This window comes from Myxocyprinus asiaticus, chromosome 19 (genome assembly GCF_019703515.2).
Source record: "Myxocyprinus asiaticus isolate MX2 ecotype Aquarium Trade chromosome 19, UBuf_Myxa_2, whole genome shotgun sequence".
NCBI lineage: Eukaryota > Metazoa > Chordata > Actinopteri > Cypriniformes > Catostomidae > Myxocyprinus > Myxocyprinus asiaticus.
Window position 1 is genome coordinate 36,336,335 of NC_059362.1, and position 72,089 is coordinate 36,408,423.

General features: G+C 40.2%; 1 long non-coding RNA gene across 1 annotated transcript; it reads left to right on the forward strand.

The window, feature by feature from the left end:
* The first annotated feature begins 29,802 nt into the window (after positions 1-29,802).
* On the forward strand, positions 29,803-44,400 carry LOC127456695 (uncharacterized). The gene is made up of 4 exons (XR_007899874.1): positions 29,803-29,901; positions 43,518-43,626; positions 43,861-43,896; positions 44,144-44,400. It is a non-coding gene; the product is annotated as an uncharacterized LOC127456695 (long non-coding RNA).
* The last annotated feature ends 27,689 nt before the right edge of the window (positions 44,401-72,089 follow it).

Sequence of the window (72,089 nt, forward strand, 5' to 3'; positions counted from 1 at the left end):
TTTCCCCTTTCCTTGCCTCTCCAGCCTGGAATGCCCTTGTGACAACTGCATGTCAGTATCCAAAGTGCTGCAGCACCGCAGTGTTTTCATAGCCCTGCAAACCCATTCTGATTGTGTTTTGCAAACCCCAGCTCTTGTTATAAAATCCACATTCCAGCAACACTCCCCCGTGCCATTGCTCCCATGTTGCCATGGCTTGGAATTATGGCAAAAAGCATGGTGTAAACAAACACAGGCTGGCAGGCCATGTGATGTTGACAACCTTTGGACCCAGTGGAGACTGGCTGTCTTATGATGAGGGGCCAAAGGTCTCTCCCACGCCACACACATATACACACACTCTGGCTCCAGACTCTCTAGTCATTTTTCTGTGATACAATGCTACTGGCCCCAGTCTACTGTGTATTGATCTGTGTGTCTGCAGACAGTTCTGCACATGTTAATAAATGTGTAGAGCTGGAATCGGTACCCAGTATGAGCGCATAAAATATGTATTTCCAAAGAGAAAAAAAATAAAATAGCTCCTTTCCCTCTGTATGGATGTAAGACCTCCTGACAGTTAATATACAATACATTCCAATGTATTGTACATTGTCGTAATTTTACACATCTTGGAGCCTTGTCATTTTAGTCACTCAACAGATATGAGTGGAATAGCAAGACATATATGCTGACATGTAAAGAGATACAGTTCTACTGTATGTGAAGTATGAGTGACTGAACAGAATGAAGATGTCCCACTTTTAACTGTTTAATAAAACATAGACTGCTGATAGACTGCTGGCACTTTTTAAAAGAATCATTTATGGACTTAAAGTTGCACTCAGTAACTTTTGTTTTTGTGTCATCTTGGACTTACACTGACACCTAGTGGCTTGGATGTAGCATAATTTCAAATCAATAGTTTTCAGTTTCAGATGCTATTGTAGAAATTTAGTATTCACAGAATGAGTGAAAGTGTCAAATAACAGGACGGTTACTGAGATTAAATGAGTACGATTGGACTGGTCATGTGATTCTAACATGGCAGCCCCTACGTGCGGACCCTCGCCATTTACAATAAAGCAGCTTTTATAAGGTTACTGATATGACTGAAGTCTTCATTTTAATGTGAGTGGTCATGATTTCCTACATATACCGCAAAATTAAAATTCGTGTCTTTAGGGGTTAAACTTTTATAATGAGTGCACCTTTAAGATATGCAAAAAATATCCTATTGTTATATATCCTGACTGTTCAGAGTATTAAGGCGATAGGTGTAAACATCTCTATATAGCAATGAGGGGGGTGCAAAAGGCTGCCCCGTTCTCAAATAGGGATGCACCAATACTATTTTTTCTCTTCCGATTCCAATACCTGAACCCTCAGTATCGGCCGACACCGATCCGATACCAATGTTGTTGTTTTTCATAATCATTTTAGAATATCTATACCTTAATGTGTGGAGCTGACTGGGGGTACTCTTTTAGATGTAAAGAAATGAAACATTTAACTAAACATTTCATTATAAGACAGAGAAAACAAAAGACGATTACATAAAAAAATATGTAGCCTATTAAGAAAAACTTTATTTGTAAATAGTCAACTGCAGCAAAAATGCAGCAGCAAAATTAACAGCAATTCCTGTGAAAGTATTCACTAGAAAATAAGCCAGTTCTCATTACTCATTTATTCAGTTTGTACTGGATTCAGACCTCTTTTTTTTTTTTTTCTCTCTTCAGTTTTAATTGGATAACAGTTAACTTTTCAATTATTTTATTTAACACAGTAAAGTTAAATATTATTGTCATTTATTATAAATAATAATAAGTATTATTAATACTAATAATAAATATTAGAATTTTACTATACAATATTTATGTATTTTAGTTGTATTTCAGTCGCTTTTATTTTGACAGAAGACTCCAGCAAGACTGTTACCTCAGAGTGTCTGTGTGTGATTTCATTCACAATCTGGTGAATTGCTCCTCCAGTTCTGATCTCAATGCATGTTATAAGTATGCCGAACTATCAGCATCTGCATCTGAGATGTAGTTCGTGCAGTACGCTTACATATTGCAAGCCGCTATTAGAGCTGAAAACAATGCTTTGTGAGCATGACACAACAGAGCAGCTCTTATTTACTGAAGTGTGCTGTGCATGCGACTATATATTTATTTATTAAACACAGTGTTTTGAGATTCACAAAGCTATCGTATGTCTTCAAGGGACTCTAAATAAAATGTACAAGACATATGGACTACTTTTATGGTGTTTTTATGGTTCTTTTATGCCATTTTTGGAGCTTGACGGTAACGACAATGACTAACAGTATCGTATTTGGATCTTTTGTAGGCTGTAAGGGCACCTATGAACCCCATTTACTGTTTGAAATGTCAACGAATGTGTGACAGCTGTACAGGCTGTAATACAGTGAAGAGGAATGCATATTTTATAAACTGTACACCCCCCCATAACCTTCAAATCGCGCTTACTGATTATGCAAACACGATTGTTTCTTGGTTTCTATGCGGGATTCCAAACCCAGGTCTCCCACGCTGCTGGCGCAACATGCTTCTGGTTACGCTACAAGGAAATGCAAAATTGCTTGAGCCGATGGAAAGATGACTGTAACAATATAAAGGACGGGCAAGGAGGAGGCGGGAACCGACAGAAGAGTCAACGTAAACTTTAATGAGAATCTCAACTTAAAACAAATGTAAACAAACACAGACACATATGCAATGCGGCTGCATGTGTCTCTCTCCCGAACTGGCGTCTCCAGCTGCCCTTTATCTCGCTCTCCTGCTGATCAGCTGATTCAGCGCCGGCCATGCTCCATCACGGTCAGCCATGCCCTCCTCCTCATCACACTCCTCCCCCGCCCGATTTAGGCCAGGGTGCCACCAGTCTGACTAACTCCCCCCATCTCTGGAGGGGAGATGCTGCCCTTCCGGCCGTTCTGTCAGCTGGTGGTCCACCCCGCCTCATGCGAACCTGGGGGAGAGAAGAGGGGAGGCGTGGGGAGAGGGAAAGGGTGAGCGGAGACACAGAGAGAGAGAGAGAGAGAGAGAGAGAGAGAGAGAGAAGAGAGAGAGAAGAACTTGCTCGCTGGCTTCCGAAGGTGCTGTCCCCCGGTCCTCAACCACTCATCCGCCCTCTGATGGATGGCAGTGAGTCCTCCGGCCCCTGGCAGACGGAACCACTCCTCCCCTTCTCGGTAGACGGCCGTGATTCCTCCGGCTCTCGGCAGCCGGCAGCAACCCCTCCGTCCCCAGGCAGACGGCCGCGGCGAGGACTCTGCGACAGCGCATCCCTCCTCTCTCCCGGGTTACGTCACCACTGTAACAGTATAAGGACAGGCAAGGAGGAGACGGGAACCGGCAGAACAGTCAACATAAACTTTAATGAGAAACTCAACTTAAAGCAAACGTAAACAATCACAGACACATATGCAACGCGGCCGCGTGCATCTCTCTCTCTCTCCTGATCCGGCATCTCCGGCTCCCTTTATCTCGCTCTCCCGCTGATCAGCTGATTCAGCGCTGCTGTGCTCCATCACGGCCCAGCCATGCCCTCCTCCTCATCACAATGACTAAAAGGAGATAGTGCTTGTCATTGAGTCAGCATAATATGGCCAATCCTAGGGTACTGGAAGTCTTGGAAACAACATGCCGACTCCTCGTGTGATCATGTTGAAGCAAAACATTTAAAACCAAATATCTTCTGGAGTATTACAGTATTGCTGGCTCTTGCCTTCTATCCCAGTCTTTTTGAGTTGGTCTTATATCAGATTGTTTGGAGAGGGAGGGTGAAATCAACTGGATTACTCAATAGAGAAAACAACGAACCAACCTTTTTATTACTGTAGGTCACTTCAATGAAATGCGATTTTTATGTTTGTTACATTCTGTCTCCACCCTCAATACAAAGGACTCATCCCATATAAAAGGTGCACGTAGTCGAGACAATTACATAATCAATTGGTAATCAAGACCATATACAGACCTTAGCTCTGGTGCATTTAGTTTTTCTGTGTACTTCCGCATTTAGAATTGCACAACATGTAAAAGAACATTTTTTATTTTCCAAACATGTATGCAAACTTTACATGCTGAATTGTTTCTTGCCTAATGATCCACTAGCTGCTTATGTAAAACATGTGCAAATACATGTCTCTCATATTCACTCTCTCCCTCTCTCAGTGGGAAAGTAATATATTCCAAATAATCTAGGCAAAGTAAGAATAAGCTTTATTAGCTTTCATTAAGCCTCTTTGTCCACTGAATAGGCCTATAAATAGTATTTCCTTTTCCTCATAACACTGACTTATTATGATTCAATCTGAAGTAGGGACATACACTGCTGGCTCTCGGTGACTCAAGACTCCTCATAATGGTTCACAAATTTAACAAAAAGGTTTTAAAATGGGCTTAAATATCTAAAGGGCTTGACTGTGGGAAGAACAGTGTCAACAAGTTTTAATATCTGATGGTCAAATAGACTTACAGAGGTTACCTGAAGTAAAATAACCACAAAGGGAAAAACCACAAAAGATGTAATAATTGTTAAAGACTCAGTGAAGTCAAAATTGTAGTCTTTTGCTTTTAGTTAATTTCTGTTTGCACTGAAACCACATGTGCTAGTATAAACCTAAAGGTTAACAAAATATGTTTTCGACTATTGATGATAAAATGTTATATATCATCGCAAAGGGGAATATCTCAGCTTTCTAATGACACCTAGATTGAGCTTCTAGTCCACTCCAAGGCTAAGATATTCAATAAAATATCAAGGGTGGTGATTGAACTGAAAATTAGTCTTTATGTCTATGGACGAGCACATCTGTGAGGGCTAAAATGTGTTAGAGTGCCACCTACTGTACATTTCAGATCTGTATATTATGATGGAATGGGCTAGAGACATTTTTTTTCCTAGTACTTGCTGCCATCTAGTGGAATAAAATGAGACTTTTCTAAGTGCCGCAGCGTGAATAGAACCAAAATGACATGTTTACAAAGTTAGGACATCAAATTTTTATTTTCTTAAAAAAAATTACATTTATCATAAGATGGGCCTGGGTAGCTCAGCATGTAAAGACGATGACTACCACACCTGGAGTCGCAAGTTCGAATCCAGGGCGTGCTGAGTGACTCCAGTCAGGCTTCCTAAGCAACCAATTGACCCGGTTGCTAGGGTGGGTAGAGTCACTTTGGGTTAACCTCCTCGTGGTCACTGTAATGTGGTTCTTGCTCTCAGTGGGGCGTGTGGTGAGTTGTGCATGTAACACACTCAACAAGCCACATGATAAGATGCATGGATTGATGGTCTCAGACATGGAGGCAACTGAGATTCGTCATCCGCCACCCACAAAGAGGATTTAGAGCACACTGGGAACTGGCCATTCCAAATTGGTTATATAAAGAGGCCATATTCACATCCACACTTACAAGACATTGCATAACAAAACCAAAGTATTGCTTTTCGTATAGATGATAGTATATTAGGTATTGTTTTTTTGAGGTTAAAATACTTTCTCTTATCCCAACTTAATATGCATAGACAATTATAACTTAGCCATTCATAGGTTAATTCCCCTGAAGAGAGTAAACACTGTGGCACTATTAAAACATTGCTCTGTTCATTTGAGCATCTCAACCAGCCCACCATAACAACATCAGCATAACCAGTGGTATGAGTTTGGGGGTGGGACAATCTATTTGGCCGACCAATTGTAGACAGGGGAGTGTTTGTGAACTTTTTGAAAAACATGAAAAAAAAAAAAAAATCCTTTTGGTGATGCTAGTGGCACAGACATTCATTTTAAAATGAACAAGGTAGGTAATTATAATAAATACATTATAACTTTACATTCATTAAAAGTACTGTTAATTGTTTATAAAGACTTGTATATAAAGTCATTGACCTCAAAAGCTACTAATTAATTGTAATACAATTTACTGTATCTAAAGTTATTGAGAAACTCTTTTGGTTTCATGATCTCTCTCTTTCTTATCACACCTGTTGTGCAAGGCATTTAACTCTGTAGATTTGATTGCATAAGCCTGAACATTTTAAATAATTATGTTTGCAGAAAGCAGCAAAGCATTTCATGACTCAATGAATCTTTACCCCATAAACCAATTAACTAAAAGCTCAACTAATTAAGTTTGACGATATTGAAATGAGAGATGAATACATGACGCACAGTAAGTGGCTTTGTTAATTGGACATTGTTCTAATAATCTTTGTTGGGCTAATGTGCCTATTTGCCTCTCAGGACTGCATGTTGATTTGATTATACGATTATAAACTTGCTTCATTTTTAACTTTGGAGTTTCAGATCCAAATAATGAATAAAAAGGCATCTATTCTTTTTTTCCCCAAATAATGTACAGTAATGTGCAAAAGTTTTATTCACTTGTGAAAAATGTTGCATAGTGAGGATTTCTTCAAAACTAATGCCATAAATAGTTTTCATTTATCAATTAACATCATAAAAAGTCCAGTAAACATCAAAAAAGCTAGATCAATATTTGGTGTGGTCGCCGTTGCCTTCAAACAGCCCCAATTGTCCTAGTTACACCTGGACACAGTTTTTCTTGATTGTTCCAAGCTTCTTAGAGAATTTGCCACAGTTCTGCTATCATTTAGGCTGTCTCAATTGCTTCTGTTTCTTCATGTACTCCCAGACTGACTCGAAGTTCAGTGGGGGGCTCTGTTTGGGCCATGCCATCTGTTGCAGGGCTCCCTGTTCTTCTATTCAATTCTATTTGCAAAAGTAATGTTTGGGAGTCTAAAAATTATATTTCCCATTGACACACTAAAGCTGAATATATAAATAACCATCTAAAAACAAATATTTTTGTAAAAAAGACTTTTGCACAATACTGTATGTGTCTGTTTTTGCCTTAATTATACAGAACTATGACTTTGGAAGATGACTATCCCACTTGTGGGAAGAACAGGCTGAAAAATATGAATAAATAGGACAAGATAACAGATTAAACATCACAAGACTGAACAAGCGAAGTGTGACCCGCAGATTTAGTTGAGCAGTCAATGCAGATTGTGTACTTTCATGAATGGCAATGATTCAGTAATAATGTGCAAGGCAAAAAAATCAACTGGTGAATATCCTTATAAAAATGTATTGCTCAGAGGTTGCTCTTTCATAACTTAACGGAGTTCTCAATTTTGTTTCACTTACAGTAATTCCTTTTGGAGACATAAAAGACAAAAATGAGACAATTGTTGACATATAGTTAGAGAATAGAGCTAAAAACATTATGTGGATAGGATAGCTCAGTTAAAGCAATGTTTCACAACCACTGTGTCACGGCACACTAGTGTGCCTTGAAAGGTTGTCAGGTGTGCAGTGGAAAATTATCAAATTCCACAAAATAAATAAATGCATAAAAAAAAAAAAGATAATAATAATTGGGGGTCGGACTCCCGCTTGATTGATTACAGCAGCAGTCAATTGCGTGCTTGGCAACCGCAGTCCTGCCGAGGCAGATCGCTTGAATGGTTACAGCTACGGCCAATCACGCGCTTGGCCACAGCAGTGCATGCACAATGAATCTGTGTCTGACAGGAATGGAGCTCTAACTCTGAAGAGGAGGCACTCATGGAACTTCTCATTTGTAAACAAGCTGAATGACCTGGTACATGTACCGACCGTCTGAATGAGAGGGGCATCTCTCTTCTTCCTTGTTCATCAAGGAGAGAAAAGGGCAGAAGAGCTATGATTAATGTGTAAAAGTGAGTGATGTTCATACAAGTTAAGGGGCTTTCACATGACTCACATCAGTGCTGCCTAATACATTGTTAGTTTATAAAGTGACACTACTTTACATGGTTTTGGTTCACAAATAATGTCTTTGAGAGTGCAAAGCAACAAAAAATATGTAAAAACTGTCCAAATTTGTGAAGAGATATTGAATGTCTCATAATTTATTTTAACTAAATAATACCTAATCGTTTCTGAGTATCAGAGACCCCAGTTATTAAACTAATTTAAATTCACCAAGGAAATGCTAAGAACTAAACATGAGTCCTTTTTATTACTTTCTGCTATCAAAGCAACTGCCAGTTTTTTTTCTCTCTCTTCCAAATACATGTTTTCAATGTTTATTGTGCACATCTCCCGCTTTCTTGCATGGCAAACTCATAAAATCGCACCTCCATTACGCTTTCTGCAATGCTTGTCATGTTGAGGACAATGCTGGCGCTGAACAAAGCGTTGATGCCTCCACTCATCTCATGTAAAATACAGTGATGAAAGAACATTATTGAAACTCAAAATTATTATTATTTGGCTGTTATTGTCCTCTTTTCTGATAAAAGTCATGCTCAGCAGTTTAAATATGTAGGAAAATGATACCGTAGATCTACTTTGTGTTTATAATTCTTAAACATTCTACTGAAGTCAGTTGATTTGTAGTCATGCAAGTTTTAATGAAAGAGAAGGACGTTATCGAAACTCACTATTATTAGACTATTATTGTTGTCTTTTTGGATGAAAAATAATGCTCAAACTGAAGGAAAACAATAGATCTACTTTGCTGTTTAATTGCTTATCACTAAAGTCTCTTGGTAGATTTCGGTCATGAATGACTCAAAATGATTCAATGACTCGCTTATACCACGATGCTCATTTGTTGCCACTTAGTGACATCTCCAGAAGTGGTTGCTGAACTACTCAGTTAATAAAATTGAACAAATTTGTGATGCAGAAGAAAGCCACACCAAAGTGCCCTATAGTTTTGCAGCTAATTTTGCACTATTGAGCAGTAAATTTGCTTTACTTGAATCATTAAAATAGCTGGAAACGCTGCTTTAACTAATTCTTTCAAATAATATATTCCTGGAAAAAATGTTTGTTGACCAGTGATTCTGTGACTTTTTTTTTGCCCTTCATGAGTTTGCATTCCTTAATTTGCTGTGGCATTGCAAGAATTAATTTTCAAGAACAAATCTGCAAATAAGAAAATAAGCAAATTTGTTGTTTTTTCATTACCTAATTAGCGCTCTTGCCACATGTGACCTCATTACACAGCATACCTACATGACTTGACAGTGGTGTGCCGCAGTTTTTTTATTCGTAAAAAGTGTGCCATTACAGAAAAAAGGTTGGGAAACACTGAGTTAAAGGAATGTTTTAGGTTAAGTACAAGTAAAGCTCAATCAACAGCATTTGTGGCATAATATGGCAATAATTGTGTGCATTTGTGGCAAAACAATGATTTTGTGGTAATCAACATTATGCAACAAATGCTGTCGATTGAGCTCAACTTGAATTGAACCCTGAATATTCCTTTAATATGGTAGAAACTTGGAAGAATTAAATGGAAGTATTTTCATATTTTCATGAGTTCAAACTGAAATCTCTGACTTTTGATCGCAAGATACTTTGGTATTTTGGCAAACCTGAACACAGTTTGAGACATTATTGAGACCTCTTCTGAAACGTTAGAAGAGACATGTGAGATTGCAGGGTTCATTTCCTCACGAGACACATCTGAGAAGCAAGACACAAGACACCGAGAAGTCTTAATTTGCTCTCCATTTATTCTCATTGCTGTCTAGGAGAAAAAAAAATGTTAAAAATATCTTGGTAACTTTACATTTACAATAAGGTTGTATTTGCTAACATAAGTTAACTACTTTAGTTAACAGGAACTAATAATAAACAATGCTTTTACAGCATTTATTAATCTTGGTCAATGTTACTTTCAACACATACTAATAATTTTTTTTTGATAAGTTAACATTAGTTAATGCATTATGAACAAACAAACTAACAATGAACAACTGTTCATTGGACTAGGAGATGTTCCGGTCCGCCTCTGATGACGACATCGAACTTTACGCTGATAGCGTAATGTGTTTCATCAAAAAGTGCGTGGAGGACGTGGTTCCGACCAGAACAATAAGGATCTATCCGAATCAGAAACCATGGATAAATAACAATGTTGGCGCGGCACTTAATGTGCGGACCTCCGCTTTTAATTCCGGGAACGCGGAGCAGCATAAACAAGCCAGTTATGCCCTCCGAAAAACAGAACCGCAAAACGCCAGTACAGGAACAAGATTGAAGGACAGTTTAACACCACCAACTCTAGAAGCATGTGGCAGGGAATTAACATCATCACGGACTTTAAAGGGAATAAAAACTCTGCCATGAACACAGCTGCCTCTCTCCCAGATGAGCTAAATACTTTTTATGCTTGTTTTGAGGGAAATAACACCGCCCTCGCAGAGAGAGCTCTCGCGGCTGAAGCTACAGAGGTTAGTTCACTCTCCGTCTCTGTAGTGGATGTAACCCGATCCTTCCGATGGGTGAATATCCGCAAAGCCGCGGGCCCAGACGGCATTCCGGGCCACGTCATCAGAGTGTGCACGAACCAGCTGGCTGGTGTTTTTACGGACATTTTCAGCCTTTCCCTCTCTTTGTCTGTAGTCTCCATATGCTTTAAAACATCCACCATTGTGCCTGTTCCAAAACAATCAAAAATAACTTGCTTAAATGACTGGCGTCCTGTTGCTCTGACCCCCATCATCAGCAAATGCTTTGAGAGACTAATCAGAGATTACATCTGCTCTGTGCTGCCTCTCTCTCTTGACCCATTGCAGTTTGCTTACCGCAACAACCGCTCCACTGATGATGCCATTGCATCTACAATACACACTGCTCTCTCCCACCTGGAAAAAAAGAACACTTATGTGAGAATGCTGTTTGTAGACTACAGCTCAGCATTTAACACCATAGTGCCCTCCAAGCTTGATGAGAAACTCCGGGCTCTGGGCTTAAACAGATCGCTGTGCAGCTGGATACTGGACTTTCTGTCAAGCAGACACCAGGTGGTTAGAATGGGCAGCAACATCTCCTCATCATTGACCCTCAACACTGGAGCCCCGCAGGGCTGTGTTCTCAGCCCACTACTGTATTCCTTGTACACACATGACTGTGTGGCAACACACAGCTCCAATGCCATCATTAAGTTTGCTGATGACACGGCGGTGGTAGGTCTGATCACTGACAATGATGAAACAGTCTACAGAGAGGAGGTGCACACTCTGACACACTGGTGTCAGGAGCACAACCTCTCCCTCAACGTCAATAAGACAAAGGAGCTTGTGGTTGACTTCAGAAGAAAAGACAGAGAACACAGTCCCATCACCATCAATGGAGCACCGGTGGAGAGAGTCAGCAGCTTCAAGTTCCTGGGTGTCCACATCACTGAGGAACTCACATGGTCCATCCACACTGAAGTCATTGTGAAGAAGGCTCATCAGCGCCTCTTCTTCCTGAGACGGCTGAGGAAGTTTGGAATGAACCGCCACATCCTCACATGGTTCTACACCTGCACTGTAGAAAGCATCCTGACTGGCTGCATCTCCGCCTGGTATGGTAATAGCACCGCCCACAACTGCAAAGCACTGCAAAGGGTGGTGCGAACTGCCAGACACATCATCGGAGGTGAGCTTCCCTCCCTCCAGGAAATATATACAAGGTGGTGTGTGAAAAAAGCTCGGAGGATCATCAGAGACTCCAGCCACCCAAGGCATGAGCTGTTCTCACTGCTACCATCAGGCAGGCGGTATCGCAGCATCAGGACCCGCACCAGCCGACACCATGATAGCTTCTTCCCCCGAGCAATCAGACTTCTGAACTCTTGATCTCCCACGATCAAAATACATCAGCACTGCACTTTATTACTCTTATATCTCACACCGGACTGTCATAAATTATATTATTATTATATTATATTCTCTCTTAACAACTGACTATCAACCGACAGCCTGAATGTCAATACAGTACAATACTGTACATTCTATATAAACTATATATACTTTTTTATATATTTTTATTTTTTATTTTTATTGAATAATGTGTGTCTATATAGTGCGTATTGTATACTGTACAGTGTATGTTATTATTTGTATATTGTTGAGTGTAATTATGTGTATATCAGATGTTTAAATTGTGCTGTGTTAATTTGATGTTATTGTAAATTTGTACATGTCTCATCACTGTCACGACTGCTATGTTGATCGGAACTGCACCCAAGAATTTCACACACCATTGCACTTGTGTATATGGCTGTGTGACAATAAAGTGATTTGATTTGATTTGATTGATTTTGATTGTATTTCTTATAAAATAATATTATCCATGATTACTAAATGCTGTTGAAAATATTGTTTATTGTTAGTTCATGACATCTACCTCATTTACAAATGTTTATATAATAGAACCTTATTGGAAAGAATATCTAATTTGTGATTTCTTACACTTATTATTACTATACTATAATTGAACACCAAGGCAGCAAATAAAAACTACCATCACTTGCCTAGTAAAAAACCTAAAAATGCTCACATTTTGGGCTTTGTACTTTTAGTTATTGCCTACAGCGAGAACATGTAAAAGGTGCTCTTTTGAAAGATATTTGAAAAAAAAAAAAAAAAAGCTCTACATAAACATCTTGTAAGCGGCTAAAGGCATATTCAGATCTCAGGGATTATGTATTTATCCTTGGGAGAATCATGTTTTTCCAGGAAGATACCACCTGTCTTATCTACTGCACCTTATAACCTCTTCTCTATCTGCCATATTCATCAGCTACTGCTATGTTTCCATAGTCACACATCTACATCTCATTGTTTATGGGCTTATTTTTGTTGTCTGTTTGCCTTTGTCTGACTCTATTGTGTTTGGATCCCTCCCATAAAAAGAATGCTGTTGAAAATAGCCCTCTGACTTTTTCTTTTTCGAGGCAAAGATAAAGAGGGCGAGAAAAAAACACAAGTGCCTGGAGCATCTTAATGCTTTTGAAATGGGGGACACAGAGGAATGGGGGTGGGGCAGGGAAGAAAATAGCACATTTGCTACTTTCACCTACCTGGAAGCAAAAGGAACAGTCTTTTGAAATAAGCTTTGAGGAGCTGTGCTACAGTGCCATAACATGGCTGTAAAAAAAGTGCTAACTCATAAAAGGTAAACCACATGGTTAGAGTAAAGCTTGTAAATAATGGCGAGTGGAAATCCACCGTGAACCATTTTCTATTCCCATACATGCAAAAGTGCAACTCTTCTTAAAGGTCTGTATGATCAGCTTCAGAGGGATTCATTCTAAATATACTCACAGCATACTTAAAAACAATGCAAAGCATGTTGGTGCAGCACTTTACATGTATTGCAGCAGTTCCAAGGTGAAATATCCACTGTTTGGCCCAAAAAGCAAGTTAAATATTCTCCCAAAAAGATTAGGTTTTCAAGGTAAATGAGTTTTATATCAACAAAACCTACCTTTCTACCCTAAACCTTAAACCTAACCGATAGTATCAGGAAAAGCAAATGTGAAATGAAAAACGCAATTGCAGAAGAAACCGCGCCATTTTGTGGTGCTGCTATGACACTTTCGATTCATGTGTCATCTCGCGTGCTCTTCAGGACTCACACCCCGACCCTTTGGACTGCAAGGGCAGTCACTCTATCTGTTGAGTCATTACACAATTTAATCTCTCTCTAACAAGCTTATAAATATATCTGGTTATGTAATGCAAATGTTAAAATGCATTGCCAAAAAACTCATGCATTACAGTAAAAGTGTTTTTATGTCATAAGATAGTATCGTGTGAGGAACGGTGTTTACAAACTGATATTCTGCTCTTTTACTTGTGATATGTGCGAAAGGAAATAAAAGTCGTAGTTTTAGCGCCTCTAGTGTTTATTTCACCAGGAAATTGCCACAATATGTACGTCAAGCAACGTAAAAATCATTTAGCAAAAACATACATAGTAACATGTTTCTAAGAGACCAGGTAGGGTACTACATTAAACCCTGTTAAAAAGACCAGCATTTCTGGTCACCAGCATATGTTGTTTTATGGATTGCTGGTGTCCCCACCAAGCTTTTTAACTACCTTAACCAACAAGATTTTCATTGTCAACCATCTTTACCATTGTCATTGTAATTTTTTGGTAGAGATCAGGGTGGCTATGCTGGTCCACTAGTTAAGCCCAAAGTATACTTCGGTTAAACCGAAGTATACTTTGGTAGGTGTCTGGTACAGGACCATGATGCAAATAATAACAGGAGATGCTAAACAACAGGACACGAAGGTGAAAACAGTGGATGTGCTCGTCAAGAATGTGTGGGTTAGAAGTTCAGGAGATATCTGCATTTGCTTTTTGGGTCTAAACTCCTGAAGAGAAATAGTCCAGAATCTTATAGCTGTCGTAGCGTGCATGCGCCAACCGCTGTGTATGCATGCACAGTCAAATGAAGTATACTTTAAAAGGCTAGTGTTCGACTTTATGCAGACATACTCTACACAAATACGTGAATGCATGTGCAAAGGCTTGACCACTGCATAGCCAACGTGCGCTCTGGTTGAACATGCTTAACGTGCGTTCTAGCATTACCGTGCAATTGTAGGTTTGTAATATCACATAATGCTAAATTTATTGGAAAGGTAAAAACATTGGAAATACTTGTATTAATTTTTAAACCAAAATCCATGTATTATTTAGAGATGGTGCTGCGCAGAGCTTTGGAAAGACTGAACAAGTCGGATTAGTCATTCATAAACACAACGGATCCCATAACGTGACTAAGTAAGCCTACTCCCACTCTTGTGCAGGCCGCCACTTCAAAACTTCTGTTAAATGTATGTAGTTGAATTAGCATATTTAGTGCTCACTTGTTCTCTAATTCAATTGTGAATTTTTGTGACTTAGCAGGAAGGCTAGACTGTGGCTCATCACAATATGTGTTGCAATTTTAAAGCCTGGCATTTAGCTCTGTCAGCAGGAAGACACTGTATCAGGTTACAACCTTTGAAATGCAGGGGGGGGGCGGGGGGGTCGGGAAACACTTCCCTTCCCCCACTCTGCAGACAGGGCTATTTGTAGCAGTTGCTTCCAAACAATGTCAGCACAATCACACCATGCAGCAAAAGACACTGACAAATTTCATGCATGGTTAGGCTCCACTTCTTTATGTTTTGTTTCAGTTGCAGATGACATACCCTTTATAAGATGTTAATGCTTGGTGCTACAGAATGTCAAGCATCTTAGAGGTGCTAGTTTTCAACATTATTGATATCTTGATAAAAACCAGAAACAGCACTCTTGGGCGAATTCACTAAACAGTTGTGGCACTTTAATGCATGGTATTTCAGAACAAACTAGGGCTGTCCACAGGGCTGAGAAACTAAATTCAAAATTTTTACTGAAATATTATAAAAATTCAAATTATATAATCAAATTTTAATGATATTATATCAGGTAGGGGAAAAATGCTACAAGACGTCTGACTTTTAAATCGACGTTGTCTCCTGCATCCAAAAGAAGGTGCAATAAATCAATATGAACCAAGCAGCACTGTTAACAAAAGTGCATAAAATGATAAGGACAAAAGATTTAATCAGTTCATATTCTCAAATCTTACTTTAAAACTAAAACGAGAAAAGAAACAATTCAATAGATGGTCCTATGTTAACTTAGTGTTGCACATCAGCCTATACCGGTGCCATGGTATTACCATGGATACATGGGGTTTTCATGAAATACAGTTGTATGAACGTAACTTATGCTTGTGCAGAGAGATGGTTAAATAGAGCAAGGCATAATCAAGACACAACCACAAAAGACCTCCACCTAATGGGCTGTTCACTCCGAATGCGTCTGTCATTTTATATGTAAGTATGCGCCAGACAGACGTCTTTGACAGTTGCATCTTGTGTCGCTGTTTTTTTTTTTTGGCATCTCATGCAGCATTTTTTAGATGCTGCTTCAATTTAAAAATAAATTCAACCTTTACAACGCATCTCAAGACACACGCGTTCTCTGTTGCACTGCGTCTGTTATAGTCCAAGAATGTGATTGTTCTGGCCGTCAGTCATCATCAGTGCTTGGCACACATCCAAAATTTGAATACTCATTCACTTCTATTTGCATTTTTATCTTAAATGTGACGAATATTCGAAATTGTCAAAATCGAATTTGACAGCCTTAGTGCAAACCATGTGTCTTATTCATAAACCACCTGCAACCCTATTTAAGTGCAAAATGTGCGTTGTGAGCATTTAAATTAAGTAATTGTGATTTTTCTTTCTGCACAAACAAAAAATTTTCAGCACTTTTCTTTAAATTAAGCTTATTATAAATTTTAGGGCTGCCCCCGACCTAAGATTTTCCTTGTAGACTAGTAGTCGTTAGTTCAAGCCATTAGTCGACTAGTTGTTGCACGTTTATGATATTAATTTAATTACTTAAATATATATTTTTGGGGGAGCATCAGAAAATGGTTTGAGTTCCAGGGCTGAGAAAGAATGTTATAAGTAACATTGCTAACAATGTTCTACATTACAGAGAAATACTGAACCGTAATAATGAGCCTTTAAAATATAAACTTTACAAGCGCACACACGAAACTAGCTGCAGTGACACCGGCAAAATCGGTAATGATTCTGAATATGTTGGAAAAATCACACGCACTGTCTGAACATTTTGTTAATTTATAGAAAGAAATGCACATTAGGGTTGTGCTGACAGACGATGATCTTGGGGATCGACGATGGTCAGAGTGATCACCAATAGCTGATGCTTTTGATGATGTCAAGACGATGCTTGGCTCATTTTCCCATTAATGTATTTTTTTTTTTTGTGTGGATTTTTTCCCCTTTTTCTCCCAATTTGGAATGCCCAATTCCCAATGTGCTTTTAAGTCCTTGTGGTCATGTAGTGATTCGCCTCAGTCCAGGTGGCAGAGGACGAATCCCAGTTGCCTCCGCGTCTGAGACCGTCAACCCGTGCATCTTATCACATGGCTTGTTGAGCACGTTGCCACGGAGACATAGTGCGTGTGGAGGCTTCATGCCATCCACCGCGGCAACCACGCTCAACTCACCACGCGCCCCACCGAGAGTGAACCATATTATAGCGACCACGAGGAGGTTACCCCATGTGACTCTACCCTCCCTAGCAACCAGGCCAATTTGGTTGCTTAGGAGACCTGGCTGGAGTCACTCAGTACACCCTGGGATTTGAACTAGCGAACTCCAGGGGTGATAGCCAGCATCTTTACCACTGAGCTACCCAGGCCCCCATTTTCCCATTAATGTATTAAATTATTATTAATATTATTATTAGGCTATTATTATTATTATCAAATTAATATTACAAATAATTTGCCCATAGACACACAGACACGCGCTTGAACTAACACACTTTATTATATTATCAAGAACAGATGACAGAAAAGCCATCTATGCGCATGTATGACACGCTGTTTGTACAGAGTCGTGCAGTCTCGTGGAACACGCGGAACACGTGTAACACTTTGTTTCTGAATTTTTTTTTTTGCAAAAACAGTATCGTCTATGAGTGCTGCAAATGACCTCAGACATCTCAGCTCAGGAGCTGATTTGAGTTCAGTTCGCTTTATTTCCACAGAGCAGTTCATTGTGACCATGACTCTGCAGCCTATATATCTGTGATTAAAACATAAAATACAAAAACACGTTCACCTCGAACCATGATTTATATTTCAGTGATTATTATCATCATTATAATTATTATTTTTACATTTTTTATTGTTTTTATGTCTTCATTTGTGTAAGTAATTTTCCGACTGCATGTTTAGATGGATACTTGTCTGACTCAGCTCAGCTGCATCCTGTTTCCACTGATCATCCTTGAGATGTTTCTACAACTTGACTGGAGTCCACCTGTGGTAAATTCAGTTGATTGGACATGATTTGGAAAGGCACACACCTGTCTATATAAGGTTCCACAGTTAACAGTGCATGTCAGAGCACAAACCAAGCCATGAAGTCCAAGGAATTGTCTGTAGACAGGATTGTATCGAGGCACAGATCTGGGGAAGGGTACAGAAAAATTTCTGCAGCATTGAAGGTCCCAATGAGTACAGTGGCCTTCATCATCCGTAAATGGAAGTAGTTTGGAACCACCAGGACTCTTCCTAGAGCTGGCCGCCCGGCCAAGCTGAGCGATCGGGGGAGAAGGGCCTTAGTCAGGGAGGTGACCAAGAACCCAATGGTCACTCTGACAGAGCTCCAGCGTTTCTCTGTGGAGAGAGGAGAACCTTCCAGAAGAACAACCATCTCTGCAGCACATCACCAATCAGGCCTGTATGGTAGAGTGGCAAGACAGAAGCCACTCCTCAATAAAAGGCACATGACAGCCCACCTGGAGTTTGCCAAAAGGCACCTGAAGGACTCTCAGACCATGAGAAACAAAATTCTCTGGTCTGATGAAACAAAGATTGAACTCTTTGGCCTGAATGGCAAGCGTCATGTCTGGAGGAAACCAGGCACCCCTCATCACCTGGCCAATACCATCCCTACAGTGAAGCATGGTGGTGGCAGCATCATGCTGTGGGGATGTTTTTCAGCGGCAGGAATTGGGAGACTAGTCAGGATCGAGGGAAAGATGAATGCAGCAATGTACAGAGACATCCTTGATGAAAACCTGCTCCAGAGTGCTCTGGACCTCAGACTGGGGCGAAGGTTCATCTTCCAACAGGACAACGACCCTAAGCACACAGCCAAGTAACAAAGGAGTGGCTACGGGACATCTCTGTGAATGTCCTTGAGTGGCCCAGCCAGAGCCCAGACTTGAACCCGATTGAACATCTCTGGAGAGATCTGAAAATGGCTGGGCACCAACGCTCCCCATCTAACCTGATGGATCTTGAGAGGTCCTGCAAAGAAGAATGGGAGAAACTGCCCAAAAATAGGTGTGCCAAGCTTGTAGCATCATACTCAAAAAGACTTGAGGCTGTAATTGGTGCCAAAGGTGCTTCAACAAAGTACTGAGCAAAGGCTGTGAATACTTATGTACATGTGATTTTTTTTTCCGTTTTTTATTTTTAATAAATTTGCAAAGATTTCAAACAAACTTCTTTCATGTTGTCATTATGGGGTATTGTTTGTAGAATTTTGAGGAAAATAATGAATTTAATCCATTTTGGAATAAGGCTGTAACATAACAAAATGTGGAAAAAGTGAAGCGCTGTGAATACTTTCCGGATGCACTGTATATATATATACACACACACATTATATATATCTTGAAGGAGGGAACAAAACAAATGTATTCACACACATGATGTATTTTCCTGGACAACGAAATACCCAACAGGTAGAGAATGCACAGATGAAGTAAGTTCTTTGCCAGAGAGATGTTGCCCTTCACAACTGTTGTAAAGCCATCTTTCAAAATGTTGAACAACACACATTTTAACTGCACTTAATTTTTTCCAGTCTCATTTGAATTTTTAGTTAAAATAAATAAAAAATAAAGTTCAAAGTTCAAAATCAAGGTTTCTTGCTTTATTGTGTAGGCTTAACCCTAACCCTGCTTAACGTAAATTACCCCATAGTACCACCTAGCGTCAAACCGGCGGTAATACCGTTGTTCGTCAGTTCCCTGTAGAGTTTTTTTTTTTCTGCGACCAACCGACCAATCAAAACTTGGCCGACCAAGACTCTTCTCATTGACTAATGTTTGGTCGACTATTAGGGGGCAGCCCTAATAAATGTAGCTAATTATTTTCAAAACTCTATTCAAAACGATATTTGCCTACTGCAGTTAACATTGTGCAATTACCAGATATGAGCAGAAAGCAGGTGGCAATCTGAATTGTATTTAAAAGAGACATTTTTACACATTTCCTGTTGATCATAGCAGCAGTAATTTTTCAAATGATGATCAAATGATGATCAATTATTAAAGAAGACTGTTAACCAGATGCATTGTGTCGTCAAGCACACTTTTGGCTAGGGCTGGGTATCAATAAAAATTTACCAAATCGATTAGATTCTGATTCACAAGCTCTTGATTCGATTCTAATAGATTTGATTCCAATTAATTTAGGTATATTTAAATTATAATGTCAGTTTTGCTTACATATGAAAGCAATCTAATGATTCTCAATACAAATTTCGATACAAAAAAATAAAAAAAAAAAAAAATACTAACTAATTTAAGTAAACATTGTTTCTCAAGTAATTAAAGATAAGTAAACAGTAATTAATAGGTATCAAAGAAAAGAACAAGCAATAGAACAAATACAAACAATAAAACAAAGATACAAATTAAGAGAACAGCGCTTTAAGTTTTTAACAACAATATTAAGTATTCAGATAAACTTTCAGATATTGAAAAAAGTAATGAAAAGTACTGGTCTTCACTGAATGATTATAATGCATTAATACTTTTTAAAGCTACTAAATTTATCCAGCAATGAGAAGTGAGTGGTTTTCTTGTTATTAATGTTTGATTAATATTAGCGACGTACAGCAGCAGGTCTTTTAGGCTGCATTTGCACTTTCTGTCTGAAATTTTTTACAAATGCGCTTTTTTGTCCCTCTGTTTACATTTATAAGACATAACTAGCTTGTGTTTACATTAATACCTCACCAAGACAAGAATTTTCAAGGAAAAGGCATGTTCCTGGTGGGTTGCTTGGTAATTTGGGCCGGCCCGCTGCTGCACAAGTACCGGTGTCATAATCAAATGAGTCTGCCCGTGAAATCGAGTCCCCAGGGGGTGACTGTTTGTTATCGCGACGGCTTTGAAACAGTGAAAAGCAATGTAAGTGCAGCGTAGTTCTAGCGGGAAGACTCACAGCTGTACATCATCGCACCATTAGCTAGGTTACTCCTAACCAATCATGCTCAGCCATCGCTTTATAAGCCTACTCACATTATATCATACTGCTGTTTCAGTGTGCCAACACGGCAACCTCCACCACCCCACTGCCACCAGTTGAGTCCCGTCCTGCACGGGGGTAGGCTCTTCGCCCACTGCCTCTTATCTCCGGCAGGATATGCTGGTTCCGATTACAAATTATTCAGACTGCCAGACGGGGCTTACGCCAAAGAGTGACATTACATTCCTGTTTTTTATATTCATCAAATAAATGTCATCTTAAATTTTACTCAAGTCTGCGAGTCTTCCTGATAGAACTATAGATATGACAATAACTTGACTGGCTTCACATAATTAATGAACATGTTTATAAAAAAATTAAAAAAATCAATCATGCGTTAAAGACATATTTTAGGAAAGTTATTTTTAGCTAAATGTTCTCAAATACACAATTGCTGGTGTGCATATACGATTGTAAGGTGTGTAAGTATGTAAAATATTTTGTAATATTTTGGTTCAGTAATTCTGTGGCACATAGCTTGCCAAATGTAAGCTAACCGAAAAACAAGAAATGCTTAATTTCACAATCTAGATCTGTGGTAACTGGTAATATACTATTATGTGTAACATATGATTTAAAAGTAATTAAATGTTGTATTTACAAAAATTATTTTGTAGGATTTCTACTCAGGCAGTGAATATTAGAGCTCGACCGATATGGGATTTTTGAGACCGATACCGATTTTAGAGAGGGAACATTCATTGATTACTGATATATTTAATTTTTGAGCTGGAATGAAAACAGACCTTTTCTATGTGGATTTTTGACTGATTTTGCACCGATATGACTATGCAAAGGTACTCAGAAGGCTGCTTTCTTAAACAAATATTTTTATCAAATAATATTTGACATTATTATTATACATGGTCAACAAATTCTAGAAATTAACACTGAGAAAATAAAGAATAAATATAAATACAATAAATAGCTAAATAAACATCAGTACTGTTTAGTATCAGTCAAACACTGACCATTAAAATAAAGAATAAATAAAAATAAAATAAATAGCTAAATATACATCAGTACTGTTTAGTATCAGTCAAATGCTGACCATTAAAATAAAGAATAAATAAAAATAAAATAAATAGCTAAATAAACATCAGTATTACTGTTTAGTATCAGTCAAATGCTGACTATATATAATATCGGCCGGCCAATATATCGGTCAGGCACTAGTGAATGCAGTACTCATTCAAAGTTCTATGAGCCAATGGAATGGCTAGGAATCGCTATGACGTCAGATGCAGACTCATTTCACGGGCGGACTCATTTGATTACGACACCGACCCCGCCTACGGGTGAAAAAGGCAGCTGCCCTGGGCTCCAACATGGCCGCGTGGAACCATAACAGAGTGAGAATTCAATAAACTTAGTTAGGTCAAAACAACACAATGGATTTTATTTTGAAATCACTTACACACTGGTGCGGTTTCCGTAAGTATGTGTTTACGGTCCTGTCTAGAAGGGATCCCTTGCTCGACAACTTGTTGCGCATGCGCATTCTATTAAGATGCATTTGCTTGTGCTTTTTTGCTGGCACCTCAGTGTATTAAAGATGAAAAGCATTAGAAACTTCAATAATATCAATAATATAACATTAATATTATTATTATCATTATCATAGAGTGACTACTTGCACTAGGTATAAATACCTGCCACATAGTGCAGCTAGTTGCACTGCAATAGTCTGGTGGAAACAAGGAAATTAAAGACAAATTGCTCATTGAATGTCTCTACAATGGCTTAGTGTGATAAGATGTGTGAATGTGCTTTTTCTGTGCAGATGACCTGGGTTCTAATCCTCCATTTAGCCCAATTTTCCCTATCCTGTTTCCTGTCTCCACTCTTAATATTTTTCTTTAATACTACTTATAATAAATAAAATGAATATAAAGTTGATTTCCTCACAGTGATAAATTGGTGTAGGGTGTCTGTGGGACTCTAAATAAACACACTTTTACAATTTAATTAGGGGTGCAAATTTTATCTGTCTAACACTATTTGCACTTAGTGCAAAAATGTTGCTATTTACACTTAGTGCAAATAGCCTCTGCCTTATTATTAAGAATTCTTCAAATCTCATATAGCATCCCATGTTTCCAAGTCAGTAAAATGACCCGATCTTCCCATCACTAGCACATATTACTTTAAATCTTAGATTCTGTTATCGTGACTTAACTGACATTCAACATGTGTTGAAAAAAACTAGCTGCTGTTTAAAAAAGTTTATCTTTTTTAGAACTGGAAAATGTTAAACAAATCTTGTGGAGATTTTGTTTGCGTTCCGCAGCCTGTGCTCCTTTCCAGTCGAATCGCAAAGAAAATGCAAACAATTGTATACCCACTCAAGATATATGTCCACTGAAGTGCAGATGCAATCTCTGTTTCTTATAATATAAAATTGCATCTGTGCAACCCATGTTTACTCCCTAACTCGTATGGACTTCATTATTTGACATACAAATCACAATAATGTTGACAACCAAAACCAACATATTAAGTATAAGCTGAGCTCTGAATAATCACAAAATGACAAATAACTGCAAGTTACAACAAATACAATAACAGCAGCATAAATAAAGACGGCAAACCGTAAAGCTATAAGCAGTACATAGTCATTTGCATAATTTATTCATACCACAAATAATTACTAAGAGCTGAAGTGCGGCTTGCTGAATAATGCTCTCACTTGATACAAATACAGAAAATAACTCATGAAAAATATTACTTTGTGGCTATTTGAGTCTTTGAGGCTTACTTTGTTTAAACGACAGCAGAAACAGCGCTTGTCAAAGCAAAGGGCTTTTCACATTTTCTCAAGAACTATCTGGGGAAGGAATTAATACACTGCAGATATAAAGATGCAACAAACTCACATAGTGAAAATATGAGCAATTAATCTGCAAAATATCTGCAAAGATCTACATTTTAAGAGGTATGTTTATTATTATGTTTTACACACACGTTTTATTTTATATCATCGTGGGGACTTTCCATAGACTTCTGGTCCCTACAATGTAGGTGATCTCAGGTTTTACTATCCTTGTGGAGACATTTGGTACCCAATGGAGGTTCGACCTGCACGAGCGCACGCACACACAACTCTGGAAAAAAATTGAGACCACTGCAAAATTATCAGTTTCTCTAGATTTACTATTTATAGGTATGTTTGAGTAAAATTAACATTTTTGTTTTATTCTATAAAGTACTGACAACATTTCTACCAAATTAAAAAAAACAACAAAAAAAAAAAAATTATATATATATATATATATATATATATATATATATATATATATATATATATATATATATATTAGTCATTTAGAGCATCTATTTGCAGAAAATGACAACTGGTCAAAATAATATGAGGTCTGTGTTTTTAATCACGCTTTCATGTGTCTTAGCATACTCTCCACCAGTCTTTCTCATTGCGGTTGGGTGAGTTTATGCCACTCCTGGCGCAGATTGGGCTGGCCATATTCCAGGAAGCACTCCCGGATCATCACCAAACCTCCGCCAAATTTCACAGTGGATGCGAGACACTGTGGCTTGTAAGCCTCTCCAGGTCTCGGTCTAAACATTAGGCGACCAGGTGGAGGACCAGTAATGATCTGGTGGTGCTTCAGCAAGGTTGAAATCAGGCAGATTATGCGAAGACACATGTAAGCTGTGATTAAAAAAAATCCGGGTTATTCCACCAAATATTGATTTCTGAAAACATTAGTATTGTTGTGATAAATGAATATGAACTGTTTTCTATGCATTATTCGAGGTCTGAAAACACTGCATCTTTTTTGTTATTCTGACCAGTTGTAATTTTCTGCAAATAAATGCTCTAAATGACAATATTTTTATTTGGGAGAAATGTTGTCAGTACTTCATAGCATAAAACAAAAATGTTCATTTTACTCAAACACATAGCTATAAATAGTAAATCCTGTCACAAATTGCATCAAGAATGAGGCAAAAAATAAAAAAATAAAAAAAATAAAAAAATTTTCATAATACAAAAAGGGAAAACAAAACACTCAAGGGAGAAAATGAATAAAGAGGTAAAAAAAAAAAAAAATACTTAAAACTGGAAAAACAAAATTACAAACCAGACAGGAGACAGCACAACAAACCACCAACTGAACATGAAAACAAAATGCAGGAAAAGGAGCACAATAAATACAGGTAGGGCACATGAGGAATAGGTGAAGACAATTAACATAAGGTCTAAACGAGGGAGAGTGATGAGGGTAACGAGGAGGCGGAGTCAGGGAAGCACATGGCAGACAAACACAAAGCCATGTGCTAACACACAAGACTAAAAACAGACACGAGTGCACATGGTGATGAAGGACCAAGCACAGCCATGTGCACTCACACAACACACAATACTGACAGAAGAGCGCATGGCAAGAGGACCGAACCCATGCGCTCACAAAAGACAAGACATGGAGCATGAGTGTCCGGATCCTGAACTAGAACAGAAACCGAACTTCAGGACCAAGACACCCTGCTCCGAACATGAAAACACAAACACAGAACATGAGTGTCAGGATCATGTCACCAATAAAAACATAACTGACAGGATCCTGACAAATCCAGAAAAACTGATCATTTTGCAGTGGTCTCTTAATTTTTTCCAGAGCTGTATATATTTGTTTATATATACAGTTGTGCTCAAAAGTTTGCATACCCTTGGAGAACTGGTAATATACGTACCATTTTTAAAGAAAATATGAGTGAGCAGGCAAAACACATTTCTTTTATTTCTTATGGGATTCATATTCAACTGTAGGTTATAACAGAATGGCACAATCATAAAACAAAACATGGCAACAAAGATAAAAATAAAATGACCCTTGTTCAAATGTCTTCATACCCTTAATTCTTAATACTGTGTATTGCCCCCTTTAGCATCAATGACAGCATGCAGTCTTTTGTAATAGTTGTCTATGAGGCCCGAAATTCTTGCAGGTGGTATAGCTGCCCATTTGTCTTGGCAAAATGCCTCCAGGTCATGCATAGTCTTTGTTCGTCTTGCATGAACCGCACGTTTGAGATCTCCCCAGAGTGGTTCGATGATATTAAGGTCAGGAGACTGTGATGGCCACTCCAGAACCTTCACCTTTTTCTGCTGTAACCACTGGAGGGTCAACTTGGCCTTGTGCTTAGGGTCATTGTTGTGCTGGAAAGTCCAAGAGCATCCCATGCGCAGCTTTTATGCAGAAGAATGCAAATTGTCTTCCAGTATTTTCTGATAACATGCTGCATTCATCTTGCCATCAATTTTCACAAGATTCCCTGTGCCTTTAGAGCTCACACACCCCCAAATCATCAGTGAGCCACCAACATGCTTCACAGCAGGGATAGTATTCTTTTCACTATAGGCCTTGTTGACCCCTTTCCAAACATAGCGCTTATGGTTGTGACCATAAAGCTCTATTTTGGTCTCGTCACTCCATATTACAGTGTGCCAGAAGCTGTGAGGCGTGTCAAGGTGTTGTCATTTGTGGCATTGGCACAGTAAAGGCTTCTTTCTGGCAACTCGACCATGTAGCTCATTTTTGTTCAAGTATCATCGTATTGTGCTCCTTGAAACAACCACACCGTCTTTTTCCAGAGCAGCCTGTATTTCTCCTGAGGTTACCTGTGGGTTTTTCTTTGTATCCAGAACAATTCTTCTGGCAGTTGTGGCTGAAATCTTTCTTGGTCTACCTGACCTTGGCTTGGTATCAAGAGATCCCCGAATTTTTCACTTCTTAATTAGTGACTGAACAGTACTGACTGGCATTTTCAAGGCTTTGGATAACTTTTTATACCCTTTTCCATTTTTATAAAGTTCTATTACCTTGTTATGCAGGTCTTTTGACAGTTCTTTTCTGCTCCCCATGGCTCAGTATCTAGCCTGCTCAGTGCATCCACGTGAGAGCTAACAAACTCATTGACTATTTATACACAGACACTAATTGCAATTTAAAAAGCCACAGGTGTGGGAAATTAACCTTTAATTGCCATTTAAACCTGTGTGTGTCACCTTGTGTGTCTGTAACAAGGCCAAACATTCAAGGGTATGTAAACTTTTGATCAGGGCCATTTGGGTGATTTCTGTTATCATTATGATTTAAAAAGGAGCCAAACAACTATGTGAAGATAAATGGCTTCAAATGATCACTATCCTTATATAAAACACAGTTTTTTTCATGATCAGTCATATTTTCAAAATCAATGCCAAAATTTCACAATTTCTGACAGGATAAGCAAACCTTTGAGCACAACTGTATTATATATATATATATATATATATATATATATATATATATATATATATATATATATATATATATATATATATATATATATATATAAACACACACACACACACACACACACACACACACACACACATACACACACACCGATCAGCCACAACATTAAACCCACCTGCCTAATATTGTGTCATGCTGGAGGGTCATGTCAGGATGAGCCTGCAAGAAGGGTACCACATGAGGGAGGAGAATGTCTTCCCTGTAACGCACAGTGTTGAGATTGCTTGCAATGACAACAAGCTCAGTCCGATGATGCTGTGACACACTGCCCCAGACCATGATGGACACTCCACCTCCAAATCGATCCTGCTCCAGAGTACAGGCCTCGATATAACGCTCATTCCTTTGACTATAAACGCGAGTCCGAACATCACCCCTGGTGGGACAAAACCGTGACTCATCAGTGAAGAGCACTTTTTGCCAGTCCTGTCTGGTCCAGTGAAGGTGGGTTTGTGCCCATAGGTGACGTTGTTGCCAGTGATGTCTGGTAAGGACCTGCCTTACAACAGGCCTACAAGCCCTCAGTCCAGCCTCTCTCAGCCTATTGCAGACAGTCTGAACACTGATGGAGGGATTGTGCGTTCCTGGTGTAACTCAGGCAGTTATTGTTGCCATCCTGAACTTGTCCCGCAGGTGTGATATTCGGATGTACAAATCCTGTACAAGTGTTTTTACACGTGGTCTGCCACTGCGAGGACGATCAGCTGTCCTTCCTGTCTCCCTATAGCACTATCTTAGGCGTCTCACAGTACGGACATTGCAATTTATTGCCCTGGCCACATCTGCAGTCCTCATGCCTCCATGCAGCATGCATAAGGCATGTTCACAAATCAAATCAGAAATCCAAATCACATCACTTTTATTGTCACACAGCCATATACACAAGTGCAATGGTGTGTGAAATTCTTGGGTGCAGTTCTGATCAACATAGCAGTCATGACAGTGATGAGACATATACCAATTTACAATAACATCAAATTAACACAACACAATTTAAAGTCTAATATACACATAATTACACACAACACAATATACAAATAATAACATACACTGTACAGTATATAATACACACAATATAGATACACATTATTCAATAAAAAAAAGTATATATAGTATATATAGAATGTACAGTAGGTTGTATTGTACTGTATTGACACGCAGATGAGCAGGGACCCTGGGCATCTTTCTTTTGGTGTATTTCAGAGTGAGTAGAAAAGTCTCTTTAGTGCCTTAAGTTTTTATAACTGTGATCTTAATTGCCTTCCATTTTTAAGCTGTTAGTGTCTTAATGACTGTTCCACAGGTGCATGTTCATTAATTGTTTATGGTTCATTGAACAAGCATGGAAAACATTGTTTAACCCTTTACAATAAAGATCTGTAAAGTTATTTGGATTTTTGCAACATATCTTTAAAATATAGTGTCCTGAAAAAGGGACGTTTCTTATATGTACATATTCTGGTCAACTTTGTTTTCATTGATTTAAAAATAAAATAAAAAATTAAACATAGTTATGTGAGTAATTCACATGAAATTTTAAGCATTGTCATCAGTGTCCTGCTGTGTGACACTTTCTTCATCTAACTATTTTAAACAACATTTTATGATCTTGTATAGCTATGTATACATATTTAATTTATTAGTATTATACTTGTTGTTTCCACAACCTCACTGTGGCAGTGGGGGCGTGGTCGAGCGTCTGTCTGGAGAGAGAAAAGCGGTAAGGGTGCTGACACCTGAGCTAAATTATGTCTAACACCTGTCTCTAATTCCAGTGAGCATGGGGAGAGCGGCAAATATGCGGCCACGCTACCAGCAGACAGGGAGTGAGAGTCTGGCACAAGAAAGCCCACGGTGCTCGAGAAGCTGTTGTGTTTACCCTATTGTGTTTGTGAAGCTAATGTGTTTAAGTGACTACGTGCCTGTGAAGCTGATGAGTTTGTGAAGTTGTAAAGTATTGAAGTGGCCAATTAAAAATGCCTTACCTGAGCCTGGAACCCGCTTCCCTGTGTCCTCCTTCCCTTCTGCTGTGAGGTCGTGTTACACTCATATTAACTAAGACAAAAGTTTATTTGCACTTCTGGGAAAAAGTTGAAAGGCGCTTTCTCTAAAAAAAATAAAAAAAATCCACTAATCACATTTACAGTAGTTTTGTATGTTTTAAAGTTATTACAGTTTTTGCACTGGTGGGCTTGCTGTCACTAGCAGTCAATAGAACTGTCTTTTTTTTTTTTTAACACAAAAATCTGAAATTGAGCAGGAAAATGAAATCAATGAGCCGGTGTGTTATGGTGTGGTGTGTTGCGGGCCGGGTTTGGTGGGCTGCAGTCCAGGGCCACTTTATAGTCCCAGTCCGCCCCTGCAAGTAGTAATTCTTAGTAAATTCACCCCTTCTAACTCCAACTGAAATTGTTTTCCTTGGTATTCCATGATCTGAATGGGATAATGGAATGATCCTTCACCGGCATGAAATGATCAAACATAGTGAATGAAACTTGGGTGCAATGTGACGGTCAGCCATCTGTCTTTGACATTTCAGAGGCAGCCATCACCTCAGTCCAGAGCAGATCAAGAAGCTGCATTCTGCAGACTGGGCAATAGATATGGCAGCAGAGACAGCAGCCCTTGGCAATTAGAGGCTGGGTGAAATATTTGCTCACTGTGTGAAAGAGAGAGACTCCTTAGGAGGGGAGGGGGTTAGAAGAGGTGGTGCACCCAGGGGATTCACACTCGTGAGGTTCATACGATATGGAAGGTTGTGCAAGGCTCTTCATCTCAGCTTTTTTTCTGTAAGCACAGAGGATGGCAGGGGGCACTGCTTTAGAGAGTCTGCTCTTCACACTGCTGAGGTATTAACCTTCAAAACACCACTGCTATATCCTGGAGAGATTAGCGTTCTGCCTTTAAAGCTGCACTATGAAGTAGACAAAAATATTTGCACCACAGAGATGTGTTTTTGAAAGAAACTTTAAAAAGTGGCTGCCTAATTTCTGAAGTCTTTAATCTTTCAGATCGGTTCAATCAAAGCTGTTACATCTCTACATGAAATGTATACACTTTGTGCTGTTTTTCTTGTTGTTGTTATTGGTGTATCCACCTATAATCCTCTCTGTATGTTCCTCTGGCCTCTTTCCAGGTTGGGTTATGACCATAAAGAATATTTCACCCCGAAAATGACAATTCATCATTTACTCACCATTGCGTTGTTCCAAACCCAAATGTTCAGTCTGTCACCATTCACTTTTATTGTATGGAAAAAGATAAATAATAAATGAAAGTGAATGGTGACTCAGGCTAACATTCTGCCTACCATCTCTTTTTGTGTTACACGGAAAAAAGAAAGTCAATCAGATTTGGAAGGACAAGAGTAAATTACAAAATTTTCATTTTTGGGTGAATTATTCCTTTAAATTGTTCATCTCTGAGATTGTTTGCATATAAATATTTTGAACAGCAATAGAGTCTGAAGTTGTTGTTGTGATAAAAGCCAAATTGACAGCATCATTGCACTGGCTTTGCTGATATATGACAAACGCAGCAAGTGCACTTTTAATGATTTTTCGAATTTTATTGCCTGTGCAGGTAAAGTGTAGTTTTACATAGTTTGTGTACACTAGACTAGATACTTGGATTCTTAAAACTCTGATTCAAAGATGGCGTGTACATGTGCTAAAAAAGTTTTGTTGAAATTAAAACATTACAGTTTATAATAATAATTTATTTTGTGCAGACTCATTGCATATGCCCATTCTTTTATAAACTTTTACAGGGTAAATAAACCTTTTCTTTTAGATTTTTTTCATATTCTGGTTATTAGGAAGATAATTCTTTGTTTATTCATTGCGGTTCTTTCATTTTGCTTCAATTTTGTAAAAAAGTTGTTAACTTAAAAGTATCATATCATAACAAATAAACTGTTACTTGATCTTTTGAGATAAAAGAGGTTCCTGTTAAAATTTTCAGCCAAGATTTTCGGCCTTTTTTCTGTTTCGGCCGTAAACCAAAAACAGCATTTTATGCAATTTTCGGACGAAAATTTTTCCGTTAGAAATTTTGGTGCATCCCTAATCATGACAATGGAAATGAAGTAAACAGTCTTGTTTCCCTGATTTCTAACCCATGGTGCAGCAAAATGGCAAACACCTTGATTAGCGGAGGGTATGGAGCCTCTTAAGGCCCAGATTTACAGTACTACATACATAATCGAAGAACGAATGGGTATGATGTCATTTAGAACAAAATCTGGTGTTTTTGCGTTTATTTTGGTGGTTCGGAACAGCTTGCCTGGGCGAACTTTTAGGAAAACTTCTAACCGGCTGCTAAACACCTTCTTGCTGCCGTTGGTCCAAGTTATCAGTAGGTGTGACCTGAAGCTCCACCTACTACTTTGTTTACGTTATTCAGTAAGTATTCAACGTGAACACACCGGCATGGAAGACCATGTCATGTCATTTTGTTTTGTTTAATTAGTCTACAAAAGGAATCAAATCTACTCAAATACTCTCAAGTACCCATTCACTTATCTGCAGCGAAAGCCATTCACACATCTGCCCAAAGTAAGATATGCCTCTCTTATCATTATTCTTTTGTCTTTATTCTGCCCATTCTTCTTTTTTTATAAACCCATCTTTGCAGTTGTATCAGTGTCATCAGCGTAAGGAATTCAGAATTTAAACAAGACAAATTAAACATTTTTTTTCTGCATATATTACTTTAAATCGTCATTGAGTGGTTAAAAAACAAATTATTTTACTGACCTCATGTAAATTATACTCATAGAATTAGTTAAACCATGGTATATGGATACAGTATACTGTATTAAAACCATGGTTCCCACCAAAAAACATGGTTACTTAACTTACTTTTCAAATTACTATATCAAAACCATGGTTTCTGCCAAAAAACAAAAACAAAATATCGTTAGCCTAGCCTGATTTCCGCCAAAAACTACGGTCTACAATATTACTATAGTAAAACTATTCCGAGGGCACGCAAAACTTATTGTGAGGAACACAAAATTATTGCGAGGGCATGCAAATCTATTTCAGACGAAAAAATGTAACTCTATCCTCTAAGGGGCTCCGAAGGAGGGAGTATTTTAAGTGCATGTGAATAATTATTAATTAATTAATCATCTGACTGCAAAGGCAAAACCTAAGGAACAAACCTGATTGTTTCAGTACAGAATTAGCAGATGCACCACAGTAGCAAAAACAGCATTTCAGTTGTCCACTGTAAGCATAATGATGGGACTAATGAATTATATATCACCTTCAAATGTAATAGTCTCTAATGACACAAAATCTTATGTTGTTAAGATGACTTTCTAATAGGTCCTTTTTTATGATTCACTGTGTAATGGACCAAAGCTTAATCCATGCAGTCAAAAGGCAACATGCAAAGTATAAAGAAACATGGAAGGGTACAAATAATGATTATGCTCATACTGATATGTATGACATCTTCAGTTGAAACCCTGATTCTTCTTGACAAACACAACTGGCCAAATTTAGGTCAGCCCACATCATCATCACTGTAGCTCAACTCAGCATATTAGGTAGCTCTTGTTTTAATACCGCTGGGAAAAGCAAACAGTTAAAGGGAACACACTAAATGGGGTCCAACAAGTAAAATGCTTCTGTTTTGCATTTTAACAATTTATTTTAACATTTTCACTATAAAATATATTATCTGCACGAGATTTTGAGTGAAAAGTTGAATTGAAAAATGTATATAAATTTCAGAATTATCTTCTGACTTCCGTCCATGTTATCTATGCAGGATTTGTGAATTTTCCGAGAGCATCATGTATGCTGGAGGCAAGAAAATCCGACTTCTTGTACAAAGGAGTCACAATATCACGATCAACGTCAAAAATATGCTTATATTGTATCTAATTAGCATCCTAGAAACTGTGCAGAATCTTACATATTTAAAAGCCTGTTGGTTATCCTCTTTGAACGATGATAGAATGGCCATAAAATTCTTTGTAATAACCACCAAGTAAGTTGCAGTAAAATGTTGTTATCAATATAATAGAATGATCACTCTATTATTATATAATCCCTTTACGGTTGGTGAGATTTATTAGCAATTCCTGGCACTGAATACACATGTTTTCTTGCTGCTATTCAGGTCAGTAGCAGGCACAGGGAGGCAGGGAGAAGACTTTAACACCACGCTTCACTGGGCTCTACCAAAATAGTCCAGACTAAAGTTAGCTCAGCATAGCACACGGCACAGTGTTAGATGGCCCTCCACTTTGGAATTCATTAACACTTGAATCTCTAAATGAGGGCAGTTTTTCTCTCACTCTCGCTCTCTGCAGATGAATTATTCATGAAGCATATTTCCATTTAGAACATTATCACCCTGGAATAGTTTACAAAAACAGTTAGGCATTAATACCTCTGTAACCAGCTACACTACCTTTCTGGATTCAATTGCTAATTCCATTTCAATTTGCAGTGTAATATGGTATCTGGTTATTCAGGCCTATTTAGTAGACATGGTGAAAGAACTCCAGGAAAATTTTTCCCCTGAAAAGTCGTAAAACCTCGAATCAAGCTCTGTTTAAGCTTGTTTACATGTTTCTCATTCTGCTGTCCTAATTCCAGCTCATTTATAACCTAAAATATCCTCTAAAACTAGGACTAAAGTGAGTGCAGTTGATCAGCTGTGGTCATTCCCAAGCTATCTGCCTCAGCCCTCATGATATTGTTTCTTGACCCACCAAAAGAAATATTGGCACCATTTTTGCTGCTATTTAAACACAAGAAAAGGGGTGATTCTTGGATTTCACCCTAAAGAGGGGCTCAGCTCAAGTTTAAACAAACTGGCTAATCCTAGCTCACTCTCTGGATTTGTTGTGTGAGCACAGGGACCTGGTGCTCAGGCACCTCAGCCAACTGGGGCTTTGGGTCAACTGGGAAAAGAGCAAGCTCTCCCCGGTTCAGAGCATCTCTTTTCTTGGGTTGGAGTTAGACTCAGTCTCGATGATGGCGCGCCTCACGAGCTAGCGCACGCAGTCGGTGCTGAGCTGCCTGATATCGTTCAGGCGGAGAACGGTGGTCCCACTGAAGCAATTTCAGAGGCTCCTGGGGCATATGGCATCCTCGGCAGCGGTCACGCTGCTCGGGCTGATGCATATGAGACTGCTTCAGCACTGGCTTCAGACTCGAGTCCCGAGATGGGCATAGTGCCACAGGGCACATCACGTGGTCATCATGCCGATCTGTCACCGCTTGTTCAGCCCTTGGATGGACCTGGCATTTCTACAGGCAGCGGTTCCCCTAGAGCAGGTCTCCAAGTGAGTCGACATCACGACAGACGCCTCCAAGTCAGGCTGGGGCGCTGTGTGCAACGGGCATGCAGCTGCTGGCTCCTGGATGGGGCCGCGACTGCTTTGGCAAATCAACTGCTTCCAGTTGCTGGCAGTGTTGCTCGCCCTGCGGAGGATTTGGCCGTTGATCCAGGGCAAGCACATGTTGGTCCAGACGGACAGCACAGCGACGGTAGCATACATCAACCACCAAGGCAGCTTGCGCTCCCGTGGCATGTCGCAACTCACCCGCCGTCTCCTCCTCTGGAATCAGCAGCGACTCAAGTCGTTGCGAGCCACTCACATCCTGGGTGACCTCAACAGCGCTGCGGATGCACTGTCACAGCAGGTCATGCTCAGGGGAGTGTGGAGACTCCACCCCCAGGTGGTCCAGCTGATTTGGAGTCGATTCAGTCAAGTGCAGGTAGACTGTTTTCTTCCCAGGAATCCTCCCACTGCCCACTCTGGTATGCCCTGACCGAGGCTCCCCTTGGCACAGACACGCTGGCACACTGCTGGCCCCAGGGGCTATGCAAGTATGCATTCCCACAGTGAGCAAGGTCAGGGAGGACGAGGAGCAGGTCATCTTGTAGCACCCTACTGGCCCACCCAGACTTGGTTCTCGGACCTCACACTCCTCGCGACAACCCCCCCCCCCCCGGCGAATTCCCCTGAAGAAGGACCTTCTTTCTCAGGGACAGGTCACCATCTGGCATCTGCGACCAGACCTCTGGAATCTCCACATCTGGCCCTTGGACGGGACGTTGAAGACCTAAGTGGCAGACACAATCACTCAGGCTAGGGCTCCCTCTACGAGGTGCCTGTATTCCTTCAAATGGCATCTGTTCGCTAAGTGGTGTTCTTCCCGATGCGAAGACCCCCAGAGATGCACAGTCGGGTCAGTGCTTTCCTTCCTGCAGGAGAGTCTGGAGGGGCGGCTGTCCCACTCCACCTTGAAGGTGTACGTGGCTGCTATAGTGTCGCACCATGACGCAGTTGATGGTAAGTCTCTCGGGAAGCACAACCTGATCATCGGGTTCCTTAGAGGCGCGAGAAGGCTGAATCCTCCCAGACCGCACCTCATTCCCTCATGGGATCTCTCTGTGGTCCTACAGGGCCTGCGGAGAGCCCCGTTTGAGCCCCTGGAGTCAGTTGAGCTAAAGGCACTCTCTTTGAAGACTGCACTCCTGACTGCGCTCACATCCATCAAGAGGGTAGGGGACCTGCAGGCGTTCTCTGTCAGCAACACGTGCCTGGAGTTCAGTCCGGAATACTCTCATGTGGTACTGAGACCCTGACCAGGCTATGTGCCCAAGGTTCCCACGACCCCGTTTCGGGATCAGGTGGTGAACCTGCAAGCGCTGCCCCTGGAGGAGGCAGACCCAGCCTTGTCGTTGCTGTGTCCAGTGTGCACTTTGCGCATCTAATTGGATCGCACACAGAGCTTTAGAAGCTCTGAGCAGCTCTTTGTTGCCTTGGCATATCATGCCCAGGACGTGCCGCCCTCCTTGGGGCTATGAGCACACTCTACCAGGAGTGTGGCGGCCTCCTGGGCCCTGACCAGTGGTGCCTCTTTAGCAGACATCTGTAGAGCAGCGGGCAACACCCAATACCTTCGTGAGGTTCTACAATCTCCGGGATGAGCCAGTTTCATCCTGTGTATTGTCAGGTACGAACAGGTAAGTGTATGGGACAACTGGCCGGGTGTACCACTTGCGCATAGCGCCTTTCCCCTCCTGGAGGGGGACATGTATGCTTTTACCCCCCAGCCGTGTTCACGAGACCATGGACCCTAGATGTCCTTCCTCCTTAGCCCTGTGGCAGGCGAGTTCGTGGCGAAACTTGATGCTGGCCCAGTATGTGTGCTAATAGGCCCTGTACTGGGGTAGGTGCTCCACATGTGTTGGTTACCTGTTTGTAACCCCGTGTGATGTATCTTCCACGAGATGGTTTCCCCATTGGTAAACCCGTGTCTTCCTCGGGCAGAGTCCCCTCTGCCACTGGTCGCCGTGTTTGTAGAGCTCCGTCCCCTCTAGGTAGGACCTACCACGGGGACTTCTCCACATGTGACACTGCCGACAAAACTCAGTAAGACCATGTGACGTATTTCCACACATTACCTCCCCTTTGGGCAGGGTGTGCTCTCCGCGGTGTCTTCCCCTTGGGAGTGACACCTCCCCGACGTGGACACTTATGGCCCCCAGTCGATCGATTTCCACTCTTTTTTGGGGAGAAAAAATAAGAGAAGAGGCCACGGCTGGGGTAGCCTGCCTTTTTTGGGCAGTCGACTTGTCCCCGTGGTGTAGGGGACCGTACAATGCTCGTAGGAGCGTTGAGGGAGGTTACGTGACGGCCGGGTGTGCTGGCTACGAGGCACACAATGGTCTACCCGTCTCGCACTGCCAGTCCACGTAGCACAGTTCAGCTAGTTGTGGCGTTTCATATAGGGACCCCTAGTGTCACTACATCAACACAACGTTGAGTGAGTGACAGATAGGGAATGTCCTGGTTACTTTCGTAACCTCCGTTCCCTGATGGAGGGAACGAGACGTTGTGTCCCTCCTGCAACAACACTGAACTACCCGCTGGACCTTGTCTCGGCTTTTATACCCGTATGTACGGGGGAGTGGCATGCAAATTCCACTCGCCAATTCCCATTGGCCTTTTCTCAAAGATCAGAGGTATTTGGGGCTCTCAAGGGTGACCCCTAGTGTCACTACATCAACACAACATCTCGTTCCCTCCATCAGGGAATGGAGGTTATGAAAATAACCAGGACGTTTTGATTAACACTACCAACAATTGCTGTTAGTATTAATCGCAACTTGCTTGATTTCGTTTTTCTCTTTCTTATTAAACCAATCAAAATGCAGCTGTTTGACATGGATTTATATCAGTAATGGAGGCACTTTTGGTTGCATTTTATTTTGTGATTTCACTGGAACAGAGAAAAGGCTGCGAATAAGTGATAGAGAAGTGTAGTGTGCATTGAATAAGGACAGTGTCGCTAGGAAAATAAGTATGTCACCTATACAAGGGTACGTCACTGACTAGTGGGATGGATAATACTTATCTTTAAAGGTGAAGTGTGCAGTTTCTATGCCACAAGCGTCACCAAATGAAATTGAATAATTACAACTGTTTTCAAGCAGTTTGCTCTCATCTGCCACAGCACATTTCAGTGTTTTTAGCATTATTTTTTAACATTAACATTAACAATTAAATAATCCTAATAAGCAATATACTGTTATACTACAATGTACTATTTTACAATATACTAATATGCTACAAAATGTAATACTGTATACGGGCCATTGACAAATATGTTTGTTGATAAAAAGGATAAATCTTTTAAAATTCTAGTTTAAAACATGTCTTCATAGAAATGTAGTATCTGAGTCTATGTTGGTTTCAAAAAATTGTAAAAATATTTTTAGCATTTTTTTACAACAATAAATTATTTAATGACTTTAAAAATGTCATGTGTTGCAACCATCAAGTAAAAGATATTAAAATACTTTCCTTGCACCTTGAATACATGAGTGTACTCAACTTTTTTAATTATGTCAAATTATTTTTGTTATGAAACCTCACACTCTGAGGGTCTTCTTGAGGGTCTAAAGGGGTCCTCTCTGTTTTTTTTGTTTTGTTTTTTGTTTTTTTCAAAATGGCTACCTACATGTTGGTTACATCAAATGACTTTGATTTGGTGGACAAAGGTTTTTAAAAATTAACCATATTTTAAAACAAAATTGTTTCACTGCTTATTATAATTTTTCTAATAATAATAATAATAAAAGATTAATCTGCACTACTCATGCCAAAATTTCTTTTTTCAAGAATTACAACTTTTAATATGCCTTTGATTTTGGACAGTTACACCACATGACATTTTTACTTTAAGCCCCAGAAAAAATATCAAAATAACTTTAAAATCAGTAACTGAAAACATGTTCATAATAGAAGAGGTGTATTTAAGTAATCTGGCAAAAAATTGAAATTAAAAATTTAGCATGTTACTCATATAATTCATATTTAGTATATTTAATCATATTAATAAAAACATTATTGATATTAAAAATGGTTTGCTTGCAAATTGTTATTGCAATACTATACTGTTATTCAAAATCAAATGTAATTTTTGAAACGAAAAGGAAATCACATGTTAAGGGTCATGTGGCGCAAAAAACCAACAATTGTGAAACCATGAATTGCGCAGTAAAATCATAAGTGAAATTTCACAATGAAAGTGTGTGTGTGTGTGTGTGTATATATATATATATATATATATATATATATATATATATATATATATATATATATATATATATATATACACATTGTGACTGCTTAAAATGAAAAATGCCTGCTGTTCTCAAGATCATAGCTTGTGACAGCTCCATGAGTAACAATAAAAGCATCAAGGGAGGGGAGACGTTGTGAAAAAAAAAAAAGGTGTTCAATACAACATAACGAAAATTGTCAAGTTCCCCAAATCTGCGGAGGGAATTAAGATTTTTAAATGCAAAATATTTGCCTAAGCACTGTGTGAACTTGCATTGAAATATAAATGAAAAAGAACACTCAAATATCTCCTGGAATGGTGGGAAACCACTGTGTGTATTGACATCAAATAAAAATTACTTCTTTTTTTTTTTCTGTAGAATACAAAATGAGACATTTTAAAGGATGTTCACATCTTTTTTTGAATGGTGACAAAGGCATTCAGTCCCTAACATTCTGCCTAACATTTCCTTTTGAGAACATTCCACTGAAGAGAGAATGTTCAATGGGTTTGCAACAACATGAGGGTGAGTAAATAATGACAGAATTTTCATTTTCCTGAACTATCCCTTTAAGCAAACATTCCATTTGCTGTGCTGTGATCTTTAGGTCTAGCACTGTCACAGCTGAAGTATAAACAGGAGGCAAAGGAACGTGCTTCGCCAAATCATCTCTGTAATCAGTGAAATAACACTGTAGAATAAGGTCAACATCAGGGAAGGGAACTTGACAGGGAGGCAACACCCGACAGCAGACCTCAGCAATATCCTGTCAGTCACTGTGCACTGTTAACCATAATGATCATTTTACAAAGCCATCTTCATCAATCTGGGCCAATCATCTCACTGAGAGAGAGAGAATGCTGAGAAATCAGGAAGAGAGAGTGACATCTCAGCGTGGAAAAATATGAGCCGATTGCTTTCTTTCCTCCGCTGGCAACAGCATGGCAATTAACAAGGACAGAAATGAGATCAGCTGATGACTAATGGCTAATTATCACTTATGCCTGTTACTGCAGATGGCTGCACAAATATGAAATAACGGCAGTAATGAAGGATCCTCCTGATTCCTTCACCACTGGCAGGTATGTCGTCTTTCCGAGCCTCCCGTTAATGTATCTGACAGTAGGAGGAGGACTGGAAAACTGGAGAAGCCCCAGATGAGGTTCCTTAGGAGCTCAAAAGCTGCCAACATCAGCCAGACTTCAAATTGTAATTGAATTGCAATGAAGAAACATGCTTCATGCTATTCTTAGTTTTATTTAACTTATTTCAGCCCCAGCATCAACTTAATAAAATGCCACTTTCATATTGAAATCGAGATTGCATTATGAGGAGCCAGTAGGATATTTTTGTTGATTTTTGTGGCAGTGTATAATTTTGTGCCACGTTCAAATTGTCAGCGGTCTGGACAGAATGGCTGGATGAGGCAAAAGCAGTGTTTGTAAATATGGAACCAGCTGTAAGTCAGCATTTGCTGTAATGGCAAGTACATAAGTATAGGGAAGCAAATCTACTTTACTGTGCTACAGCAGTCTCTCTGTGTTCAAGAAACAGAATGCCAACTTATAATGCCGGTAGAACTTAAGTGTACCCTTTAGCCAGCAAAACTGTAAAAATCTTTAGACTTATTATGCTATTGGAGATAACTGGACTTCGAGAATATGGATTCCATGTTTTTAAAAACTACATTGACTTTTAAGTATATTTTGCTTTCAATTAAAGGGATTGTATAATGTATAACCTTTTCATGCCTGGTCATCAAGAATACAACCTTACTGAAAATAAATACCTAGCCTATTATACAACAAACAGTTGGATCAGGTCTTATAATTTCAATGGTCAGTGGACCCTTTTCACAGCCTGTGATGACTCGTTTTTGCCTCATTTAGCAGTGTAAATTTGGCAATCTTTACATATTAATTTTTTTAAATATGTAGTGTAAATCTATAATATAATTCTTTGTTATAAATAAAACACTGCTGGATGGAGTTTAAAAAAAAGCTGCTGTGGGAGTGGCAGAAATTCTGCATCTTTCTCTCTTTTTCTGACTGCGGTAATCTGTTTTTTAATGTGAAAAATCAAGCTGGTTTTAAAACTAATATCTAAATAAACATTAGATAAAAACATCTGAAATATCGTTTCCTCAGACCTTCCTCAGAGATCATATTTGTTTTAATGTATTTTAGTTATCTGATGACTAATTGCAAAATTATTGTATTGCAGTTTGTATAATCAGTAAGCAAAGTGCCAAGTCATAAATTCATAATATAGTTAACCATGGTTTTACTACAGTAATATTGTAGTAATAACCATGGTTAATTGTGTGGTAACTATGGTTTAACTGAATAACATGATTAAACTATAGTTACTGTAGTGAAACCATGGTTAATTTTTGTAAGGTTAAACAAAACTGAATTCTTATAATTTTCTGTTTAGGCTCACAAATGTAAAAAATAAATAAATAATAATAAAAAATAAATAGCAATTTAATAGAAGTATCGTATTGGTATCAACTTGAAATTATTGGATTAAAAAAATAAATTACAAAAAATGGTATCGCCCATCCCTAACTTCCAGATTGGTACGTTGGATGTCCTCTTCATGATTCCTGCATCCCTCTTACTTGAATTAGTAGCTAACAGGATGGGGGCCCCTCTAGGGGGGGTGTCACAAAATAATGAACATTCAAAACATGCAGCCTGATCTTATGAAAATGTTGTGACTGTCACAACATTTTGAATTCTGCTCTTACTTGAATTTGTAGCTAAATGGATGGGGGCCCTTCTAGGTAATTTTTTTTCTTTTCTTTTTTTTTTCCCCGAAAACGTCATTCTAGTCTGCTAAGCATTGCCAATCATTGGTTTCAAGTGTCGTTGCAGTGAACTACTGTTAGTGCCGCCCGCAGGGGGCCCCCAGCTTGGGGCCCCAGGCAATTGCCTGGCTTGCCTGTCCCGTAGGTCCGCCTCTGGGAGTTTTATTAATTGAAAGAACTAGTCCCCACATATGTTGCATATTTATTGCAACTGGCATTAAATCTCTTAAACTCTCATCCTCCACAATATTAATCAGCTGGCAGACTGTGATTATCCACTTTGCTACAGCAATCGTGAAACCGCTTTCACAATTCTGTCAGGATGTCAGCGCCAGTTTCAAGCTCCGCTTTAAACTCCATATGAAAAGCGCTTTCAAACAAAAATGTCTCATTCTGCGTTTTGTTGATAGTTAAGACTTGACATGCTTCTGTGGTAATTAAATTGCGCTTTACACAGGCTGAATAAGTACTTGATTTCTGTCACAAATCCAATCTGGGCTTGTTTTGTACATCAAATAGCATTAAGAGGTCTTTTCTCCATCATTTGATCATGATCACTGACAAAGAAGCGCTGTTGTTGTGAAGTGTGCCTCAGTGTAATGACTACAGGTAGACACATTACAAAGGTTCTGCCCTTCAAACCAGTGTTTATGCTGGTTTATGCTGTATTAAATGTTAATTTACATGTTAAACGTTTTAAATTAATCATCTGTGCTAATGCGTTAATTCTGACAGCTCTCATATCTATCTATTTATCCATCCATCCATCCATCCATCCAAAATTTTAAATAGCCAATAGACTTCAGTTTGTCACAACTGGGAAACATGATTTGCTATACTGCTATTGCTAGTCGGAAGTAGGGACGTTCTCATTTATGAAAGGATTTTACTGGACCAAAATTTGTGTAGTGAAGGATGTGTCATAATTTTTTGTGAAAGATGTGAAAGACTAAGTTTTGAATGCATATTTCTGCTAAAATATGAATTTGTATTTTAGGGAGTGGACTAGCATATAGATGACCTCAAAGCTAACAGAGATAAACTAAAAGCCACAAAACTTCAATTTGTTGTGCTGTAGCAACTCTTAAAATTACATGACATCAATTCAAGCAATAAATTGGCTTTCTGAGTGCACATGGGTTTTAAGTGTTTCTTTCTGCAATCTTGATGTCAAACATATTTGTTGGCTGATTCATGAATTGAGATTGAGAATAGAATTTTGCCCTGATACACTGTCTCACAGACACACCTACACACAAATACAAGTACACAAACACACACACTCACACAAGCTGTGAGGAGGTTTTATCTGAGCTCTGTAACTGGGTCATTTTATAGCTGCTTAGCTAGCTTATGCTTGATTACCCAAGAGTCTTTGTATGCCATTCAATTATGCAGATTAATTCATACACCCTGTTGCTATACAAATAGTTTGTACTGTATGTCGAAGATTCTCTTCTAAAGTCATATTCATATTATGTGTTTAACATTTTTCTTTTTGAGTATATTGTGGAGAGAAAAGGGACTAGAGCTGAGCAAAGGAGAGCTAGGCAATGAGAAGGCTTTTTTTGCTTCTCAACAGCAATGTGTTTCATCTCATCAGAACCACTCCTTCCAACTTAGGGAGCATTTTATGCATGCTTTTGGGGGTTGTCAAGAATAGCAGAAGAGCACAAAGGAAATCAGTTTAAACACTTCAGTTCTGCCAAAAAGTTTTATCCTCAGTTGTATCAGTATTGTATTTGGCCTTGTCATAATTTCTTTTGTAGATTCATGGACAATCACTCAAGGTGCTGGGTTGGTAGATTTACTTTTCAAATAAATTCCACTACAGATTACAGAATACATGCTGTAAAATGTATTTTGTATTATTAGATAGATGCACCAATGATATTTAAGTGAATAATGCCTTAAATTTTGGTCTGTTCTTTACACAAAGCAATTGTATGGCTTTAGAATACTTATATTCATATAAAACATGTCATATGGACTACTTTTATGATACTGTTATGACACTTTTATGGTGCTTTTGCTTCCTTTTCAAAGCTTGACAGCTCAAGACCCCATTTTCTCTTTTGGAAGAAAGTCATATGGGTTTGGAATACCATGAGGAAAAGAAAATTGTGACAGAATTTCCATCAAGATGCTTCTTCAGGTTAGAAGTTGAATCTTTTAAAGCAGATAGAAGTTTGGTAGCCGGCAAACAAGGCTCACATTGCAGTTATTTTGCGACCTTCACCAAATTTAAAAGTAAAATGCTCTGTATTTCCAAGACATAAATGCATTTCTTGCAGCTGTATAGACTGAATATTAAAGTAAACAAATGACATAAAATTAAAAGTAATCCTTTGAGTAACCTAATTTGTTTTTACTTTCCCACATTTGGCAGACAATTTCATCCAAAGTGACTTACAGTGCATTCAAGGTACATATTTTATCAATTTGTGTTCCCTGGGAATCAAACCCATGATCTTGCAAGTGCCATGCTCTACCAGTTGAGCTACAGGAACTACAATGTAAATTTATGATTTATGATTATCAGCTATTTAAATTGTAACTTTAACGGAATACAGTTGCTCGTATTTTATATTTTAAATATGTAACTTTGTAGCCTATTCCATTACTCCCCAAACCTGGATACAGGGGTGTCATACACCTATTTTTTTTTTAAGGGGCACCAGGGTCAGCCACCACAACATGATGAAGAGAGTGTAAAGATGCAGCAAGACCTGTCAAACGCAGGAAACCTGTCAAATGCATTTCAGCACTGTTCAAAGAAATACACAGACAATCTGTATTAGACTACATGAAAAAAAATGAAAAAAAGATTGACTGCACCACAAAGATCAGACATAGTTAGCAAACGTTAAGTGCACAAGTTGATTCAACAAATTAGCTTAACATCGCGCTTTCCCTTGCATGCCCGACCTTCCCTGTGAGCGGGATCCAAAGCTGCCACAGAACGCCACCAAAAGCGCAACATGTGACTAAATTGAACTTTCAAAATGTAAACATGTGAATAAAGATTTCTGCCACAGACATTTTTATTTTATTTTTTTACATGCAATAATCATTCAATTTAATTATAAGAGGTACTAATATTTTTTTGGAAGTTCAAATAATCCATTAAAAATCCCTTTTAAATAAAAAATCTAAGCAAGATCGTGCCCCCTCAGTCTGAATGGGCATGATGCCTCTGCCTGGATACCTAGTAGATTAAATTGCTATGGATTTCAGTTACTTGATAACATAGTAGTTGCAGTTAAAATCCAAATAAATTGATTGACTTTGCTCTACATTTATTAGCATTAAAATCCTGTCCTATCACTATTGTGCCCCTGAGCTAAGTGCTCTACTATTGTGCAATAAATTTCTGATTGCTCCATGGTGACTGTAATTGATATACCTTAAGTTACTCTGGATGAAAGGGGTTATCTAAATGTCAAGTAGTAAAAGTGTGTGCCTTTTAACTGCACGACATTGACTCTGGCAGCCCTAAGTAGTAGGTTGATGTGAGTGTAATGCTGCTTAACAGCTGAGTGATCCATGCTATTGGGAGAAAACACTACCCCTCTTGTATAAGTGGAAATTTAGGGATCTGTCCTGTCTCTGTGGCACGTTAGAACCATAACACAATCAGAAATCATTGTGTCTTGGGCCCGGTATCAAATCTCTTGTAATCAAACACACTACAAATTTAATGCGGTAGTGAATACCCTAAGGGCTGCTTAAACAATAGTAGCACAATGAATAGAACTGAATGCAGGTGTCACAAGATGCGTTTTAACAGTTCACGATCATTTTAACTTGACACGGTGTCTAAAATATGTGGTGCTCCTGCGCAAGATGCTTAAAAAACAGCGGGATGCAGCAAGCACAATGGTCAAATAAAAGAGTTTAAACTAAGTGTGTGCCTTTATCAATGTCATGACTTTTTCCTAATAATCATTTGTAAAATTGTATGTATAAGAAAAACATAATGTATAAAAATGTGTCATCTGACTGAAGTCTTGAAGTCTGCCCCAAATGCTTTTATAATGTCTGCACTCGCTTACACCTCCTAAATCTGGACTTGGAGGAGGACCGCAAGGGCCTATGGTGCCATTTGGGACAAGGCCCAAGAAACATGCTAGCAGTGTAACCTGTTCAGTGTTAGATATTTGTAACCAAACAAACATGAGTGACTGGAGATTTACTGTTTTATTATCAGACAATTTTTGTTCAACATCTTCAACAGAAGTGCCACGTTTTGTGCCATGCTTTAAATCTGCAGATCTCACATTCAAATTATTTGTTTAACCACCTATTCAATATATACAGTACATCATAAATGTGATTCTTGTTCATTGTAAACAATGAACTGTTTCCCTGGATACATTTATTTTCTGGTTCAATTTTCTTTGTTAAACAGCACTGTTGCTTATGTATAGCTCTTTACATATTTTACAGTGAAACATGTAAAACAGTGTCATGGCATGAGCATGTCATTATACAATAGTTTTGAGGTGCATATCCAAGTAACACACCACATATACTTCTGAGACAGCGCTACACACTGACAGTCATATGTAATGCATAGGATGTTTCATGTTTTATTTATTCTCGGATGAGCACACATGTGGTCCCTGTATGTGAAACAACTGCAAATGGGGTTCATTTCACAAGGCTCAAGGTGTAAAACTCAGGCAATTAAATTTATAGCCTTCTACATCGACAGTATTCATCTACTCTCCCTTTTTCTTCAGAATCAGAAATCAGAATCAGAATCAGAATGAGCTTTATTGCCAAGTATGCTTACACATACAAGGAATTTGTCTTGGTGACAGAAGCTTCTAGTGCACAAACAATACAACAACAAGACAGAGATAATAATAAAAAAAAAAATTAATAAAAATAAAAATAAAAAGCGAATAGAAAATATAAGTATATATAGAAATACACAATAATAATAATAATTATATATATATATATATATATATATATATATATATATATATATATATATATATATATATATATATATATATACTGTACGCTCATATGTACAAATACAGATAGTGCAAGGGAATGTTATGGCAGAAGAGGTCAGATGTGTTGGATAAATATAAATAGACTAAGCTGTGTATTGCACATAATTATGGCTCAATGGGGCAGTTTTAACTGTTCAGGAGATGGATAGCCTGAGGGAAAAAACTGTTCCTGTGCTCAGTGCTCTGTAGCGCCAGCCAAAAGGCAACAGTTTAAAGAGGTAGTGGGCTGGGTGAGTGGGGCCCAGAGTGATTTTTCCAGCCCTTTTCGTCACTCTGGAAGTGTACAGTTCTTGAAGGGAGGGCAGGGACAACAAATAATCCGCTCAGCAGTCCGAACTGTCTTTTATAGTCTTCTGATGTCCAATTTCATAGCTGAACCAAACCAGACAGTTATTGAAGTGCAGAGGACATGGCTGCTGAGTAGAACTGTATCAGCAGCGCCTGTGGCAGGTTGAACTTCCTCAACTGGCGAAGGAAGTACATCCTCTGCTGGGCCTTTTTCAGTCAATGTGGCTCTCCCACTTCAGGTCCTGTGACATGGTAGAGCCCAGGAACCTGAATGACTCCACTGCTGCCACAGTGCTGTTCAGAATGGTGAGGGGGGTCAATGTTGGGATGTTCCTCCTAAAGTCCACTATCATCTCCACTGTTTTGAGCATGTTCAGCTCCAGGTTGTTTTGACTGCACCAGACAGCCAGCTGTTCTACCTCCCTTCTGTATGCAGACTCATCATCATCCTGGATGAGGCCGATGACAGTAGTGTCATCTGCAAACTTCAGAGCTTGACAGAGCGGTCCTTGGTGGTGCAGTCATTTGTGTACAGGGAGAAGAGTAGCGGGGAGAACACACATCCCTGGGGGGCACCAGTGCTGATTGTACAGGTGCTGGAAGTGTATTTCCCCAGTCTCACTAGCTGTTGCTAGTCCGTCAGAAAGCTGGTGATCCACTGACAGATAGAGGTGGGAATAGAGAGTTGGTTTAATTTAATCTGGAGAATAGCTGGGATGATTGTGTTGAAAGCTGAACTGAAGTCCACAAAAAGGATCCTTGCATATGCAGGATATCCCATGTTCCATCATCCACAGACCTGTTTGCTCGATAAGCAAATTGAAGGGGATCCAGAAAGGGCCCAGTGATGTCCTTCAGGTGGGCCAACACCAGTCTCTCAAATGACTTCATGACCACAGACGTCAGAGCGACAGGTCTGTAGTCATAAGGTCCTGTGATTTTGGGTTTCTTTGGGATAGGTATAATGGTGGAGCATTTGAAGCAGCAGGGAACTTCACACTGCTCCAGTGATCTCTTTGAGATCTGTGTGAAGATGGGGCCCAGCTGGTCAGCACAGGATTTTAGACAATTGGGTGAAACACAGTCTGGGCCCTGTGCTTTCCATGTCTTTTGTTTCCGGAAGACCCAGCACACATGCTCTTCACAGATTTTAAGAGCAGGTTGAGTAGCAGGAGGGGGGAGGAGGGGGGTTGCAGGAGGTGTTTATGTTTGTGTGAAGTGAAGGTCAGAGCGGGTGTGGGGTGTGAGAATGGGCTTTTCAAATCTACAGTAAAACACATTCAGGTCATCAGCCAGTTGTTGATTCCCTACAGAGTTGGGGAGTGGTGTCTTGTAGTTGATAATGTCTTTCAGGCCTCTCCACACTGATGCAGGGTTGTTAGCTGAAAACTTGTTTTTCAGCTTCTCAGCGTAGCTTCTCTTTGCCACTCTGATCTCTTTTGTCAGTGTGTTTCTGGCCTGATTGTACAAGATTGTATCCCCACTTCTGTACGCATCCTCTTTGGCCTGACGAAGCTGCCCGAGTTTTGCTCTAAACCATGGTTTGTCATTGTTGAACATTAAATAAGTCCTAGTAGGAATGCACATATCCTCACAGAAACTGAAATATGATGTTACAGTATCTGTGAGCTCGTCCAGATTGGTGTCTGCAGCTTCAAAAACAGTCCAATCTGTACAGTCAAAGCAGGCTTGTAGTTCCAGCTCTGCTTCATTGGTCCAACTCTTTACAGTCCTTAATGACAAATTAAGTTCAGTTAGGAAACTCTGTGGCACAGGCTGATAGGTCACCCCGGCACACCTTGCTACATTAACCAATCAGAACCCCTTTTTTCCTCATCAAATTATATATAACCCACCTATGCATCGTAGCAGAACAGCTGCAGCAGCATAGTAACACGCAGCATTTCTTAAGCCTCCTGCAGTCATCATTTTCACTATTTTCTCCTTGTTTTCCCACCTCCATGCCTCATCGCGAGCTTTAGACCCAAAAAGTACGTTTTTCCTAGAAGATCGGGGAGCTGATCGAGTATCGTATGAGATCCTGGAATCCCTATCCGCAAACACACCAAAGGAATCTTCCGGGCATGCCCGAGCCTACTAGACAGAGTGTTAACATCTCAACAATAATGCCGATCAACCCACGCTGCCGCTAAACGCAACATATAAACTGCAGCTGAAGAAGCGATTATGTTATCGAAAGACCTCGTAGTCGAGCAAGACAGCATTATTTTAGAGCATTATTTTAGAATGTTATTACAGGCAGCTATCACCAGAGCCCTCTCAAAGGGAGCCTGCTGTTTCAGCTAACGTAGCAGTCTACCGTCAACTATGGGCACTAGGCTGGAGAGGAGATAAAGATCTTTCTGCGGATATGTAGTCGAAGAGTATTTAAAAGATCTCCGGCATCACCTGCAGGGACCATGGGGGTCCATCGGCTGATCGTGACATCACACCATTCTTTTGATTCTTTCTGCAGCAGCATACCACCATCCTTGTAGTAGATTTTAGCAGGTAACAAAATATGTGTTATATTAGTTTTTCTAGAAGAGAATTCAAGCTTTTAAAGGTATCTTTACATAGCTGTGTTAAGCCTGCACAAATCAGTTTTAAGCAAACAGAATTGCTTTTAATCATTTGTTTTAAATGCTTTGGAATAGTATTTCAGCAGAAAGTTATCTGTCTAGATTGAATGCAGTGCCGCACTGAAACCAGACTAGGGCTGGATTCGGAATTGCATACTACCATACTTCAATGCTATTTCTGACATTGACACACACAGCGGAGGTAGTGGGGGTGGTGTGCCATCTCCCTACTCTACAAACTCAACCTCGGTGTAAGTTTTGTATGCTGGATTTTGTATGGCAGCTTCAGAGCAGCTTTAAACTTGTCAAATAAGCATATTTGATTTTGTATTTAAAAGCATAATGGCCATCATCAGTTCTTGCAATGTAACTGATGTATAAATGCATGCATGCCCACTGAATACCATTAATCTGTTTGAAAATTTACCTGAATGTATTTTGATCAGTGGTTCTCCACCCTTTGACTTCAAGGCCCCCCACTGTCAAAGAAAATATTCAAAGGCCTTCCATGTAGGGTACTTTATTATTATAACATATTTCCTTTATGTCTACTGTAATAATGACAAAGCCTGTTTTCAAATTTTATTTAAAGAAACTACTATCGACAATAGATTAAAACTATTAATCATTATAATTTGTACTCCAGAACATCTAGAACTGTATTTTGTTTATTAAAGCAAGATGTTAAAGGGAGTATTAATTTTAGCATTTTCATTATGTTTTATAATGTAATAAATATTTAAATCATAATAATATTTCTATCTAAATAATTTTAAAGATCTTGAGGCCCCTGGAAGTGTACCGAGGCCCCTTAGTGGGTCCCCACCCCCGGTTGAGAATCACTGTTTTAGATGCAGCTTCAATTCCACATTTTCAGTGTCAGTCTAGAGTCTTTCCTTGCAGAAAACCTTGCTGCTAGGCATCTTCCAGAGACATACTGTTCGATAATATCAGACCAACTATTATGGAAGCTTCCTTCCACAAATTGTTTCAGTCATCATTAAATTGAAATCAGCCGGCATGCAGTAATTGGACGTAAGGATGTGTTTTGCATGCTTTAGCATTTTAAACAACCAGTTATGTCATAAGATCCTGTTGATATGATAACTTTATTTGCACTGTCAGCATTCTCCTGTCCGTCATTTTTATTTCGATTTGCATAAATCAGTATGTATCATCTAGGGTCACTCACGCACGACAGGCATTATATGCTTTGAAAGACATACCACTTGTGTAATGCAGCAATAAATTCATACCAACATCCAACTGGGTCTAAGGCTGTATCGCATGATCACACCTATTGTTCAGTATAAGATATTAAATAGAAGAATATTCCCTCTGTGGCCTACACTTCTTAACTCATAATAAGTGGTGTCCAATCATAATTCATAATGCTTGTTATCTACTCGACCTGCTGAGCACAATGTGCTGTTCAGGTGCCACAACTGCAGTATCTTTAGGCCGAGCAACTAAACCTCTCACGACACTGCAAGCAGCACAAATGTGCAGTCTAGGTGCCGCAACTGTGGCATCTTAGGGCCGAGCAACTACACCTAATGACTCTACAAGCAGTGCAAATGTGCTGTCCATGTGAGGGACTCGACATAAAGTAGTTGTGTAAGGTAATCACTCCAACCAGGCAAACAGAGCAAAGCAGTAATCCAAAAATTGATAATCCAATAAGGCAGGCACAATGGTCATAACATGAAGACAATGAAAAACAGGCAATGGGAAAACGCTTGGTAAGGCAGTGAAACTGGCAATACTTTGCAAAGTAACAATGGAAGGCATGGCTATTTATATATTGCAAACAGGAAGTCACCATAGAAGAAACGGTTCAAAGTTAGTATTCAGGAGAGGGCTCCCTCTGGCGGTCGGCTGAATGAATACCAGCCTCATTTGTTACAGAACCCCCCCCCCACCCCATGAACAATTCTTGGTGTTCTCCTTCGGGGTCGTCCCCTTGGTCGTGGTGCTGGACGATTCGGGTGCCCTTGGTTAAAGTCATGAATCAAGGATGGATCCAGTATGTCGTTGGCAGCTATCCACAATCTCTCCTCTGGTCCACAACCTTCCCAGTCCACCAGATCTGGCCCCCTCTACGACGAGAGTCCATGATCTCTCTGACCATGTAAGCAGGTGATCCATCGATCTCCAATGGAGGAGGAGGCTCAGGATCTGTGGTTCCGGGGTCAGACGTCAGGTGGACTGGTTTCAACAATGACACATGAAAGGAAGGAGAGATGTGGTAGTTAGCAGGAAGCTCCAGTCGGTATGTTACTTGATTGATCTGTTTGAGAATTCTGAATGGACCAATATACCTGGGGCTGAGCTTCCTGCAGGGTAGCCGCAACTTGAGATCATGTGTGGATAACCAGACCCTCTGACCAGGCTGGTAGTCGGGGTGGGGACGCCTCCATCAATCAGCTTGGATTCGTTGGGCCCGGATGGCCCACTGCAGTCTGATGTGTGCACTGTCCCACACCTGCTCGCTCCGCCTGATCCAGTCATCCACCACTGGCACTGTAGAGGGTTCACCTGGCCAAGGGAACATAAGAGGTTGTTAGCCCAGCACACAATGGAAGGGAGTGAGTCCAGTAGAGGAGTGAGTGAGGGAGTTCTGAGCATATTCTGCCCACAGGAGGAAGTCGCTCCACTTCTGTTGTTCACGACTGCAGTACGACCTGAGATATCTGCCTATCTCCTGGTTCAGCCTCTCCACCTGTCTGTTTGCTTGAGGATGATAACCAGACGTGAGGCTGATGTTGATGTCTAGCTGCTTGCAGAAGGCCTACCAGACTCTGGAGGTAAACTGCGGTCTCCGATCAGACACTGTCTTCTGGCAAACCATAGATCCTGAAAACTTGGTGGAAAAGAGCATTAACGGTCTTGTAGACCTTTCAAGGGGATTAGTATGCATGACTTAGAGAAACAATCAGTGATGACAAAGATGGTTGTATACCCATTGGAGTTTGGCAGATATGTGATGAAGTCGATGGACAGGTGGGACCAGGGTCTCTGAGGGATAGGCAGTTGCTGTAGAAGGCCTGCTGGCAGTTCTCTGGGGGTTTTTGACTGTGCACAAACTTGACATGCCTTAACATATGCAGTGCCATCATTTATGAGTGAAGACCACCAGAATGAGTTACATACCAGGCTTATCGTCCTCTGGATGCCAGGGTGTCCAGTGCTGAGGGAGGTATGGATCCATTGGATTGTTCTCTGGCATAGAGTGCGTGGTACATACTGTTGGGGGGCATTCTGGTGGTGCAGGGTCAGTCTGTTGGGCTCTTTGGATTTCTTCCATGATGTCCCAGCTTCTGGGTGCGATGATGACTGAAGGTGGTAATATGGATACATTTTGAGGTATGTTGTGAGGAGGATCATGACGACGGGAAAGAGCCTCAGCCTTGCAGTTCTTACTGTCATTTTGCTCCCATGTATTTGAGGTTTTTATGGTCGGTGATTATTTGAAATGAATGGACAGATCCTTCAAGCCAGTGGCGCCACTCTTCTAACGCAGCCTTCATAGAGAGTAGCTCTTTTATTCCAATATCATAATTCCTTTCAGCTGAGTTCAGTTTACATGAAAAGAAAGCACATGGATAATGTTTTCCAGGGTTACCGTGGCGTTGAGAGAGAACCGCCCCGATGCCACAGTCTGATGCATCCACTTCCACAATGAACGGCTGGTTAGGATCGGGGTGCTTAAGAATGGGAGTGGTCATGAAACTTGTCTTGAGGGTTTCAAAGGCTTTTTGAGCAGAGTCACTCCATGGTAGTTTGGATGGTTTTCCTTTGAGCAATGACATTAAAGGGGCAGAGATGAGACTGTAGCTCCGGATAAACCTCCTGTAGAAGTTTGCGAAGCCCAGAAAACATTGTAGGTCCATAACGGTATTGGGCCTTGGTCATTCCGTGACTGCCTGGATCTTGGAGTTATCCATCTCGACACCCCTATGACTGATTATATACCCCAAGAATGTTGTATGGGTAGTGTGGAACTCACATTTTTCTGTTTTCACGTAAAGTTGGTGTTTCTGTAGGCGTGAGAGGACCATCTTGACATCTTTGATGTGTTGTGCTTTATCTTGGGAGTAGATAAGTATGTCGTCGATGTAGGCGATGACACACTTGTTGAGGAGGTCTCTGAAAATCTCATTGATGAACGATTGGAACACAGCTGGTGCATTGGCCAGGCCATAAGGCATCACCTGGTACTCATAGTGCCCCCTAGTGGTAATGAATGCGGTTTTCCACTTGTCTCCTCTAATATGAATGAGATTGTAAGCACTTCTCAAATCAAGCTTAGTGTAGATGCGTGCTTCATGTAGTTGTTTTAGAGCAGATGGAACAAGAGGGAGTGGATACCTGTATTTGATTGTTACTGTGTTCAGTCCTCGGTAATCAATACATGGACGGAACCCTCCATCTTTTTTCTCAACAAAGAAAAAACCTGCTGCATCTGGTGCGGTGGAAGGAGGAATAAAACCTGAAGCTAGAGCCTCCTCGACGTAGGTTTCCATGGCCATGGTTTCAGGTCTTGATAACAGATAGGCCTTGCTTCTAGGAGGTGCCATGTTGGACAGTAACTCAATAGCGCAGTCCCATGGATGATGAGGGGTTAGTTGTTTTACCTTGATCTTACTGAAAACCTCAGAAAACTCAGAATATTCTATGGGGATTTTGATTTGAGCTTGAATCTCAGGACTTTTGATGCTAGTGGTTAAACATGGCATGGTGACTGTGACATGAAGACAATTTGAATGGCAATAGTCTGACCGTTGTTTTAACTCACCCTGTTTCCAGGAGATGATGGGATTATGGACAGCCAGCCATGGATGACCCAGGATGAGAATATGCTCTGTTTGCCTGGTTGGACTGATTGCCTTACATGACTACCTTGCCTGCTTTAACGACTACGTCTCTGCCTTGCGTTTTGGATTTGTTTGCTGTGTTGATCTTGGAATTTCTATAACTAAAATCCATTTTAAAAGGGTGAAACTCTGGATGCACTTCAATTTACCCAGAGGTGTTAAAGCGTGCAAGGTAGAGGGATATTCCTGTGTCTTTTATCTGCTGGTGGCAGGGATTGACATATTGATTAGATAGTAGTGGGAACATTATTCTTGTGCCTGGGACTTGCTTTATTTTTCTCCCTGTGCGTGCATGATATCCTTTTCTCTGTGTTCTGAGGGCTACAGATAATGTAACAGCATATAAGCCACTTTTACACCATCAGGCAGAACGGTTCTGAGCAAGGTGAGAAATGGTTCCAGTAGCATTTCCACTTGAGCACGGTTTAGCATGGCACAATTACAAATCGTTCTCACCACAGATTTCTCTGACTGGTTAGCTAGCAATGCTTAACCATGCTTGAATCTGTTCAACTGTGCTCAGCCGTGCTGGTGGAATGACTTTAGTACTTGGTGACTTACAATTGTCAATTTGCCAATACTAAGGATACTCATTTGTTACTAGGTAGCTGACAAAGTTCGCTATGGTGAGGTTGATAAAATTTTATAAAAAATTGTTTGTATATTTGGTGTACCTTCATGATTTTATGATGATGGTTTAACTAGTAGTTGGAGTGGTGGTGGTGTAGTGGGCTAAAATACAGAACTGGTAAAAAGAAGGTTGCTGGTTCAATACCCACAGCCTCCACCATTGTGTCCTTGAGCAAGGCACTTAATTCCAGGTTGCTCCTGTGGGGATTGTCCCTGTAATAATTGCACTGTAAATTGCTTTGGATAAAAGCGTCTGCCAAATGCATAAATGTAAACTAGTAGGCTTTAGTACATAATTTTTCTGCAAGCCTTTACCATTAGGGAGGTAGATTACGCTAGCTAGCTCATTAAAACTCATATAATATAGCATTATATTACTCTTACAATATTTTGACAATATATGTCCTTTTTAGCTAGTCTGGGAACTTTTACCTTTCTGTGTGTTCGTGTTTGATGGCAAACAACCCCTCAGCATATGATGGTAAACCTCTCGCCTTTTTCTCTTTGCTTTCCTTTTTGCATCATAGGACTTTCAGAGTGTCTTTATTATGCTTTAGCAGAGTAAAAACCAGGGAAAAATGCAGTCCTAAAAACTGGAATATACGATCATCCTCCATAGCGCACTCGCTTTAATGTTTACCTATCACGTCTTTGCCAACTGACGTATTTGTTTCGTACATTCAAGCACCGCAATGGAAAAAGAAACCATAACCATGCCAACTGGCCCAGATCAGCATGGAACAGTACGGTTTTGCAACAAGAACTGCTTGGCCCGATGGTGGAAAAGCAGCTATATTCACTTGAGCTGAGTGGTTGTTAATTTCTACTGCAAAAGTCATTGCCTGACTTGTACTCTTTAGGATGAAGGTAGCCTAATGGTTTTAGGCTGCTAATACAAAGATTCTAGGAAGGGTGATCCAGGAATCACAGAGAATTGTAGCGATACAGAGACTGCATTTCTGCCTTTCATCACTGTGAAATAGTGAGAAGCACTAAATAAATACCAAAGCCAATAAGCACCTAAAACATCATTAACAGGTAAAATTGTGCTCATCCGAAGTAATCAAAAGCCAACCTATTGTTATGCCAAAAAAAAAAAAAAAAAATGCCTAAACACTGAACACCTTCCTGTTGTACAATCTACTGAGACATAGACTCGAGATAAAAGTGGACATACTTGTTTCTTTAAAAAGATATAGGGGAGACCAGGGCAATTTGTCACTCTTTTTACTCCAGAAAATATTTTCAGGTTTATTTTTGAAAGTAAATTTCTGCATAGCCACATACTGTACCTTCAAGTCTTGGTTAGAAAAAAGCTATGAACATTTTCACAGTTTTTCACAGTTCATAGAACACATGTTGATCTTTTGTGACAAAATGCATTTAAGGATTATTTCACCCAACAATGAAAATTCAGTCATTGTTTACTCACCCCAGTGTTGTTATAACCCTGTATGACTTTCTGTTTCTTAATACAAAGGGAGAAATTGTGAAAAATTTTGTGCTCAATTATATCATACAATGGCAGTTTATTGTGATTACCTCTTCAAGATTCAAAAGAATGCAAAAATATAATTCAGAAGTCTAAGAAATTATTCCATGAGACTCATGATTGTTATGAAAGCATACTACAGGGCTCCAGACTAAAAAAATGGCTTAGGAGCCATTGGCTCCTAAACAGAAACAATAAGGAGCCAAATGGCTGTCACAGAATTGCTCAATTTAGATTGCTGTTGAGAAACAAGATAGAAAGCCGAAGAAAAGGAAGACAGCTGATAACCCATTAATCGGAGGTTTAATAAACAGTATATATAGTTGAGAAGATAAGTTTGCATTCCCTTTTAATGTTCACACCCCTTTCATAATTTGTACAAATATAAGAGATCAAATATTTTTTTTGTACTGCTCTTCAGAATCTACATTACAGATAATTACATATAGTATGCATATAGTAGTGTGTTGCCTTCTTGAGCATCAGTGAATGTTTGCACCTTGTGTAATAGTTGTGTACTAAGTGTCAAAAGCTTGATATATATATATATATATATATATATATATATGGCCCAAACACAGAGACCACAAGAGTGCAAATTGAATGAAATCCCAGATGCAGTATATTGTGCTACTCCAATCCCAATCAATAGTTACAAGAAGAAAAAAAGTGGTACACAATATGGGACTTTTAATTATAAAGAAGCCCAAAATACACATGGGACTCTTATTTGAAATGTCTGTGCTCCCAGTTTTGAGCTCACTATCGGCTGATTCGCTGAGAAAGAGAATCTGATTCAAACTGCTAACCTGAGCTCCTGAGTTCAAACCCTGTTCTTTTCGGGTGATTCATGAAAAAGACCAGGCTCAAAAGAGCCATTTGTTCATGATTCTCTCACGTTGGGTTTGTTGTTGCATGCGGTGCAGCGAGTTCATCAGAAACAGAATGGGTGAAAAGTGGTGCGAGACACACTAGTTTAGACCATTTAGGTCACAGTCTGGAGCCATGATACTATAAGGTTTGGTGAGAAACAAACCAAAATCAAATGTATTATTTAATGAAACTGTTGGCCAATGGTTGATCTCTTGTGCGTGTTTATGATAGGGCACGAGAGCAACAGTTCAAGCAGCCCCTCGCGACATGGGGCGTTTAAGCGAAAACTTGTTTTGTTTATTTAAAAACAGATCGGCCACAGTGATAGTAACAACAGATCACAACACAGCTGCACAAAAAGCAGAGAACAGACTTACTAAACATGTCTAAAGAGATACTTAACATGTCTGAAGAGATACTAAACATGTCTGAATCGACAGAATGTACCATCGCTCGTCACGACTTGTTAGGATAAAAACTCTGATTAACATAGGAAAGATACCTTATATTGCGTGCCGTTTGCCATCAGGTTAAGACACGGTGTGACTGTAGCTGCCTGTAGCCTCCTCAATGTTTCTGTTTGATTTCCGAGTACTCAGTTTAAAAAAAAAAGAGAAAAAGGCTGGGCATAGAAATGCATAAATTCTTTGACTACAAACTCTTCATACATATTTAGTAAGTTCTGTTCTCTTGTTTCTGTGCAGCTGTGTTGTGTCACTATCGCTGTGGTGGACTTGATTTTAGATAGACAAAATGAGTTTTCACTTGAACGCCCCATGTTGCGAGGTGGTTGCATGAACTGTTGCTCTCGTGCCCTATCATGAGCGTGCACAGGAGATCAACGGTCGGTCCACAGTTTCACTAAATAATACATAAGATTTTGGTTTGTTTCTCACCAAACCTTATTGTATGCTTTCATAACAATCATGAGTCTCATAGAATAATTTATTGAACTTCTGAATTATACTTTTGTGTTCTTTTGAAGCTTGAAGAGGTAGTCACCATAAATTGCCATTGTATGACATCACTGAGCACACATTGTTTTCACAATTTCTCCCTTAAGAAAAAGAAAGTCAAATAGATTTATAACAACACAGGGGTGAATAAACAATGACTGAATTTTCATTTTTTGGTGAACTATCCCTTTAAGAAAGGCATAGATTTTATGTGAACATTGTGGGGTGACAGGGGGAACTAAATCTATGCCTCTCTTTAAATCTACATCTGCATTAAACAAACTATTACAGGCTTTTCAGCTAAATTTAAAAGCTAAAACAATTATGAAGCACAAAATTATTAATTAAATAGCAAAAAAAAAAAAAAAAAAAAAAAAAAAAGAAACATCAAAACATCGTTTTGGCCAACAAATATTGTAAATAAATAATTGTATAAATGTACGAGATTTATAACATGTGAAAGCCTGCCCCAATAACAATTTGACAACATGCCCTGACCTGACTTTCATGAAAATAATTTTGTCCTAAGAACACATTTAAATTGATTATGTTTGCTTGTTTAGTAAGAGCTATGACAAAAATATGATGATTGGTAGAGTGTAGAATTCACAAAAAATTATTTTAATTTAAGTGGGTTTTGAACTAGTTGTTTGAAACCAATACACAAAACCTCTGGTAGCGAAAAACACACATCTGTGCTGCCTTTGTGACAACTTCCCTGCGTCTCAGTTAATGAAAACAGATTAACCCAATCAGTTTGGTTTTATTTATTTAATTCATTGAAACTTTAAAATGAAAACATTCTATGTTTTTTATTCTAGAATAACCACTGACAAAGTTGTTACTGTACTCTTCATTGAGGTACCCAGCCTTCTGATTTTGTTATTTCAGATGTGTTAAAAAAACAATGGATACATGATAGAGCACTGTTTAAGAGAGATTCTATTAATCTTGCAAATAATTTACACTTGTGTAAGCAAGAAGTGCAAGGGGCTGTCCATGTGGGGCTCACAAATATGCTCTTGACAGTTTGGTGTTTTACTCTTATTTTGGTCTCTATTAAGAACGAACCTACCTAATCTAACCTAACCTAACCTAACCACCTACCTACCTTCCTTTTCCTTCCTTCCTTCCTTCCTACCAACAAACCAACCCTTTTACTCAAACAATAACACTGCACAATCGAAAATGTTATATTACCGAAAAAGATGAAGGTGGAATATCAGAACGGCAGACACAGTTTGAATGTAAAAGGGCTACTTTACATTTCTATGATTGCTTCTGTATTTAGGTCGCTTTACCTCCCTCTTCTACTGCAGTGCCCTGAGCTACTTGAGTGGTAATCCATTGCGCCCAGTATTTGAAGTGAAGTGGTGAATACTAGCTGCATTTAAGGGAGATATGGGATACTCCACCACTGGTTTGAAATGGACTTAAGGGTGTTCAAATGAGCCAGGCTGCTCTAGTAGAAGATTGGAAGTGCTGTGTAAAAGACTTTACCTTACGGCAGTAGCAGGATGAAACCTTAGGTGCATTAGCCCCCCGTGTCCTGAAGCCACAAATCATTCGGCCTCCTGACTGTGGGCTCAGGAAATGATTTAATAGGTTTTCAGAGGCTGAGATGCTGATTCTGAATGAGATGTAACTTCTATAATCTGTCAGTGGTGATTGAAATCTTCATCCATTTGTAAATATGAAGTTTTGTCTTAGATAAAATTTAGACTAAGGGCATGAAGCAACTCATCCCAAAAATATAAAATTAGGAGGGTTGTCTATTATAATCAAATTATTTACGCAATATGCCAAATAATCAAATTAATTGCAATTATTTGCACATAAAAATTTGCTGAAAAGTCCCCAAATGAAGATATTACATTATTGTGACAGACTAAAGCATTAAATATACATTACTGTACAAAAAGTGGCATTTGAAGTCAATATACTGTTGTTTTATTATTATTTCCATATCATTAAATAAACGTATATTTCGGGCTGGCAGTCCACTATAATCCATTTTGCAATTGAGTTACAGTTTCATTCTGTCCGAGGGAGACTTAGGGGCTGTTCACACAGGGCGTATTTTGCATTCTGTCTGTGATAGCTGTAAGGAGTAGCTGCTGGCGCTGACAATGATAAAGACGATGATGATGATGAAATGAAGAACCCAAGTGCAATTTAATCCAAACATGAAATCCAAAAGTAAATAAAACATAAACATGCCATAAACTTGACTTAACACGGCATGACTAGACTGTGAACCAACATTACATCAACAATACCTGACAAACCACAATGGCAAAACATGAGGGCTTAAATACATGGACATGGGAGACCACATGACAAAGATAACCAATGAACAAACAGAACTGATAACAGGATAACAAGACAATGAACCAATGAAAACAAGACACATGAACATGGAGGGAAAACAGAACATCACATGACTAGGGAACACATGACATGAAACAGGAACTAGAATACAGAATAAAAGACATGATATACATGAACACACACATTAAACATTACACATGCAGACTGATGTCTTTGGTCATTGCATTGCATCTTGCCATGTTTCAAAATCTTGCGCCATGAGCACCGCGTTTTTCTGTCAAGTTAAAAATAGTTCACAATAATTTAAAAAAACTCCTTTCAAGATCTCTGCCATTTGTTCTAGGGATGTGCACAAGCTTTAAATATACGAATGAAAAAAACACTACTCGAATATTCCAATTTTATTTTCCTTGGTGCCTTTGCCTGCCATGGGCAACAAATTGCTTCTCTCACCGAAATCTTGCCATTACAACTTCATGCATTGGTTGGCACTGTGGATGCATTAAGTTGTTTATGCATGATGCTGTTGTTTATGAATAGTGCTAATTTTTCCATAAAAAAAAAAAAAAAACAGATTCAAAGTTAGAGGTGGAACTTAAATTCTAAATTTAAAATAATTGATTATTCTTTTTTTTTTTTTTTTCATGTGTTAAAGTACTCGATTACAAAATTACTTATTTTTTCCATTCCATTGCACTCCATCTTCACCAAAAATTATTGCTCAGATGGTAGGAAAATCACCGCAGAATTTACATATGGGTCAGAGGGTATAAACTATTATACAAAATTATCACATTAAATTGACAGCTCTATATACAGTAGAACATTGTAATATTGGTTTTATACAGAAAAACACTGAGCCATGAACACTACAGTCAAGCAGCTATTCCGTTTTTCTGGTCAATAGCCAAAACTATTCACTGAAATGAGTAATGTCTCCTGACAAAAAACAGACTCTTTTTCTGATGATGGCTCTAGCTACAAGGCCTTTTGTTCATCTGTTTTGAAGTGCAGACACTTAGCTTTGACTGAACTTTCTAGATAATTTATCGTGATAAAGAACCAATGGACTGTAACTTAATGTTTTCACTAACTTTAAATCACCCTTTCTCTGAGATAATAGTTCAGAAAATAAGAATTTATTAGGGAAACACCACGTTGACCAGTGGAATGTCATGGTCAGATGATGATCTGATGATAAACCTATTCCTAACATCATTTGTTTGGATGTTTGGAATGTTATTAAGTAAGAGTTACAGCATGTGTTCATTTATTGTGTATGGGAGAACAATAAATTACGTGTTTAAATTAAATGTTAAACAACACTGTGATTTATTGGAATAAAATAACTAATTTTCCTAAAGAGGGGAGTGTAGTCTACTTAGTGATGATATGAGGAGTTATACACGTTTCCTAGAAATTTCTGTCAGTGGACTTATGTGGGACACCATCCCAACAAGACATTGTTTTGCCTTAAAATGTGCCTTAATACACCCAACAAACAACAGCAAAGTACTCGTGCCATTTCAAATGTTATTTTACAAAATGTAAAAAAATAAATTAATAAAAATGTACACATTTTATTATGTAACACAAAATAAAATTTTAGACAGTCTCCATTCACTTTGTATGGAACAAAATATGTAATGACAATTTGGAACAACAGGGTGAGTAAATGATGACTGGGGCCGAGTTCGGAATGGAATACTACCATACTACTCTTACTATTTCTACCATAGATTAATATGAGCAGTATGGATAGTATGTCATTCCAAACTCAGCCTGAATTGTAATCTTTGGGTGAACTATCCCTTTAATTCATGTCTATGCAGCCATCTAATTCTAATATAATGCCCAAATCTACATATCTAGGGGTCGCTAAACCACACTTGTCTTTTGATATTAACAATGGTCTTAAAATTGTTTTTTTTTAAACTTCTACTTCATATTCTGTTATACAATGCAGAACTTTTCTCTTCCTTTTCCTTTTCTCGTAGCTCATAACAACTCAAAATTATGTTGGCATTAAATCAAAACAACACTAAATTAAGTTGGCGTAACACTAGGCCATAATAGTGTGTGATTATTTTGGCATCAAGTCACAGCACAAAATTGCATTGGCATAATATTAGCTAATAATAACATGAAACTAGATTGAAAAGTTTGTGGACAAATTTAGGTTGGCTTGAAAAAGCCTAGTCTGAAAGTTTGTAGAAAGACAGACGGACAGACAGACAGACAGACAGATAGATAGATAGATAGATAGATAGATAGATAGATAGTAAAATGAAAGAGAGAAAGATGTGTTGTTCTACTTGGTTGCTAGGGTTAGCTCATTTGGTAGCTTGGCATTTACTGGGGTAATACCCAAAAGGCTCCTTGCTAGACTGAGTAAATTACCCAACCTGGAAGTCTCTACAATATACTGATGCAGAGATATGTGTTTTGCTAACCGGTTGCTAGGATAACCCCATCTGGTTGCTAGGCAGTTACCAGGGTAATACTCAAAATGTTCCTTGATAGCCTGAGTCAAATGACCCAACATGGAAGTCTCTACGATGTTCTGGTGCAGAGATATGTGTTTTGTTAATCGGTTGCTAGGGTAACCCCATCTTGTTGCTAGGCAGTTACCAGGGTGATACTCAAAAGGCTCCATGCTAGCCTGAGTCAAATGACCCAACCCGGAAGCCTCTACAATGTTCTGGTGCAGAGATACGTGTTTTGCTACTTGGTTGCTAGGGTGAGCTAATTTGGTTGCTAGGACATTAACAGGGTGATGCTCAGAAGGCTCCTTGATAGCCTGAGCCAAATGAACGAAACCAGAAGTCTCTACGATGTTCTAGTGCAGAGTTATGTGATTTGTTACTTGGTTGCAAGGGTAACCCCATCTGGTTGCTAGGAAGTTAACAAGGTGATACTCAAAAGGCTCCTTGCTACCCTGGGTCAAATGAATGAAACCGGAAGTCTCTACGATGTTCTGGTGCAGAGATATGTGATTTGTAACTTGGTTGCTAGGGTAACCCCGTCATGTTGCTTGGCAGTTACCAAGGTGATACTCAAAAGGCTCCTTGCTACCCTGAGTCAAATGAACGAAACCGGAAGTCTCTACGATGTTCTGGTGCAGAGATATGTGATTTGTAACTTGGTTGCTAGGGTAACCCCATCATGTTGCTTGGCAGTTACCAAGGTGATACTCAAAAGGCTCCTTGCTACCCTGATTCAAATGAATGAAACCGGAAGTCTCTACGATGTTCTGATGCAGAGATATATGTTTTGCTACTTGGTTGCTAGGGTGAGCTCATTTGGTTGCTAGGCAGTTTACAGGGTGATACTAACAAGGTTGCTTGCTGGCCTGAGTCATACGAGCCAAAAATGAAATCTCTATGATATTCTGATCCGGAGATATCCAGCTAAGCTCATTTTAATGGAAGTCAATGGGTTTTGGTTGCAAGGGTGCACTAAATGGTTGCTAGGGTGTGGCTAAGTATTGTCCAGCATAAAATGCATTTTGCTATACGGTTGCTAGGGTAAGTCCATCTGGTTGCTATGAAGTTCTCAGGTGATCCTAAAAAGGCTGCTTGCTGAACTGAGTGTAATGATCCAAACCTGAAGACTCTATGATATTCTGATCAGGAGATATCTATCTAAGCCATTTTCAATGGTAGTCAATGGGTTTTGGTAGCTAGGGTGCACTAAATGGTTGCTAGGTTGTATGCAGTTGCTAGGGTGTTAAAGTGATGGCGTGAAAGAAAGAATGAGAAGAGTGGAGTGATGTAAAGTTAGAATAAGAAAGTGATGGAGTGATAGAAAGTATGAGTGGTGGAGTGATAGGTTGTAGCTTGAATTCTCTAAAGGTGTTATTACAGGAAAAAATGTCATACCTTGAATGGAAGTCAAAGTGAAATGAGGCCTGTTTGGAAGTCTGATATGTAAATACCTTAATTCCGATCAGTTAGAAAAGATGTAGCACACTATTTGGGTTAGTCTGAAGGTCTGTGGCGAGTTTGGTGCATGTAAGCGTAGCTTGAAAGCTCTATGAGGAGTTAGAGTCAGAAATGTAGTCTCAGAATAATAATAATAACAATAATAATAATACGTTTAAATAATATATCAGTATGTTTGCTTTTTCAAGCCAACCTAATCAATTTAGTATTGCAATTTTGCTTACACACACACAGACATTCCAAACTAACAAATATTAATGTTATGTTACAAACTCAAGAAACCATTATGGCTAGCGGTAAACTATCCAGCCACCTAGACATTGCCAGTGAAATTTGCTCCTGACCCTGCTGAAAAAGACCAGCATGAATTGAATTCCAATGCTGGTCAAGGCTGGTTTATGCTGGGTTGGTTCTGGTTTAGCTGGTGGACCAACAAGACTATGCTTTTTACCAGCTGGTGAAGGTGGTCAGCCAGCATGGCTTCTCTGGTAATGCTTCTTGACCAAGGAAGTCTTGCTGGTTAAGCTGGTTGGAACACCAGTATCCCATGATGGGGATCAGCATCCAAAACATAAAATATGCTGATGACCAGCTCTGGTCTTTTTTTTTTTTGGGGGTCTTTTATTTTATTTTTTTCTTCAGCAGGGGAATGCCTTCTGTCTCTCAAATGGTCTGTAACTTTGCACTGAGGTCTAGGCTTGAGGCTTACAATTTCTTTTTTCCATCCATTTTTGCAAATTCTCCAACCTCTTGAAGAATCCACCTCCTTACAATTGACACCTGTCTTAAGATATGATTGTATTTAGGTTAACATGATCAACATATTGCTACAGAATTTTTTGGTACCCTTAAAATTGACCCCATTCTCCTGAATTACTGAAAAGCGGCATACCCCATCAGATATTTTTGCATCAAAACAAATTTGTTTACCATTTCCTATGGTGCGACTGATGGCGTGTTGCGTGAGCAGCCTCAGAGACATGGGTGGAAACCAGGAAGTGATTGCATTCACATAATCACATGGTGAACGTGATTCAGAGGTTGCGTTTTCTCTCTAAGATTACATTTTTACTCCACTGATGGTTAGGTTTAGGTTTGGGGTTTGGGTAAGTGAGAAAGATTAATTAATTATGCATTCCTCTTGACTGTATTACTTCATTTCCAACTAAAAAATCTATATAAAAAAGTGACTGCAGTATAAGTATATTATACTGGCAGACACGCTAACCTCAAACCCATCTGGAATAGTAATCACTGGTAACTAGTAGATGCTTCCCTAAGGGAAATGGTCCACATAGATCAATGGCAACATTTTGTCATGGCTTGTCAGGCAACCCTGCTCACACCATAGGAATGGGTCTTAGGGGCATGCTGCTCAGTTAACAGCCAGAACACAACTTGACTAAGTGCTTCACATCTCTTTCCATGCCTGGCTCCAAACCTTTGTGCATAGTCATTTATTTTGTTTTTCGACAATAAATTGACGCTCTAATCCAAAAATTACAATATCATTTTCTATGTGAGACCATTTGGCATGTTTCTAGCTGGAATCAACCAGCCACCTTCTGGTTACCAACCTTAAGCCATTAACCAGTACACCACACCAGCACACCTAGACTGTCTCATCCAAGAGGGCCAAAGCCTTTCTTTGATGGGACATCAAGAATCCCATGAATCCCATTTAAGTCCATTTCATTTATCAATGTTCATTGTATGCTGCTTCTCCCACAATCGCTGCAAACCTGCCTGAAGCCACATCACCACTATTCATTTCCACCAGGTTTGCCAAAAACAGATTCCTAACATTGTATATAGCTCACTCTGTAGCATATATACTGCTTGCTTTTATCATTGTTTGTTCTTGACTAAATTTTACTTCATTTACCTGACTTGATATTTGACAATGCTAGAACTGGTTTGATGACAACACAACAGAGATATTCTGTCTGAAGGCTCATAGGATTATAATACCTAGCGAACAAGTCTTTTACTTTGATTACTTTTTTAAAATTGCACCATAAACTTAAATTGTTAAATTTGACCATAAACCATAACCATGTTTTTATAAATAATGTCTACTGTGGTTATATTGCAAATAATATATCTGTTGTCCACAAACAAGGCACATATTGTCAGACAAACAAAGGGAGAAGCGTTGAAAGGATAAACAGCTGATCCTTCATTTACATTTTCATTTATGCTCTTGGCAGATGTTTTCTTAGAAAAATAATGTGAAAAAGGATGTGAAAAGAATGTGCATATACTGTGATTTCATGATTACTTAGCAGAGCAGAATGCAAGAATACAAAAGCCCATTGTGTTAATTGTAAAAACTTTCAAATTGTCAAAATATGGGAACCTTACCTTAATCTTAAATGAACAAATAAAAAAATATGTTACATGTTATGCAGAGATTAGAATAATTGATCTGTCCCAGCATACTCATGTGTAAAAAAAAACATCTTGGTTACTGATGTAAACTCTGTTCCCTGATGGAGGGAATGAGACATTGTGTCGATGTAGTGACACTAGGGGTTCGATCTTGAGAGCCCCAATCACCTTTGCTTAAAATAGAAAAGGCCAATGAAAATTGGTGAGTGGAATTTGCATGCCACTCTCTGCCCCAGACATACGGGTATAAAAGGAGATGGTGTGCATCACTCATTCAGATTTATGCTGAGGAGCCGATAGAGAGTCCCGGCCATGTCAGCGGCTGGTTCAGCGCCGTGGCAGGAGGGACACAACGTCTTGTTCCCTCCATCAGGGAACAGAGGTTACATCAGTAACCAAGATGTTCCCTGTCTGTCACTCACTCGACTTTGTGTCGATGTAGTGACACTAGGGGTTCCTATAGGAACCCACTTAACTGAATGCTGTTAAGCAATGTTCCGCCGAGCACTTTTCTAGAATAGAGCTGGGAAGTGCTCTTCCCTTTCCAGGAAGGAGAGCACTACGGAGACCACATCCTGCCGAAGGGAGTTAGCATGTGGAGAATACCTCACATGGACTTACCAGTGGGGAAGTTCACATATGGAATGACACCACAGGAGTACCATATCTATAGAGAGGGTATGCAGCACAGTGGCCGAGGCAGAGAAAGCTCTTACAAGGGGAAACACAGGGTTCCAAGGGGAACCGAACAGTGGAAACACATCATATGGGATTACCAAGGGGCCACCGTTCACCATGGCCACCAATCACCACGCATGGAGCACTGAGCCCATGTGCGGGCCGGGTCTTCCTCCTCTGAAGGGAGCGCTTGCAGGTTCACCACCTGGTCCCGAAAAGGAGAGGTGGGAACTTTGGCACATAACCGAGCTGGGGTCTCAAGATCATGTGAGAGTGTGCCGGCCCAAACTCCAGGCATTCGCTGGTAACAGAGAGCACCTGCAGGTCCCGCACCCTCTTGATGGAAGTGAGCGCCACCAGGAGGGCCGTCTTCAGGGAGAAAGTGCTGAGCTTGGCCTGCTCCAGGGGCACAAAGGGGGCTCTCTGTAGGGCAGGTAGGACCACAGAGAGATCCTAAGAGGGGATCAGGCGCAGTCTAGGAGGATTCAACCTCCTCGCACCTTTGAGGAACCTGTTGATCAGGTCACACTGTCGTGAGGGTCTCCCATCCAGTGTATAATGGTGAGTTGCTATGGCAGCTACGTACACTTTTAGGGTAGAGGGAGACAGCCATCTCCCCAGCCCTTCCTGAAGGAAAGACAGCACAGACCTGATGGCACATCTCTGTGGGTCTTCCCCATGGGAAGAACACCAGTTAGCGAAAAGACGCCACTTTAAGGCATACAGCCGCCTCATAGAGGGGACCCTGGCTTGAGTGATCGTGTCTACCACTGCTGGTGGAAGACCTGCTAGGTCCTGGACGCATCCCGTCCAGGAGCCAAACATGTTGATTCCAGAGGTCCGGCCGCGGGTGCTGGAGCGTGCCCTGCCCCTGAGTGAGAAGGTCCTGCCTCAAGGGAATGCGCCAGGGAGGTGATACTGTCAGGAGCATCAGATCCGAGAACCAAGTCCGGTTGGGCCAGTACGGTGCAACAAACAGGACTTGCTGCTCATCCTCCCTGACTTTGCACAGAGTCTGTGCAATGAGGCTCACAGGAGGAAACACATACTTGCGTAGCCCCCGAGTCCAGCTGTGCGCCAAGGCATCCGTGCCGAGGGGGGCCTTGGACAGGGAGTACCACAGGGGTCAGTGAGAGGAGTCTTGGGAGGCGTATAGGTCTAACTGCGCCTCCCCGAATCTCTCCCAAATCAGCTGGACTACGTGGGGGTGGAGTCTCCACTCCCCGCAGAGCGTTACCTGCCGTGAGAGCACGTCTTCTGCACGGTTGAGGATGCCCGGAAGGTGAGTAGCCCACAGAGACTTCAAGGTCTGCTGATTCCAAAGGAGGAGGCGGCGGGCGAGTTGCCAAATGCGACACGAGCATACGCCACCTTGGCGGTTTATGTATGCTACGGTCACTGTTTTGTCGGTCCGGACCAACACATGCTTGCCCTGAATCAATGGCCAGAGCCTCCTCAGGGCCAGCAATACTGCCAGCAACTCTAAGCAGTTGATGTGCCATTGGAGTCGGGGCCCCATCCAGAGCCCCGACACTGCCAGCCCATTGCACATGGTACCCCAGCCCGAGTTCGAGGCATCCGTGGTGACCACGACGTGCCTTGAAACCTGCTCTAGAGGAACACCTGCCCGTAGAAACGGCAGGTCCGACCAAGGGCTGAAAGTCTGACGGCACTGTGGCGTGATGGACTTACCGTGCCCAGGCAGAGTGGTTCACGGCAAGGCAGAGCAAGCGCCCCACCAGCCCAGGGGGGACGTGTTGCTCCGCAAGCCCGCAACGGTGGCTGGTGACTGGGGTGGGCAAGTGGCCCCAGAGACCAGCACACTTACTTGTTCGCCGGCTGTATCTCGACAGAGAATGAGGGAACGGGAAGTACTCGCGTTCACCTGATTGACCGGAAAGACTTCCAGTGCCTGGCCATTAGGAGTGCGCTGACCCATGGAATGAGGAAACTGCTCTTTTATTGACCATGTGGGTGTCAAGGCCCAGAGGGCACTCGGCGATGTTATACTCACCATGCGCTGGCCCAGGAGCGATGATGGGGCTGGAGAGATGACCCGGGCCAGACCGGTCAGGAGTAATCGCCTCATCCCTGGTCGTGCCATGACAGGACCGCCTCGAAGCCCGTCTGGGGTTCTTGGGGGCTGGCTGATGGGCAGGTGGAGCCGACTTCCTGTGGGAGGATCTTTCTCTCTGAGGCCGCAGGGGAACGCTCTGGTGAAAAGCAGACGGGGTTCAGGACCTCGGGTGCCGGTGCCGTTCTTGGACCACAAGCATGGACATCATCCGGCCCAGAGCACGCGCCGTGACCTTCGTCGCACATAAGGCGAGGTCGGTCTCAGTGCACAGTTCCTGCATCAACCCTGAGTCGATCCTACCCTCGTGCAGATCTTTTAGTGCCTTGGCCTGGTGGACCTGCAGGATGGCCATGGCATGCAGGGCAGAAGCGGCCTGACCCACGGCCTTGAAAGCCTTCGTAATTAAAGAGGAAGAGAACTTACAGACCTTGGAAGGGAGCCTTGGTCGTCACGGGCATAAATGCACCGCTACGGCGCGCTCTTCCTGGGGAAACTCGACATATCCCTTAGCCGCTCCGCCGTCGAGGGTAGTCAGAGTGGACAAGCCCGCGAAGCGTGTACGGGCAGTGAAAGTTGCCTTCCTCGTGCTCTTTGAGAAAGCGGCCGTGAGTCGCGCCCTGAGCCCAGAAACCAATCATCCAGCCGTGAATGCTCAGGGCAGGGTGGAGGGTTCCATTTCAGCCCGATGTTCGCAGCCACCTGGGCAAGCACGGTTGCCATCTCAGCGTCCGCCTCATCCTGTGCTCTACCGCCTGTGGGCGGGAGCTCAGAAGATTCGTCGGCTTCCGATAGCAGAAGCCCACCCTCCGATGCCGCGACCGAAAGCTCATCCTCATTGCGAGCTGTGAACGACTCTTTAAACCCGCCCTGAGGCAGACCGCCTTCATCGCTCGACAGCTTGTCCAGACAGAACATGCGTGCTGGGTGATGGGAGGTCTGCGGGGGCTGAGCCGGCGGAAATGCTCCCATGTCCACATCCAGATCGCCCGCGGTGCTTGCCGACCTGGCCGGCTGAGCGTCAGCCCAGGACGGACCAGGTTGGGGAGCAGCCGCGGTGGCTCCTTGCTTCACGAACAATGAGCCGTGGTGGCTCCTTGCTTCACGAAGAAGGAACGACCGCAACGTTCTCATGGGCATGTTCTCACAATGAGAACACAACCCTTCCACGAAAGCCATCTCGGCGTGCTGGCACCCCAGACACTCAAGGCAGATTTCATGGGTATCCGGAGGGGAGAGATAATGGCCACATCCAGTAGTGCAAACACGGAAGGACATCTTTAAAAAGATGTCAAGCGTTTGCGCGAGCTCTTTTAGAGGAGAAATATACTCTTTCTTGAATATACTCTTTTAGCACCTGCAGACTCAGGTTGCCAAAGCGCCCAGGGAAAGCACAGCACTCAACCGTGCGAGGGTGACTGCTGATATGGCCGTAAAAATCCAGCAGCGCAGCAAGAGGTGAGAGGACGAACACACACACACATGCATTTGGCTCCGAAGAAAAAATCTGAATGAGTGAAGCACGTCATCTCCTTTAATACCCGTATGTCCGGGGCGGAGAGTGGCATGCAAATTCCACTCGCCAATTTTCATTGGCCTTTTCTATTTTAAGCAAAGGTGATTGGGGCTCTCAAGATCGAACCCCTAGTGTCACTACATCGACACAGCATCGAGTGAATGACAGACAGTGTATGTAATTTTTATCAGATATTTTTGTAATTATGCTGAAATGCAGGTGCAGTTTTAAACATGCATTGTTTCCATTTGAAATCTCTTTTAGAAATCCATGACTCTGACTTCAGGTAAACTCACAGATGAAGCCAAAACAGATCAAGAGATGTAACCGAACTATACCACCCTGTAGACATTTTTTGCATATGACAGGGCGCAAATGTCGCCTCCTGCCATCTGTAATATAACTCAACGATTGAGACCATGCCATTTGGAGCACAGGGACAACAGGGCTAGGCTACTACTCCCTGACATTTAAAGAGCACTAGCACCCTGCCATGTTGCTTAAAAAGAGCCAAGCTCAAGATTAGGTAAAATAAATCTGAAACCACTTTAACATTTACCAGTTGAAATGACGACATTTTGGCTTTTTTTGTGTGTGTCGCAGGTTAAAATGATTCAAAAATAATAATCCTTACAAGAACAACTGCTTGAATGATTAATTACAGCAAAGTGTTTTGCATTACATTTTAGGGAAGTGCCTGTCTTGACCTTTAGTATCAGCGTTATTTTAACATATTGATCTTAATCTCATTGTCTTTGTTGAGCATACAGACCCTCAGTCTCATCTTCTGGTTTCGTCAGATCAATCAAAGTAATCAAACAAAATACCATCTGATTCAATTAAGATTTGTATTAGCCATTTAAATTAGGAAAACTGTCAATGTTGTCAATTTGTGTTTCATTCATCTGCTAACTCTGTACTGTACAGTAATCAGTATCTTTAAATTAGTCATTTTT